The sequence below is a fragment of the Triticum urartu genome, chromosome 5A (genome assembly GCF_056163025.1).
Source record: "Triticum urartu cultivar PI428250 chromosome 5A, HENAU_Tu73, whole genome shotgun sequence".
In the NCBI taxonomy this organism is placed as follows: domain Eukaryota; kingdom Viridiplantae; phylum Streptophyta; class Magnoliopsida; order Poales; family Poaceae; genus Triticum; species Triticum urartu.
Window position 1 is genome coordinate 535,961,881 of NC_141877.1, and position 72,089 is coordinate 536,033,969.

General features: G+C 45.7%; 1 protein-coding gene, 1 long non-coding RNA gene and 2 pseudogenes across 3 annotated transcripts; 2 read left to right on the plus strand and 2 right to left on the minus strand.

Moving 5' to 3' along the window:
• Positions 1–16,757: 16,757 nt before the first annotated feature.
• Positions 16,758–23,962, minus strand: LOC125556559 (uncharacterized). 2 transcript variants are annotated; one of them, XR_007305133.2, is made up of 4 exons: positions 23,651–23,962; positions 21,378–21,574; positions 21,193–21,278; positions 16,758–16,980 (listed from the first exon to the last, which is right to left on the minus strand). It is a non-coding gene; the product is annotated as an uncharacterized LOC125556559 (long non-coding RNA). The 2 variants fall into 2 exon arrangements; XR_007305134.2 differs by having other exon boundaries at positions 21,696–23,962.
• Positions 23,963–37,276: 13,314 nt separating this feature from the next.
• On the minus strand, positions 37,277–39,595 carry LOC147972586 (serine/threonine-protein phosphatase 7 long form homolog; annotated as a pseudogene).
• A 9,669-nt stretch (positions 39,596–49,264) lies between these two features.
• Positions 49,265–53,251, plus strand: LOC125556560 (protein ACCELERATED CELL DEATH 6-like). Its single transcript, XM_048719268.2, has 3 exons — positions 49,265–50,319; positions 51,776–52,386; positions 52,492–53,251. The coding sequence occupies exons 1-3, from the start codon at positions 49,329–49,331 to the stop codon at positions 52,882–52,884; spliced, it is 1,995 nt and encodes a 664-aa protein (XP_048575225.1). The 5' UTR covers positions 49,265–49,328; the 3' UTR covers positions 52,885–53,251.
• Positions 53,252–56,671: 3,420 nt separating this feature from the next.
• LOC147972587 (uncharacterized) lies at positions 56,672–57,941 on the plus strand (annotated as a pseudogene).
• Positions 57,942–72,089: the final 14,148 nt, after the last annotated feature.

The following is a 72,089-nucleotide window of genomic DNA, read 5'->3' on the forward strand; positions in this document are numbered from 1 at the left end:
TAGGCAAAAACAGAATTTGTAGTACAAGACAGTGTGACTCACTCGAAGTTGTAAGGAAGTAGTATATCTTCATTGGTATTGAGGCGCTTGAAGAACTCTAGCATGCTTTCCTCTACACTTTTTTCATAATATGGATCTAATTTCCATGTGTATTCATTAATGGTATTTAGGTCAACGAACCCAATACCATAGCGTCCACCTTTTTTCATTTCATAAATCTTCATCCTGCATAATACCACAGAAAATAATATAGTGAGGATAATTACAGGTAATGATTGATCAAAATGATCACTACAGGTAGCTTGAGACTTAAATTATAGAAAGAAATCACTTACAGACAATAGCAACTGACAATAGATTTGTCAAGTGCGTCTTGATTGTATGACTGAAATAGTTCTGAATACTCAACGAACACAGCTTTCTCATGGTAGTAATGATCCTCCTTGACATTCACCATGAGGGACTCTCAATTGGAAATCTTGGTAATGTCCATGTACCATTGATTCAATTCATACATTCTCGTTGGGAGCTTCTTGACCTCGTCTGGCTCGACCAAAGGTTGGCCCCGGACATATTTCCGTTTTATTTCCTCCTCTGTAATCAGAGACATGGGCTCGATATCGAGGAGTTGTCCAACAGTGATCATGAGGCTTTTAGCCTGCTCAATATGCTCCTCGGTTATTACCACATCGCCCAGCCCGGGAACGTTAATGGTTTGCCCACAATAATATTGGGCGCGCGTACTCTCATGTGTTGTTGGCACAACAAGCGGGGGGATTGATTGCGCCGCCTGTTCTCCCAGCTGGGGAACAGTTTTACCGCTCCTTTTGCCAGCTGATTTGCTCGATCTCGAGCTCGCCTCTTTCTGTAGACGTGCTCGATTTAACTTCCTGAGGTGGCGCTCATAGTCTGTGACAACAGGCTTGGGAGCTGGTTCTCTAGCCATACGAATGAAGTGGTCAATCTTTTCCTCAAGCACTTTCTCCCTTGGCGGCGGTGGCGGTTTCGGTGCAAAATGGGCTTCCTCCTCGGACTTGTCGTAAGGCCTTTGCGGAAGAGGCGCGAGGCTGCTTGGACCATAATGAGACCGCTTGCCTCCGCATGTACCTCCAGTACTACCTCGACTTGTACCTGTTGGGGATCGTAGCAGAAATTTAAAATTTTCTACGCATCACCAAGATCAATCTATGGAGTAATCTAGCAACGAGGGAAGGGGAGTGCATCTACATACCCTTGTAGATCGCTAAGTGGAAGCGTTGCAAGAATGCGGATGAAGGAGTCGTACTCGTAGCGATTCAGATCGCGGTTGATTCCGATCTAAGCGCCGAACCACGGCGCCTCCGCGTTCAACACACGTGCAGCCCGGTGACGTCTCCTACGCCTTGATCCAACGAGGGGAGAAGGATACGTTGGGGAAGACTCCGTCCAGCAGCAGCACGACGGCGTGGTGGTGGTGGAGGAGCGCGGGACTCCAGCAGGGCTTCGCCAAGCACTATGAGAGACGAGGAGGGAGAGGGGTAGGGCTGCGCCAACAGGGGAAGAACCTCGTGTGTTGGGCTGCCCCTTTGCCTCCACTATATATAGGGGAAGGGGAGGGGCTGCGCCTCCATCTAGGGTTCCCTCCCTAGGGGTGGCGGCAGCGCCAAAACCCATCTAGGGTTGCGGCCAAGGGGGGAGAGAGAGGAGGCGCACCTAGGGTGGGCCTTAAGGCCCATCTGCCCTAGGGTTTGCCCCCCTCCCCTCTAGGAGGCGCCTTGTGCCTTGGTGGGAGGCGCCCCGGCCCACCTAGGGGCTAGTCCCTTCCGACTATTGGCCCATGTAGGCCTCCGGGGCTGGTGGCCCCACCTAGTGGACCCCCGGACCCCTCCGGTGGTCCCGGTACACTACCGGTGACGCCCGGAACACTTCCGGTGGCCAAAACCATACTTCCTATATATCAATCTTTACCTCCAGACCATTCCGGAACTCCTCGTGACGTCCGAGATCTCATCCGGGACTCCAAACAACATTCCGTGACCACGTACATACTTCCCCTATAACCCTAGCGTCATCGAACCTTAAGTGTGTAGACCCTACGGGTTCAGGAGTCATGCATACATGGCCGAGACAACTCTCCGGTCAATAACCAACAGCGGGATCTGGATACCCATGTTGGCTCCCACATGCTCCACGATGATCTCATCGGATGAACCACACTGTCAAGGATTCAATCAATCCCGTATACAATTCCCTTTGTCTATCGGTACGATACTTGCCCAAGATTCGATCGTCGGTATCCCGATACCTTGTTCAATCTCGTTACCGGCAAGTCTCTTTACTCGTTCCGTAACACATCATCCCGTGATCAACTCCTTGATCACATTGTGCACATTATGATGATGTCCTACCGAGTGGGCCCAGAGATACCTCTATGTTTACACGGAGTGACAAATCCCAGTCTCGATTCATGCCAACCCAACAGACACTTTCGGAGATACCTGTAGTGTACCTTTATAGCCACCTAGTTACGTTGTGACATTTGGCACACCCAAAGCAGTACTCCTACGGTATCCGGGAGTTGCACAATCTCATGGTCTAAGGAAATGATACTTGACATTAGAAAAGCTTTAGCATACGAACTACACGATCTTTGTGCTAGGCTTAGGATTGGGTCTTGTCCATCACATCATTCTCCTAATGATGTGATCCCGTTATCAACGACATCCAATGTCCATGGTCAGGAAACCGTAACCATCTATTGATCAACGAGCTAGTTAACTAGAGGCTTACTAGGGACATGGTGTTGTCTATTTATCCACACATGTATCTGAGTTTCCTATCAATATAATTCTAGCATGGATAATAAACGATTATCATGAACAATGAAATATGATATAATAATAACTAATTTATTATTGCCGCTAGGGCATATTTCCAACAGTACCGCTACGCACCATAGCTGAGGCGGCCCTCTTCCATGATTGCTGAGGCGGCGAAGACGGCTGACGTGGCTGAGTTGGAGGAGGAGGAGTGGCCTGAAGCTGTGCCAGACTTGGAGGAGGAGTGGCCTGACGCTTTGCCGGACTTGGAGGAGGAGGAGTGGCCTGAAGCTGTGCCGGACTTGGAGGAGGAGTGGCCTGACGCGTTGGTGGACTTGGAGGACCGGGAGTCTGCTGACTCAGTGGCGGACTTCGACGAGGAGTCGGATGACGCGGTGTTGGTGGCCTTCGAAAGATGATGCAATCCTTTCTCTATAGGATGATATGATGGTTGGCCTCTCCCAGTGTGTGCTCCTCGTCACCTCCAGGAATGTCAAGCTGTAGCCCCGAATATTGGTCCACCACCTCATCAACCAAGACACGAGCATAGCCCGCTGGAATCGGGTTGCAATGGAAGGTTGCCTCAGGGGGCACTACTAGGAAAAGGGCTACTAATGGCGCACCAGTTTTGCCTACTAATGGCGCATCACTCGTGCGCCATTAGTATCACGCCACTAGTATTTTTTACTAATGGCGCACCACTGGTGCGCCATTAGTATAGGCCACGGTGCGCCATTAGTATAGGCCACTGGTGTGCCATTAGTATAGGCCACGGTGCGCCATTAGTATTTTTGAATTTTGAAGGCGGGAAAATAGTAGTGGTGCACCGTCTAAACCCCACCGTGCGCCATTGCTATTTTTGAATTTAGAATTTGGATCTAGATCGTGATTTTTTGCCCATTTTTTGCTAGTTTTTTTGCTCGTTTTTTGGCACGATATTATTTCAAATTTTGTTCCTGTTTTTGGATCTTGTACGTTCTTTTGCCGTGTTCTTTTGCCGGAGAGGAGTTCGCCAGAGAGGAGGAGGAGGAGGTCACCGGAGAGGCGCTCGCTTACATCGCCAGAGAGGAGGAGGAGGTCACCGGAGAGGAGTTCACCGAAGCATCGGAGAGGAGGAAGGAGAAACCATGAGGGAATGGGAGGAGAGGAGGGAGGAGGAGCTCACCGGAGAGGAGGGAGGAGAAACCGAGAGGGGAGGGGAGGGGAGGGGAGGAGAGGAGAGGAGGGAGGAGGAGGTCGCCGGAGAGGAGGAGGGTAGTATGGTGGAGGAGAGAAGGGAAGATGGAGTGGAGGAGAGGAGGAGATGGAGTGGAGGAGAGGAGGAGTGGAGGAGGTGCGCCCAGCCATATATACGACATAGTAATGGCGCACCGTGGGCAGATGCGCCATTACTAACTTTTTTATTTTTTGATTTATTTTGAATTTTGAAGGCGGGAAGATACTAATGGCGCACCATGGGCAGGTGTGCCATTAGTAACTCTTTTTTATTTTTTGACTTTTTTGAAGGCGGGAAGATACTAATGGCGCACCATGGGCAGGTGCACCATTAGTAACTTTTTATTTTTATTTTTTTGACTTATTTTGAATTTTGAAGGCGGGAAGATACTAATGGCGCACCATGGGCAGGTGCGCCATTAGTAAGTTTGAATTTTTTTAAAATTTTTTTGCCTCTCCAGATTTTAAAAGCCCCGTATCTTTTTTTCTGTTAGGTTTTTGAGGATTTTGAAAATGTTTAACGGGGTTTTCCCCGTTATATTCGGATGTAACTTTTCGAGTAGATGATTTTTCATATAAAAAACTATTTCATCCGAGTTCGTACGCAAAAGTTATGCCCGTTTTTACAAATTCTTGAGAGGTTTTGCAAAAAGTTGAAAATTCATGTTTGTAAATTTTGCTAACAACTAGACCACATATCACATGGGAATCTTATTTTCTTTTATTTTTTTGACATTTCTATCATTTTCTTTTATTTATTTTTTTAAACTGAAAAGGCGGTCCAGGGGGTGCATTCGGGCGAATGTTTGGGCCAAGTTACTAATGGCGCACCGTGGCATGGTGCGCCATTACTAGTTGCACGGTGCACCATTAGTAGGAAAAAAAATTCCTACTAATGGTGCACCGTGGAGTGGTGCGCCATTACTAGTTCAACTAGTAATGGCGCACCACTCCCACGGTGTGCCATTAGTAGTTTTGAAAAAAAAATTACTAATGGCGCACCGTGGACGTGGTGCGCCATTAGTATTTGCACACTAATGGCGCACCAACACATGGTACGCCATTAGTATATAGTAATGGCGCACCACATGTCTGGTGCGCCATTAGTGTCAATTCCATCTATAGCCCTTTTCCTAGTAGTGGGGATTTGTAAAAGCAACGGCGTCCACCACCTTAATGGATATGTTCTTCATTTTGAAGTGTAGCTCGCAGTTAGTGTTCTCCATGATGTCATCCACTGGGTAGCTATCCAACAATGCGTCACCCGAGGCGGAACCCATGCTGCTTCTCGGCATGGATGGGAGGGTGCTATCCAATGCTGGATCATCCGCTAGCTGCTGCAGCTGCTGAGACCCCCTTTGCTGGCTAAGTGAGTCGATCTGCTCCTGCTGCCGCTGGAATTTGACTACCAAGTCCGCGTGCGCTCATTCTAGGCCTTGAAGGCGTTCATAGTCCAGCTTTCTCTGCTCCTCCTCCATCTTCCTCTTCTTATCCTCCGCAATCTTCTTTCTCGCACGGGTTTTGTAGTCGGCGTTCCAGTCCGAAAACCCCTCATACCACGGAATAGCGCCATTGCCTCATGTTCTTCTCGGGTGTTCGGGATTTCCCAGGGCACGCGTAAGCTCGTCGTTTTCTCTGTTGGGCTCGAACACCCCCGATCGAGCCTCTTCTATTGCAACAAGTAGCTTATCTTCGGCTCCGTCCAGACATGCCTTCTTCGAAATTTTGCCTGTCTTCGGGTCCAACTCCCCCCCCCCATGCGCATAGAACCAAGTCCTGCACCTGGGGGGTCAGCTCAATGTTTCTGGAGTGACACCTGCATCCTCCATCTCTTTCTCAGACTTATTCCACTTAGGCATTCCCACCGTGTAGCCACCTGGCCCCAGCTTATGGAACTTATCCTTTTTTGCGGCATTGGCCTTGTTTATTCTCGACCGTTCCTTAGATAATTCCGGTTCCTTGAATTTCACAAAATTGGCCGAATGAGCACTTTGCTTCTCTAGTGTTCCCTTGAATACTGGAGTCTCCTTTCCTCCCTTGACGTACTCGTCCCATACACGATTCATGTGGTTGTTGAATGCAACCGCCATCTTCCTAAGAGCAGCGTCCTTGACTTTCTCCACATCTGCATCTGTGAAATGATCTGGTAGGGTGAAATGTTCCATGAGCGTTTCCCAAAGTAGAAGTTTTTGTCTGTTGTCGACAAAAGTAAGATCTGGACGTGGCTTTGCTGGCTCTCTCCATTCTTAAGAGAGATCGGGAGTTGGTCCTTCACAAGAACTCCGCACTGACGAATGAACTTGTCCGCAATCTTCTTAGGCGTTAATAGTTCGCCATTAGGTTTGATGGCCTCGATATTGTACTTTACGCCCTCCTTCAAATTTTTGTTCGGGCCTCGTACTGTCCTGCTGCCTGAAGATTTTCTCGATCCGGATGGATGAAGGAAGAAAGATCGATTCGTTAATATATAACTTCAAGTCATTTAAAACATGTGATGATCACCAGATGCCTGCTTATATAAATATACCTCACCGGTCTTTGTTGTTTCAAGATCAACATTTTCTTTGTCATGTTCATAGTTCATGACTTCATCAATTCGGTCGTCGCGATCGAATATCATATCACCCTCCCCGGTGTTGTTTAGATATTCGGAGCCGTCATAATCTTCTTCATTCTGATCATCATCTGGCCCGCGAGGATTGCGCATGATATTGAACAGGGCCTCTTCTCCCTCTCTACCAGTATTGTCCGCCATAGGTTTTATTTAACTAATCCAAAAGAAATATATTCAAATTACAATGCATGGATGCAATCAATTAATAAGGAAAAACTGAATCAATCATAGTACATAATAAGGATCATCGAATATAATCTCGAATACGTCGTCTCGAATAATAGATATAATCTCGAATACATCGTCTCGAATAATATATATAATCTCGAATAAATCATCTCAAACATTATATATCGAATACATCACTAGCTAGCTAGCTAGCTAGCTAATAAAGATCGAATACTAGAGAGTAATCTAGGCCACTCGCGGTTCCTGAGGCGCGGGCGGTGGACAACCAAAGTGAAGGAACCATCACTGGATCATAACTCGGGTGATCTCCCGAAAGAACCTGCCAGGTATTGGAGAACCTGACGTCCATAGCAGCTATGTAGCGATGGACGTGCTCGTCCTCCTCCCTCACACGGCGACGTACCACCTCCGGCTGGGCCGGCTCCCTCCGCACCGAAAGTGGCCCACGCGAACGCCACCAAAGGAGATCAGGGTCGACGACGGGACCTGGGGCCGGGTTCCTCACCAAGCATCGCGCCCCTGAAGGTAGCACCTCCCGGTGCCAGCCCGGCGGAGCCCAGTCCCGGACATGGGTCCTCTGAAGCAGGACGTCGTCGCGAACTGGTCGACGGCGAGGATGCGGGCCGGGCATCATCGACAACAAATACTATATGCTGCAAAAGTAAAGTAACATTTTTTAAATGATGGATTGTGATTTCATATATGCAAATTCTAAATTTTATAACTAAAACTAACATTTCTAATATTTCTATAACTAAAACTAACATATTTAATATTTCTATAACTAAAAAACATTTCTATATAACTAACATTTCTAATATAACTAACATTTCTATATAACTAACATTTCTAATATTTCTATATAACTAACATTTCTATATAACTAACATTTCTAATATTTCTATAACTAAAAAACATTTCTATATAACTAACATTTCTAATATTTCTATAACTAAAAAACAGAAAGATTTCTAACATTTCTATAACAATGTGTGTGGGGGGTACATGGCGGCCGGGGCAGGAGCTCACCGGCAAGGCGCGACGACGGGGACGGAGACGGAGACGGAGACGGCGACGGGGACGGGGCAGCGACGACGGGGATGGGACGACGATGACGGGGATGGGGACGGGCTGGGCGGGGACGATGGGAGGACAGGGCGCGGCGTGGCGCGGCAACGGGGACGACGGGGACGGCGACAGACGGCGACGGGGGTGGTTACGAGGGGCGGCGGCGACGGGGCAGAGGAGAAAGAAGCAGAGGGAGAGATGAGAAACTAACAAATTTTTTGAAGTGCTTTCTTATATAGAACAACCTTTAGTACCGGTTGGAGCCACCAACCGGTACTAAAGGTCTGTTTTGGCCAGGCCAAGCGGCGGGAACGGCACCCCTTTAGTACTGGGTGGTGGCTCCAACCGGTACTAAAGACCCCCCTTTAGTACCGGTTTGAGCCACCACCCGGTACTAAAAGGGGTGCACTGGCGCAGGTGCGGTGCGTCATGTTTAGTCCCACGTCGCTAGCCGAGGGGCATCCGCACTGGTTTATAAGCCCCAGTGTGGTAACTCCCTCGAGCTCCTCTCCAAAGCAGGCCTACTGGGCCTAAATGTTCTGTGCTACCCTATGGGCCTACTGGGCCTTTGTGGGCCTGCATCCTGGCCCAACAACAGGTTGGGTTTCTAGTCATATGCAGGCTGCTGTGGCGCAGTAGGTGGGCTTTTTTCTTATTTTTTGGCTTTATTTATTTTTGTTTTATTTATTTTTGAGTTGTTTTTTTACTGTAGTTAGAGTTTCTTTGTGAATATTTTTGCTTTAGGTAAAAAAAATTACAAACTTTCTGTTAGTGCCGGTAGTTTACAAATTTGAATAGTTTAAATTTTGAATTATTTGAAATTTGTGTGAATCACTAGTTTGTGAATAACTTAACTTTGAAAATAGATTTTTCAGTGATTCTTTTTTCTTATGTTTAATATTAGTGTGTTTTATCATTATATTCAATTTGGTAATGCTTAGGTTATTTAAAAAATGAAATGCCTTTGTAACGAATGAGTTTTCGTCCGAAACCCTGATACTTCGAAAGAGATTGTCCATTTTGTACACGAAGTGCATCCAGTTTTTGCGGTAACCCTCTCTACTTTTTTGCACATGCTATGTGGGTGAAATTATGATACCATGCCAACTTTCAACCTTTTTTGAGTTCATTTGAAATGCTTTTCAATTTCAGGGTCATTTAGCTGAAAAATTCAGTAAATGCACGAAAGAATTTGCTTGCACATAAAATTTCTTCGTGTTTCAAATGCCAAAACACATAACTACCCTAACTATTACAGAGATTCCCTCCTGGGTGTGAAACACAGAAGAAAGTGATGATAGCGAAGCCGATCACATCCCAGATCTTTGGGTGTGAAACTTTTTCTTCGCGTGTGTCCCTTTGCGTCGTAGCCATGGAAAATCTTCATCATTTAACTGGATGCTCGGGTCAATATTCACTGTGAATGGAGTAATTGCATCAAACTTTTCATAATCTTCTGACATGTCTGTCTTGTCATCCACTCCCACAATGTTTCTCTTCCCAGAAAGAACTATGTGGCGCTTTGGCTCATCGTATGATGCATTCGCTTCCTTATCTTTTCTTTTTCTCGGCTTGGTAGACATATCCTTCACATAGAAAACCTGTGCCACATCATTAGCTAGGACGAATGGTTCGTCTGCATACGCAAGATTGTTGAGATCCACTGTTGTCATTCCGTACTGCGGGTCTTCCGTTACCCCGCCTCGTGTCATATTGACCCATTTGCACCGAAACAAAGGGACCTTCAAACCACGTCCATAGTCAAGTTCCCATATCTCCTCTGTGTAAACATAATATGTTTCCTTTCCCATCTTGGTTTCTACATCAAAGCAGACACCACTGTTTTGGTTGGTGCTCTTCTTATCTTGGGCGATCGTGTAAAATGTATTACCATTTATCTCGTACCCTTTGAAATTCATTATATTTGAAGATGGTAACTGGGACAGCGAGTATAGGTCATATTCAATAGAAGCATCATGCATGGTACGTGTCTGCAACCAGCCGGCGAAACTCCTGGTTTGTTCACATGTAATCCAGTCATCAGACCGCTCCGGGTGTTTGGAGCGTAGAAAATTCTTGTGTTCGTCCATATACGGAGCCACCAAGGCGGAATTCTATAGAACTGTGTAGTGTGCTTCAGTTAGAGAATGTCCGTCCATGCATATTATTTGATCCCCTCCTAGCGTGCCTTTTCCATCCAGTCTGCCCTTATGCCGCGATTCAGGAACACCAATCGGCTTAAGGTCAGGAATAAAGTCAATACAAAACTCAATGACCTCCTCATTTCATGGCCCTTGGAGATGCTTCCTTTTGGCCTAGCACGGTTATGAACATATTTCTTTCAGACACCCATGAACCTCTCAAAGGGGAACATATTCTGTAGAAATACAGGACCCAAAACGTTAATCTCTTCGCATAGGTGAACTAGGACGTGCGTCATGATGTTGAAGAAGGATGGTGGGAACACCAACTCAAAACTGACAAGACATTGCAGCAAATCATTCTCTAACCTTGGTATGATTTCTGGATCGATTACCTTCTAAGAGATTGCATTGAGGAATGCACATAGCTTCACAATGGCTAATCGAACGTTTTCCGGTAGAAGCCCCCTCAATGCAACCGGAAGCAGTTGCGTCATAATCACGTGGCAGTCTTGAGACTTTAGGTTCTGGAACTTTTTTCTCTGCCATGTTTATTATTCCCTTTATATTCGACGAGAAGCCAGACGGTACCTTAATACTGAGCAGGCATTCAAAAAATATTTCCTTCTCTTCTTTGGTAAGAGCATAGCTGGCATGACCCTGATGTATACCGTCTTTTCCGTGCATACGTTGCTGGTCCTCCCGTGCCTCAGGTGTATCTTTTGTCTTCCCATACACGCCCAAGAAGCCAAGCAGGGTCACGCAAAGATTCTTCGTCACGTGCATCACGTCGATTGTGGAGCGGACCTCTAGGTCTTTCCAATAGGGCAGGTCCTAAAATATACATTTCTTCTTCCACATGGGTGCGCGTCCGTCAGCGTCATTCAGAACAGATTGTCCGCCAGGACCCTTTCCAAAGACTATCTTCAAATCCTGGACCATATCATGTACATCAGCACTAGTACGGTGGCGAGGCTTCGTCCGGTGATCCGCCTCACCTTTGAAATGCTTGCCTTTCTTTCTTACGGCATGCCTGCTCGGAAGAAATCGACGATGTCCCAGGTACACATTCTTCTTACAATTAGCCAAATATATACTGTCGGTATCGTCCAAACAATGCGTGCATGCGCGGTATCCCTTGTTTGTCTGTCCTGAAAGGTTACTGAGAGCAGGCCAATCATTGATGGTCACAAACAGCAACGCCTTTAGGTCAAATTCTTCGCCCATGTGCTCATCCCACGCACGTACACCTGTTCCATTCCATAACTATAAGAGTTCTTCAACTAATGGCCTTAGGTACACATCAATATCGTTGCCGGGTTGCTTAGGGCCTTGGATGAGCACTGGCATCATAATGAACTTCCGCTTCATGCACAACCAAGGAGGAAGGTTATACAAATATAGAGTCACAGGCCAGGTGCTATGGTTGCTTCTCTGTTCCCCAAAAGGATTAATGCCATCTGCGCTTAGACCAAACCATACATTCCTTGCATCATCTGCAAACTCCTTCCCGTACTTTCTCTCGATTTTTCTCCACTGCGACCCGTCAGCGGGTACTCTCAACTTTCCGTCTTTCTTACGGTCTTCTCTGTGCCACTGCATCGCCTTGGCATGCTCTTTGTTTTGGAACAAATGTTTCAACCGTGGTATTATAGGAGCATACCACATCACCTTGGCAGGAATCTTCTTCCTGGGGCGCTCGACCTCAACATCACCAGGGTCATCGCGGCTGATCTTATAGCGCAATGCACCGCATACCGGGCAAGCGTTCAAATCCTCGTACTCACCGCGGTAGAGGATGCAATCATTAGGGCATGCATGTATCTTCTGCACCTCTAACCCTAGAGGGCAGACAACCTTCTTTGCTTCGTACATACTCTCGGGCAATTCGTTGTCCTTTGGAAGCATATTCTTTATCATTACCAGCAACTTTCCAAATCCCTTGTCAGATACACCATTCTCTGCCTTCCATTGTAGCAATTCTAGTGTGGGGCCCAGCTTTTTCTTGTCACCTACGCAATTCGGGTACAACAATTTTTTGTGATCCTCTAACATGCGCTGCAACTTCTTCTTCTCCAAATCACTTGCGCAGTTTCTCTTTGCATCGGCAATGGCCCGACCTAGATCATCAACGGGCTCATCCGATGCCTCTTCTTCAGCTTCTTCCCGCATTGTCGGCTCAGCTTCTTCCCTCATTGTTGTATCATCGTATTCAGGGAACCCATGGCCAGGATAGCTGTCGTCGTCCTCTTCTTCTTCATTGTCTTCCATCATAACCCCTCTTTCTCCGTGCTTGGTCCAAACATTATAGTGGGGCATGAAACCGGACTCAAACAAGTGGACGTGAATGGTTCTTGACGTAGAGTAATTGTGACCATTCTTATAGCCAGCACATGGACAAGGCATAAAACCATCCGCCCGCTTGTTTTCCTCAGCTTCAAGCAGAAAAGTATGCATGCCATTAATGAACTCGGGAGAGCATCGGTCATCGTACATCCATTGCCGGCTCATCTTCAATACACAGCACCGAAAACACCAAACTAATACAATACATAAAGTTCATACAACACTTAAATGCAAGAAACAAATAACTCTCTAGCTAAAGAATTTAAATGCAACAACAAATGCGATCAAGATCGCAACTAAGGTAACAATTGATCCAACAGCATAATGATACCAAGCCTCACTATGAATGGCATATTTTCTAATCTTTCTAATCTTCAAGCGCATTTTCTCCATCTTAATCTTGTGATCACCGACGACATCGGCGACATGCAACTCCAATTCCATCTTCTCCCCCTCAATTCTTTTCAATTTTTCCTTCAAATCCTCGTTTTCTCTTTCAATGCATCACCAGGGTCACCGCGGCTGATCTTATAGCGCAATGCACCGCATACTGGGAAAGCGTTCAAACCCTCATACTCACCGCGGTAGAGGATGCAATCATTAGGGCATGTATGTATCTTCTGCACCTCTAACCCTAGAGGGCAGATAGCCTTCTTTGCTTCGTACGTACTCTCGGGCAATTCGTTGTCCTTTGAAAGCATATTCTTTATCATTACCAGCAACTTTCCAAATCCCTTGTCAGATACACCATTCTCTGCCTTCCATTGTAGCAATTCCAGTGTGGTGCCCAGCTTTTTCTTGTCACCTACGCAATTCAGGTACAATAATTTTTTGTGATCCTCTAACATGCACTGCAACTTCTTCTTCTCCAAATCACTTGCGCAGTTTCTCTTTGCATCAGCAATGGCCCGACCTAGATCATCAGCGGGCTCATCCGATGCCTCTTCTTCAGCTTCTTCCCGCATTGCCGGCTCAGCTTCTTCCCGCATTACTGGCTCAGCTTCTTCCCTTATTGTTGTATCATTGTATTCAGGGAACCCATGGCCAGGATAGCTGTCGTCGTCCTCTTCTTCTTCATTGTCTTCCATCATAACCCCTCTTTCTCCATGCTTGGTCCAAACATTATAGTGGGGCATGAAACCGGACTCAAACAGGTGGACGTGAATGGTTCTTGACGTAGAGTAATTGTGACCATTCTTACAGCCAACACATGGACAAGGCATAAAACCATCCACCCGCTCGTTTGCCTTAGCCGCAAGCAGAAAAGTACGCACGCCATTAATGAACTCGGGAGAGCATCGGTCATCGTACATCCATTGCCGGCTCATCTTCAATAAACAACACCGAAAACACCAAATTAATACAATACATAAAGTTCATACATAAAGATCATACAATACTTAAATGCAACAAACAAATAACTCTCTAGCTAAAGAATTTAAATGCAACAACAAATGCGATCAAGATCGCAACTAAGGTAACAATTGATCCAACAGCATAATGATAGCAAGCCTCACTATGAATGACGTATTTTCTAATCTTTCTAATCTTCAAGCGCATTTTCTCCATCTTAATCTTGTGATCATCGACGACATTGGCAACATGCAACTCCAATTCCATCTTCTCCCCCTCAATTCTTTTCAATTTTTCCTTCAAATCCTCGTTTTCTCTTTCAACTAAATTTAACCTCTCGACAATAGGGTCGGTTGGAATTTCCGGTTCAACTACCTCCTACATACAAATATGTATGTCAACTTGATGGGCATAATTTGTCATAAACACGAAATGCAACAAATAGTTTTAAAAGAGAATATACCACATCCGAATCATAACCCGGACAAGGGTCGACGGGGACGGATATCAAAACCATGGCACTATGTATAACAAACAACGTATGGGTAAGATAATTATACGAGTAACTATATATCCAAATCACACAAACATCAATTTTTTATATAAAACATTCATGAACAAGAGGCTCACTGCAAGGTGGTGCCGGCGACGGGACGTTGCGGGCGATCGACGGTGGTTACGACGGAGATTTAGAAGGCACTAAGTAAACCACACCTACATATGCAAACTAAGTGTTATTTTTGACCTCAAATTGCATATAAATCAAATACTAGCACATATATATAATTCCTCCCTAATTACTAAACTCAAAAATCAATCACTATATAAAGCATTGCACAAGCTAATCTAGCAATGAGAGATGAAAGGACAAAGTTGCTAACCTTTGTGATCATTTGAATGGATGGGGGCCTTCAAATCTTGACAAATTTTGGGCAAAATGTGTGATGAGCTTGAGAGGAAGAGGGAAAGAATAGAGAGGAGAGGGGAAAGGGGAAGAACACAGCGAGCTCAGGTGGACGAAGGGTGTATGTAGGACAACCTTTAGTACCGGTTCGTGATACGACCCGGTACTAAAGGTGCTGGAGGGGCCCCGGACTGACAACATCCTACCACCACTCACTTCAGTACCGGTTCGTGGCACGAACCGGTGCTAAAGGTTCACCACGAACCGGTACTAATGATGTCTGCCCGCCTAGCCGTTGGAACCAGCACTAATGGACACATTAGTGCTGGCTCAAATTCAAACCGGTACTAATGTGCTTCACATTTGACCCTTTTTCTACTAGTGAGCGTATCCCTTGAGCCCTTCGAAGTTGCCCTTCAAGAACTCAAATCCACCGTGCGCTAGCCCCACGGTGGGAGCCAACTGCCGTGGAATTGTCACGGCAGATGTCCTAGCAAAAGGACTTAGTCGTAGGGCCATCGCAACTAGGAAGCTTAAAGGGGTTAATCGGGACAAAGGACACGAGAGGTTTTATACAAGTTCGGCCCCTTACGATGAAGATAAAAGCCTACGTCTAGTTGTGTTGATATTGCTGGGGTTTCGATCGCCAAGAGATTAGTTTGCCGGCTTGGTTATTGATCTCTTGTTTCTTGCCCTAAGCCGCCACCGGGTCGTCCCCTTATATACACGGGTTGACGCCTGGTGGCCTACAGAGTCCCTGCCGGCTCATAAATCGTGTCCGGCTTGGTGACTTCTTTACATGACTTTCTTTACAAGTCTTTCCTTACATACGGTGGTTTACAATATTGGGCCTTAAACCGCATCTAGGCCTTTAGGCCTTCTATAAGATTTAACAAACTAACGCCTTGAGTGTTTACTGGGCTTCCTTTATGACCCGCCATTGGGTCTTGACCCGGCCCCTCCTGGGCGGGTCATAACTGATAGCTATATCCCCAACAGAAACCATGCATCTTCTTGTCGAAGAAGCAAGAGGAGTAGACCTCAATAGCTTTGGAGATGTTGAATCTGCTAAAAATGTTGCAAAAAGAAAGCTGGATATTAATTTGGGAGTGCAGAGTATGCAAGAATGGACTATCATTCTGTCATTAATTATTGACTTGTCCATTAAGAAATGCTCTCTCGACATGCAGTTCAATTATCATAGTACTTAAGGGGAAGGCACTATGATGTGTTGGATAGCGCCTAACGCCCCGACGCTACTCTAGGACTTGGTATTTACCCATTGCCGGGGCCAGAGAGCAACAAAGAGCATACGAGGGCTGAGGCAAGTTGGAAATTCTCTAAGAGCATTACTAGTAGAACCCTCAAACCCTCAAACCCTCACTAGCATTTTAAGGGTCCAAAAATGATCTTTTTGTGCACTTTTACGGGTTGAAAAACAGGGGCAAAGATTAGAACCCTCAAACCCAACCCTTATAACGGAATATTCCCCATGAACAACGTTGTCGTTGCACGCGGGAGGTCGACGGGGCGGCCACCGGCGACGGGGGCGACTAGCAGCGGTGGTCGCGGGCATGGACGCGGGAGTTGGGAGGATTTTTCCCTCCCGCGCGAGTATAACCGCCAAATGAGGGTTGGGGTAGGTTTTGCTCCCCAACCCTTACTTTTGAGGATTGGGAGAGGGTTTGAGGGTTGGACCTTTAAAAAAATTTGAGGGTTTGAGGGTTAAGGGGTTCTAGTCTACGGCTTTTTTTCGACGAAAACTGTAAAAAAAACAGTTATTTTTAGGGGTTTGAGGGTTTGAGGGCTCTACTAGTAATGCTCTAAGTCAGCATGTAGCGTCTAAGTAAAAGGGCTATGCTCCATAGCATAGTGCCTAGACGAAAGGCTTCACACAACCAGGGGTGGGCACGGACATGGCCGCACCACACCATGTTGGCAGGAAGTGTAGCGCATGTCAGAATGGCGCTACCCGAAAGGGTTATTTCCGTGACATATTTTCGCCGAGAGTTTATTGTTTGAATTTGTTTCGACTTTGGGTCAGTTTTGTCCATTTTGCCCAGGGGGTGACCCTCCTTTTCAAAAAAAGGTACTGATGAATCACATCAGCTCAAAGTACTCATAATCGGTCCAATACATTGATACGTACATACAACAAATAACAATACTTAACATTGTAATGTAGCCTCGTACATGAATAATACACAAACTGACATGACACGAATAACTTAACACATCACTCCAACAACTTCGAAAATAAAATTTTAAATAACAATAAACCATCTTCGAGTCGACTCCAGGATTCAGCAATGCAACAAGCAAGCACTCCATGCCACTGCTGATATTTCATTCCTGGTCAGAACATGGCAAGAGGAGAAGCATGAGAGACAGATGATACTTACAGCAATACAATTATGAAACGAGATACATTAGACATATGCATAGCGCATAGACTATCATATCTACATATATTTACTAATTGATGCACCATTTTCTTAGAAAAACACATAAAAACTCTATTATCATATCTATATATTAGTCGAATTGAATCTTAGTAGCCTCCGAGGGAGTAACGTCCTCTTTGTCCACGTTCAGGGAAGGTTCCGTGTCCGTTTGCTGCCCACATGCAATCCTATAGCTTATTTTTTTTTGCTAATTGTGCATAGTGATAAATTTCACTAGTAGAAAACAGGGCTATGATCACGGGGTAATATTTACATTAGTCCCGGTTCAGTTACGAACCGGGACTAATGTGAGCATTGGTCCCGGTTCATGCGGCTAAGGCATTAGTCCCGGTTCACTCGGGCCCTTTAGTCCCGGTTTAAGATATGAACCGGGACTAAAGGGTGCGATGACCTTTAGTCCCGGTTCGTGCCTCAAACCGGGACTAAAGATTACACCTTTAGTCCCGGTTTGACGCACGAACCGGGACTAATGGGGTTGAGACCTTTAGTCCCGGTTCGTGCCACGAACCGGTACTAAAGGTCCCATTTTCAAACTCTACCCTCCCCCCCCTTGGATCGCCTTTTTAGTTTAAAAAAATAAAAGAAAATGATGGAAATGTCAAAAAAATAAAAAAAAAAAACAAGTTTCTCATGTGATATGTGGTCTAGTTGTTGGGAAAATTTGCAAATGTGAATTTTGACTTTATTTGCAAAATCTCTCTGAAATTTGTAAAAATGGGCATAACTTTTGCATACTAATTCGGATGAAAAAGTTTTTTATATGAAAAATCATCTACTCGAAAAGTTACATCCGAATTTAACCGGGGGAACCCCGTTAAACATTTGCAAAATCCTCAAAAACCTGATAGAAAAAAGTTACGGGGCTTTTAAGATCTAGAGTGGAAAAATCGAAAAATATTCAAACAGTGGGCAAACTATGGTCAAACAATGGTCAAACTAATTATTCTAGAATATTAGTGTTACTAAATAATTATTTTAGTTATTTCAATTTTGGTCAAATCTGGTCAAACTGTGGTCAAACAATGGTCAAACTAATTATTCAAGAAATATTAGTGTTACTAAATAATTATTGTTTTTTAAAACAATAGTTTCAAACTCAAACAGTGAAATGTGTCACTTCATGCTCAAGCAAAATTCCTGAAGGTTAATAGGATTGACATCTTACTATTGTCAGGAAAACAACAAGTGCAGACTTGGAGCGAGGGAGAATAGAACCCGGAAGTTAAGCGTGCTCAGGCTGGGGGAGTGGGAGGATGGGTGACTGTTCGGGAAGTTAGATGATTTGGAATGATGAAGGATGGTGATTACAGACTAGAGGTTAAAATAATTCAGAAATTTGAAAATCAAAAAAAATTCAAAAAAAATCATAAAATTTCCTTTATTCCCGGTTGGTGTTACCAACCAGGACTAAAGGTGGAGCTCCACGTGGCCGCGTCCTTTAGTCCCGGTTCTGGATTGAACCGGGACTAAAGGGTCAGGGCATTAGTACCGACCCTTTAGTCCCGGTTCATGAACCGGGACTAAAGGTCCTCACCAACCGGGACAATAGGCCCCTTTTCTACTAGTGTTTCTATAAGGAGATGCAAAATAATTGCTTTCACACAGGCTATGTGCGGACATACATGCACTAGATCTGTTCATAATACTTTTTAGCAGTGCTCTAGCAAGAACACTACTCTTGTTCTAAATTTCTTTGGGCATGTAAGGAATGAAGTTGGTTTGGGTGTTTACTCGGATAGAAAAGAAGATGAAGTGATCACGGTAGCTACTGTTGAGTTCAGACATATACACTGATTCTTCATCTAATTTTGTCTACTCCCTCCAATCCAAAATAAGTGTAGTTCAAACTAGTTCAAAACTGCGAGATACAAGAGGAAGTTTCGGTTTTTTGCTATGCAACTGTGATAGTAAGCATCCATAGTCGCCATAAAAAAATGTCATAACTGTTCACATATTTCAGAGCAAATTTGCTTGTCATGTTATTTAATGGTGTAATGTTGATCATAGCAAGCACCACCACCACTGCTTGGAAGCTTGACCAGCTACCTCTGGCCATTCAACAAGTAGGTCAATGTTTTGCAAATTAGCAACCTTGTTTCTGCGCTTTTAATTGGAGAGAAATATGATGTATTGCTTCCCTATACTGTAGGTGTAGCCTTGGTTTTCGAGTGGCTGGTCTCTCATGTAGTTCAAATATATGGTGGTATTATTAGCATTGTTGTTTCTACATCTTCTTACTTAACTGAACTTATGATTGTTCCCCGTCCTTGCGAGAATTGAGAGTGTAAGCTGCAGATATAGCGTGATTTCAGCTCCAGCATAAAAAAAACTAATTGGTGCATACTAATTCGATCGCAGGTCTACTTACTGTAAATGCCTAATCCCGTCTGCCGTGGCTTCCATTCTTTCGCTTTGAGTACTCAGTCAAGAGGTTTTGCTTCTTCCTTATTCATCCATACCTTTAATCTGATAGTGCTTACTAACATCACATATATTTGGTACGGTGCATGTTCCTATCTTCAGATGGGATGCTATAAATCACTTTGTTTAGGAAATAATCTAATTGCAGAGATTCTTTTTGTTTGCTGATCTCTTAATAACTTGGACTACTCTTATAGTATAACTCTTTTTCTATTATGATTTTGTTTTGCGGGTTCGGGTAAATATTTGCACATCGGAATGATCAGATGGGCGCATAACAATATCATCGGATTGAAAAAGGAAGGTACATTTGTTTATCAAACAGACTAAAGATAGATATATCCACATATATCTTTAGTCTGAATGAGAATGGAAATATCTACCTTTATCTATATGCTCCGAGCCTAGGATTGTGTTCTCTTGTGCAAATCGAGCCAAAATTAGTGCCATTTTACCAAACCTGAGTTGTCCAACAATTTTTTTGTCTCACGAATGAAATCCAATAAATATCATCTATACGTTCTCTTGCTATTGTCATCTTTCTTATGTAATTGAAATAGTTTTCCACTGTATGAGCAAAACTTGAAATTGATTATGTTTTGTATGACAAACAGAGCAGATGTAGCCACTTTGGCATTTCACTTTCTTTCAATATAAGCATAAACATATAAATATGTTCTTATGGTTTCATCTTTCCGTGTAGGCTGTGTTTGATAGCAAAGTATTATATAAACCAAAGTATCAAAAACTACAGTAATTTTGCCTGTAGATGTGAGATATCATAGTTTTATCAAAACAGAGTATTTTGCAGTATTCACAATACATAGAACATGTTTGGCTGTTGCCGCATAACGCTGTAAATTTTGCTGTTTAGCCGTTTTGTTTAAGCACTCAGCAGCTTTGTTTTAAAAAAAGAGGTTTGGAGTTCTTCTTTTTATGCAGAGAAAAAACTGCAGTTTGCTCAATACTACAATATTAAAAGCATAGTTGTTAGGGGCAACCAAACAGCTCATTATAAATAAAACTATGGTAATCTCAAAAACTGTAGTATTCTCAAAATACTTAGAAATTACGGCCCTGTTTGATTGCCCCTAACAACTGTGCTTTTAATATTGTAGTATTGGGCAAACTGCAGTTTTTTCTCTGCATAAAAAAAAGAACCCCAAACCTCTTTTTTAAAAAGAGAGTTGCTGAGTGCTTAAACACAACGGCTAAACAGCAAAATTTACAGCGTTATGCGGCAACAGCCAAACAGGTTCTATGCATTGCGAATACTGCAAAATAGTCTGTTTTGATAAAACTATAGTATCTCACACCTACAGGCAAAATTACTGTAGTTTTTGATACTTTGGTTTATATAATACTTTGCTATCAAACACAGCCTACTTTGCTATCAAACAGGACCGTAACCCCTTTCAAATGTGTGCTGACATGCCACTTCTTACTAAGCTTGAAGGTTTAAAACAAGACATGATAAGCGAACAGATATTTTCCCCATCTGTCCAAGTAAGCAACATAAGTCTATATCATACTACATTGCATTAGGAAATATCGTGACTAATTAACGATAAATATTCGGACTGTTATTTCATAGCAAGTTAGATGCTTTACTTCCTTTCAGTTAGTGCATGGACGCATGGTTGACTGATGGAAAAATACATTTAAACCGAGGAGGTACCTTGATTTTACTTGAAATTGTGGAACTGATTAGGCGGCACCAGCAGCAAGCATTTCTAGCATCTCATCAATAGTAGGGTCTCCGTCCTAAAAACATGGGATTAGAAACAGCCTATAAACGGTGTAAAAAAAATTGAAATCCCTGCTTCAAAGGAAAAATGAAGTCGATTGATCTGGAATTCTTACATTAAGATTTAAGACCACACCAAAACATAAGTGTCATGTGTACAGTATCCAGGGAAATAATGACGCTCGGTCCCCACGCAACTGCGGTACTGACTCCAATGACTCTGTTTCCCATAGTAACTGGTCCACCGGACATTCCATGCTGAAGTGCGAAATCCCCTTGTAGGTAGTGAACATTATTTCGGAAGAACGCGCCGCTGAGAGAAACATAAAAAGCCCAGCTTCAGTAAATTAAATGATGTAGTGCTAGCTAGTACTACTGTATACTGTAAGTCGTCCAATGCAAGTCAATTGAAATTTAAGTGTCTTTTTACGTACTTAATCTCACCGGGAGCCCTCGCAGGGTTGATGACCGGCGCTCCAAGGACCAAGAAATATCCATGAGCATATGCCGTCCATGGAAAGTTATCAATAGATACATCCGCGAACACCATAGGTTGAAACGGTCCCAGGGGCGGACCCACGTTGGCCCTCCCGGTGTCACGGGACACCGGGTAATTCTGCTGCTTACCTTGTATACGTTGGCTCTATATCGCGATGACACCCCTAAATTTTCTGTATGGACACCGGTAAAATTCCTGGATCAGGAGCAAAGAGCCAGTGACGGGACGCACCCAAGCCCATCTAATAATGGCCCATGCAGCCAACGGCGTGCGTGAGTGTGCACGGCATGCCCATCCTTAAAAAAACGCACGGATGCCCATTCTCTCTAGAAAAACGCATCGCGCATGCCCTAGCTAGCTATGCCATCTGATCGATCTGATCGCTACCTGCGCCTACTTCCTCGCCGCCTCCTCCCGCAAACTGCAGACAGCAGAACCGCGCTTGTTCGTCACGGCGTCCCCGCCGCCTACTCGCGCGCTAATCAGCGTCACGGTCTACCAGCTCGCCCTCACCCACTCGTAGATCACATGAGATCGAGAACTGGAGAGGTAAGTCGATTATTTCTCCCAAGAGAATACCTCTATTTTGTCTAGTTCTTGCAATTCAAACTAATCCCAAAAAAATATGTATGCCTAGGGTTTTTAATTTTAGGAGTGTTTAGTTGGGAATTGGAATATTGCGTCTTGTCAATTTCTGTGAGCGACTCACATCTGTTTGGGTCATTCCTTGATGGCCAGACGCACAACAGTGAGGTTAAAACAACAACAGGGTTAACTCCATAATCACACAATTCAATTAATTATGCTTTATTAATTAATTTTATTCTTGCCCCTCGAAATATTAATATTGTAACATTACTAACATTGTACATTTGTGCTAACACAATAATTGTTTTTTTAAACGGAAATGACAATTTTTGGATATGAACTGCATATTATTAAATGTGACTTGTGGTCTTCCACAAAGAAAAGACATGTTTTGATATTAATGTAAAGAACAAGTGCCATGTAAATGGTGAGTTTGTAACTTTTATGTATAACATTGCTTGATATCCATATATATGTAATGTATATGGAACACCGGGACATTTTTGTCCTGGGTCCGCCCATGCAGTCCCTCCACATTAACCAATCGAACTATAGCAAGGTCCACTTGGTTGTCTGCCACCAGCACTTCTCCAGTGAACTGTTGGCTTCCGCCCGGAAGCCTAACCCTAACAAACATAGCCCCTTGGACAACATGCTCATTTGTTATTATTAGGACTGTTCTTCGACGGAAATAAGCAACAAAACCGGTGCCCAGATGCGCTAATGGAGGGTTAATACTGGTAACGACGTCTAACATAAGCACCGACATCTTCTTCTTCTTGGGTTGATATATATAGATAGATAAACTCAAGATATGAAACGGAACTGCTGCAGGAGGTTGAGAAAAAAAAGGTTAATCAACGTGCAGATGGGAGGACTAAACATGCATGCCAAGAGTAAAGAAACATGAAAGAGCTGCAAGATCCTACCAAAGGGTGAACATGAGCTCCATCTCGCGTATGGATGAATGAAACTACAACGGCGATTGGTTGTGCAAATTAAGCACATGCAAGGTTCCTGGTCCACAAATCAGATTTCGTGTGGGCGCTGTGGGATGCAGCGCGGAGAGGGTTTATGCGAGGCGGGGCACGACGATAGTAATGAGAATACCGTACCCGGAGGAGGCCCGCGTGCTAATTAAGAGAAGCAATACAGTAAATCCAGAGGCGGCAAAATCGTCCAGACATCCATGCTATATATGCTAGCGACCAGAAAATTACTACGTACTACTTCTCCTATGCCCATCTTTCAAAAACGTACGTACAGTATTATTTTCTTAGGAAGGAGCGGGCGGACGGATACCTTCCACTTCCAGTACTATCGGACGGAGCGCGGGCGGCTGGACGTACGTGCAAGAAGAGGCGGAGCGAGTGCCTTGTCTTGTCGGTGGGACTTGACGACGGAGACGAAGGCCAGGAGCTCGTCCACACTCCACACCCAGGGAGCCGCTATGGCGAGAAAAAGAGGATAGGGCGTATGGCGGCCCGGTGGTGAGAAGAAAGAGGTGAGGGCTGGGTGTGTCTGGGCGCTGCTGTGATGGGTGCTGCGCTGCGGGGCGGGATATATAGGCTGGGTGCTAGGCGATGTGGTGAGGACTTGGGAGTATGGCTTGGCCAGCCAGGGGAAAAGCGAAGGAGGAAGAAGAGAGTGTGTTGGATGATGCTTTTGTACGATCGATGCTAGTAGATAGATGGAACAACTTTGTGTCTTTTATTTTTAACAGAAATGTGATGACGATGAATCGAGATATGTGTGTCTAAAATTGAATTGCTTTATATCTAAATTGGAGCCATTTGGATTATAAGTTATCTGTTGCTTTTCGACTATGCTAACAAAACAGCTGCTTGCATTATTATGCACAAAATGATACAAGTACCGCTGACACCCCTCCATAATTTAAAATGATGAGATATACTACATTATTACTAGGAGAAGGACGTTTTGGTGACCGAGCTCCATGGAGCCCTTTATTTTTGAAAAGTTCAAAATTCAAACTTGCCGGTTTCAACAAAAAATTGAAAAAAGCAAGTAAACAAGGATGTAATGTATATGTGTGTAAAAATTCAGGATGAAATACCTTGAATGCGACCTTAAAAAAAGACATTTTTTGGACTTTGAGGATGAACCGTATCATGTGTTAAAAAGCCCCGTATTTTTTCCGCCCATCCCTCATTTCAACATATTTTGTTCTGAAAATCTACACAGATATGTACATTATGCCTCCATGTATATCTGTATTCTTTTTTAGAATTTATTGAAATATAAATATATGAATTTTGCAAAAGGAGGCCTCCATGGAGCTCGGCCTCCCAAAGCATTTTTTGTACTGCAACCGCGTACATAGCTATAAAAGTTATATTCCCTGAAAGAAACAAAAAAGAGATATTGTTGGAGATCCTATTTTGTTCGAATTATAACGCTTGAAAATGTAGGTATGTGATATTTGCCTCAACTACTGAACACAAATTAGAGTTTAGGATAGAACACTTTTTGGAGTATCATGCAGACATATTCTCTTTAGGAGCAAGCATACATCGTGATGTGTAAATGCTAGCTAGAGCAAACCATATAATTACACAATTAAATATACAATATGTTCCCATTTTGTTCCCTAAAATATGTTCTCTAAAACACATTCCCATTAGTTTTTTATTTAAATATGGGTTGCATGGGAATTTTTCACTTTGTCCTTTTGTAAAATATTTGCTGTTCCTTTTTTTTGAATATTTTTTTGCTGCCTTTTAGATTGAGATTTTGTTCAACTCGTCAATTAGATTCTTCATTTCTGACATCATAATAATCTGGACCACACCCAGATCCAAGGTGGTGATATTTTAGCACATATGAATGAACGTCATGTATTTGGTTTCATGTTGTTTTAAGTTGGATTTTTTTAAATATATCCTTTTAATTTATGGAAAGAAACCACCAACATAAACTACAACTTTTCGAGTGCATGTTCAAGAGGTCTAACAATGACATTGTTTTTAACACCTAAGTTATTCTACTAACCTGGCATGTCAGCCACCAATTAGCTTATCGACTGTCCGATTTCTATCGTTTTTATAATAATAATACAATAATAATCTGTAGATAGGTAGAAGATTTCCATCCTGTATGACTCGGGACTTTTTTATTTATTGCAAGGCACGTCTCAATGCTTAAAAGTCCGCCTCTCACGTGGTGGATGTTCTTACAAAATTGACAGTGGACTTAAAGTTTAACACAAAATGCCCCCTTATGAAATTTTAACCAAATCAGACTCTTTTTCGCAACGCCAAACACCCTGGAGAATTCTGTTGCATGGACGAACTAGGGTTAGGGTCAGAGTTTATATCAGCGGGAAGAAACCATGTAACGGCATGGTTTATTTTAGAGAGTTTTTCCGCCGATGTTATATGCTTGTGATGTGCTTTGGATATAATGTGATTGATTTTTCATTGATGCATTTGTGTTTCTTTTCGTTGTTTGTTAGATGGTGAACATCATTAATGTTCATTATGTGGATAGTACGACATTTTTAAGTAAAAATGCTGATGTTGGTGATAGGAAGGTGAAAGTTATGTGTATGAACTATGTCCTATGTTTGAACTATGTGTGATCCTATATCGTATGGTGTATGTGTCCTATGTGAGGATCTACGTTGCAAAGATTTAGGGAGTGGAAATGGGCGTTGTTGTAGGGAAGAACAAATGAGGAATGTCGCCTTGTTGTACGTAGACATGTCCACAGACAAAATGTGTGTGTGTGTGTGTGTGTGTGTGTGTGTGTGTGTGTGTGAGGGATGATGGAGATCGACGCAAGCGCAGCGTTTATTTCGTTTGTGCCGTCTCGGCCAGCTCGCCCCCTCTCCTTACGCAGGAGCTGGTTGGGAGGTCATGGTCGAGGGAAGCTCGGAAGAAGGATTGAGTTCTTCATCTCCATGCGATCCTCGGGTACCTGTGTCTTGCAGAAGGACCGACCCCACTCTCTCCTCACTTCCCCAGCGGTATACGTATACGTATAGGTGTAGGACCGGTCATTCACCACGCTTCGCTTCCTCCCAGTAGGCCGAGCGGTGCCCATACAAGATCAACAGCCCACTCCATGATCGACACGTACCTGAGCATCCTGCTGCGGTGGCAGCGACAAGAGAAAAGGCCAACGATCGAGTCCCTGCCTCAACTGAAGTGCTGCTCCTTCATGGACCGCATGCGGTATTGACCACTGCACACGCAGCTACTCCACCTGCACAAGCAACTCAATGACAGACGTTGGACTTCAGTGATTGCTCGTGGGCACCCCGGCCCTCCTCCTTTTTTTTGACACTCCTCTATCTCTTTCAGCACTGCGTCTGTCCATGCTTTTGTCAACCACAATGGCGTACGCTTTGGTTCGACGGTAGCGTGCACCATCTAGCTGCGGTCGTACTAGCTACGAGTAGTACTATGTAGGAGGACCAGCTAAACACGCACGCCAACTCTCAAGCTCCCCGTTCGGCTCACATGAACATGGGTCAGTATCCATCCAGAATGGCAGAATCCATGGGGTTTGTAAACACGGAAGATGGAACCCAAAAAGTGCAGTATGTTTGCCTCACAGGAAAAGGCTCCTTTGAAGCCAACAAAATTGCTGTTTTGACCTTGTGAGGAAATTTTAGCATGATATGAACCCCTCCAGATTTTTTAGTACCATCTGACCCTTTTGGGAACGTAATGGCTTGTGGTGTTTCTGACCCACCTAGACACAGACAAACTCGTCGCGTTTCTTCGCTAAATAGATAAGTGGCTGCGGGGCAAGCGTTACGGGAGACGCTCCAAGCCCTGACATTTCTTCTCGGGGCAGAAATGCAGGGCCTACGGCGCTTTCGATAACGCTCCCCAGTTTGCCGTTTCTGCCTGCCACATAGCAGGCCAACGACTACTCAGACCCTGTTTGGTTCAGCTTTTATCGACGGATTCCGCCGCCGTGCAGCAGAATCTGAACCAAAGGGCGAACTCAGCAGAATCTGATTTCAGAAATCCGCTGTCAAAATCTGAATCAAAAGCTGAAGCAGCCTAGGACGTGCTTTCCAAAATCTGATTCCGCTGCTGGCCAAAATCTGAAAAATCTGTATCAGCTGGTTTGCCAACTGACCTACATCTTTTTCACACCAGATTTTCCACAGCTATTTTTCCACAACAGATTTTTCACAGCTGCTTTTAGAAATCCACGGCCGAACCAAACATGGCCTCAAGCACGTCATGCCAGGCCAGAAACATCGACAAGTTTGGTCTGTCTAGGTGGGATAGAAATGTCACATGCCTTGACGTTCGACAAAAGGGTCAAATTGTGCTATTTTTTTCAAAAGGTTTATATCATGCTAAAGTTTACTGACAAGGCCCAAATAGTGATCTCGGCCCCGATCACAACCAAAAGAGGCGGATATTCATAGTTTTTACATGCCCGGTCAGAAAAGCCTTAGTCCTGCAGTCCATGCAAAAAATGCATTTTTGCCCTGTCAGACAAGCTGTCCAAGCCTCCTTGATCGCTCTATCACCGACTACTGCTCACCATCCGCCTCTTTCTAGCTCGCCTCCTTCTCGGACGCCTCCGTCTCGAATGCCAAATGCTTCAACATCTTGACATGGACGGTGCGCACGATCATCGCCGCATTGTCGTTCAACTCGTCCATCTTCATGGTCAACACTTTGGTATTTCTCGAAGCGACCGCGAGCTCAACCCTCATCTTTTCGAGCTTGGTCTTCACTCTTTGAGGTTGATCTTCTTCTTGGTCTTAGCCATCAAGATGTTAAACCTCTCCCCCTTCTTTTCCTCCTTCACATCAAAGCGATTGCCACATGCCTCCTCCTTCTTCGCCAAGATGTCCTCGAACCTCTCCGTCATCTTGGTCGCCACCCCTTCTCCCTTCTTGCTTCTCCTTCTCGTCCTCCCACTTCTTTCCCCAAAACGCCCATCTAATCTTCTTGGGTGGTTCTTGTCTTGGGTCGGTTGGACCACCCACTTCTTTCCCATTGCCGGTCTCAGCGGTCTTGATGGAGTTGGCAATGGATAGTTGCCACTTGGGTTGGCCATTCAACTTCAGCCAACAATGCATGAAGCCGAAGTTCTCCCTATCCACCTTCAAGAACAAGTTGCATGCTCGAGAGGGCTAGAAAAAATGATATTGCTAGCAAGTTGCATATTCGACCAAATGACCAACACATAGAGCATGTCCAGCCAAATGACCAACACATGTAACAACTTGCTCGGTGATTAGAGCACCACTTGGCCACCGACCAGTTAGTTGTTTCAAATGTCCGCAATACTTGCTAACGACCTCTTGGATGATGTACCATCGATGGTTGAGCGACTTTATCCCACAATCGCAGATGAGTTTGTTTGCAATATGGTTGTGCTCATGGATGAATATTGCACCAAAATATCATGCCCTTTTGCTCTGTGCCATGGATCAGATCGACTCTAGTGGCCAATCATGCAACACACAACAATTCATACTCCCGCAAGTTGAAGCTTTCTTCTATGCCCCTATTCTTTGTATCAGCTAGCACACCCTTCGGATCAAGTTCGTCGTCGCCATATGTGTCCCGCTTCGGCTGAGTCCGGTTGCTGGGTGTACATGTCAGCTGGTTGTACGTGCTCGACTGCTGCGTGTGTGCGCCCAACTACTGGGCGTGCACCTCTATCTGTGAGTCATTGACTTCTCCGTCCTGAAACAAACCTTCACCTCTGTCGTGTATCATCTCCAGCAACTGTCCGTCCACATCGGCATACGACGCCACACCCGGTTGAGACATATCACCGAACAGAGAGCGGGCACTGACATGGTCCGCTTCCAGCGTCCCCGATCGGACAAGCTGAGGCGATGCCGAGTCTGCAAAAAATGGAGCGGCATCGCGTTGACGTCGACGCAATATGGCACGTACCCGACAGCGGAGGCCCGGGATTGCTAGCCGAGCTACTTATTGGCGTAGAAGTAGGACAGTTGATATTGCTCCAGCTAAGGCGGTGTGTGCATGGATGGTGATGGCAGCGGCCGCCCGCCGCCTCCGCCGATGTTCACCATTTGCCTTCACATTGAGGCGGTAGGCTCGTCGTGTCGCTGAGTTGATATTTCAGGCGGCCACCTTCTCCAGATCGTCCACCTCCTCTGGTTGCAACAGGTTTTCGTACAGGTTCATGCGGCGGCGGAAGGGAAAATCAGCGGAAAGGGTGGAGGGCGGCGGCTATTGGAGTGGAAAGGGTGAGGAAACAATGGTTTTGGTGAGGAAACAATGGTTTTGGGTGGGCCAGAATTGTCGGAGTCCTACAAGGCGGAGGTCCGGACTCCCGCAAACCCCCACAGCCTCCGGTTTGTGAGAAAACAAACATACAGAGACAAATACAGACCCGCGTTAAATGGCTTGGAGTGTTCGAACAGCTCAGTCCAGATGTCTAGCATAGTCGACTCGGTGCACCATTTTCCTTCTTCTGAAGTTCTCACATGTAGACATTGAGGAACAAAAAGCATTGTTGCACATTGGATATCCATTTCTGAGCCCGTCTCATCTGCATCCGTTGAAGAGAAAATTCACAAAAATATATAAAAAAATCAAATAAATCTGTTTTTTTGCATGAAAGATAATATACAAAAACGCCATTTTTTGAATTTTTCTACCATTTTTTTTGTATTCTTTGTTCATCATAGTTACAGGTGAGCCCTATGCGTCGAATCGCCTTGTCCGCAGCACACGTTCTTTTCTGTCTTAGCACTAGACCGTGGCGGAAAGAAGTACGGTTTGACCACGGACGCTACAGGGCTGTTTGGATTTCGCCTGCGTCAGCCTGCCAAAACCTGGCGCGCCAATATATTGGCTAGAGAATCTGTTTCGCTGGTGAGTCTGCTTAGAACATCTCTAGCCGCGCCCTTAACAGGTTTTTCCCATGCGTTTTTGCCGCGTCGGCACCGAAAAAACGGCCCAATTCCGTCCCCAGAAGTCCGTTTTTCGCCGACTCGGGCCGAAACTGGTGCCGGCGGACCCAGGCCAAACCCGGCGCCCCGCACTGGGGTGCCGGCATAAGCGAAAAGGTCGCGTGGGTCCGCCCTGTCGGCGAGTCGAGCGCCTCTTCCCGCCGTTTCATCCTACTTTTCCCCAGTTCCCTCCCATTCTCTCCCTTCCTCTCGCCAATCTCCCGCTCGCCTCCGCCGCCATGCCACCGAGGAAGTACGTTGCCCCCCGTGCCGCGGCATCCGCGACCGCCCCCGTCGCCCAGCCGAAGCAGAGGAAGTCGAGGGCGCCGCCGTCCAAGCCACCGGGCATGACAAACGCCGAGTGGAGGGTGGAAGTTCAGTGACGGGAGGCTGTCACCACCGACCGACGGAATAGGGTGATCGCCAAGAAGGCCCGTGACAATGCGGCGCGTGCGGCGGCGGCTTCAGCGGACCAAGCCGAGGCCGAGGCGACTCACGCGGGGATGATGAATCCACCCGGCAGCCACGCCCAGTACGCGCCCTGGGGCCAGCAAGGCGTTGGTTCTCCGTCGCCGCAGCCATGAGGATGCACGCCCTCACTGGGCTACGCCGACGGGGACGCGCACGGTGGGTTCAACCCCAACGTCACCTTCCCCCATGGATATCCGGCCCAACGTACGCCCTTGCCCGCCTTCACCGGCGTGCAGTACCCTCCATACAACTACTCGCCGCCCGCCTACGCGTCCTCCCCGACGCCCCCTCTCTGCCGTGGCGCGCTGCCCTTCTCGCACCTCGGCGACACCGACGAGATCGAGGCCGACATGGATGACATCATCGCGATAGGCTCGGCTGCGGCCGCCGCGTCTCCTGGGTTCGCCACCCCGGACGACACTGTGGATCTGAGCGGCAGCATGGAAGGCGAGCTCGGCTACGTCTACGGCGAGGAGGAGGAGGAGGAGCAGGAGGAGGACGACGAAGAGGACGACGAGGAGGAGGAGCCGGCGACTGTTCCAGTGAGGAGGAGCAAGAAGAAGAAGCGGGCGGACAGGTCCGGCGAGCCGCTCATCAAGTGGGCGTCCAAGGAGGAGGAATGCCTCGCCGAAGCATGGAAAGTCGTCTGCGTCGACCTGACCACCGGCACGAACCAGAGTATCGAGACGTACTGGGAGCGCATCAAGGTCGAGTTCGACAAGCGCAAACTCGTCGACCCCTACATCAAAGGCGTCTACATGCAGCGCGGGTCGAAGGCGATGGCGAATCATTGGGGGCGTATCCAGGGGGCGTGCAACAAATGGCATGGGATCGTTGAGGAGGTCGCAACTCGCCCGAAGAGCGGCGCCAGCGTCGAGGATCAGGTATGGCACGCCGGTCTCCCGCCTCTCTTCGCCATGTGCGCCCGCCAATTTTTTGTTCCTTCGCGCAGTTGGTGCGCATGTTCGCCATGTATCGGCAGGGCAACAGCGACGCCGAATTCAAGTACCTCCACGTTTACAAGCACATTGACAAATGCGAGAAGTGGGCGGAAGTCCGGCGCACCCTCGACAAGGCCAAGGAGACCTACAAGCCGGACGCGCCGACTCCGGGCGCGTCAGACGGGCGGCCGGACCGCAACAAATGTGCCAAGAAGGGGAAACACGCCGACGCGGCCACCGCTCGAGTGCAGGAGTCCATCAAGCACTGCATCGACGACGCACAGGCCTGGGCCGCCTTTCGTGAAAAGAAGACCGAGGCGCGGTGGTCGGCGTTGATGTCGAGCAGCGCCATCAAGCTCGACCTACTCCGGACCAACGTCGCCGCGAAGAAGAGAAACACCGACCTGGCTTTTCTGCCGGGCGAGGCGGACATGCTCCAGAGCAACGACGAGGCGGTCAAGGCGTGGTACTTGGCGGAGCGGGGCCTCATCCTGAACCAGCTTCCATCGACGACGCCGCCGTCGCCGCCAAGCCCGACTGATGATACCGCCGAGAACACCCGCAGCACAGAAACCACGCCGACGCCGCGCAGCACAGAGACCCCACCAAGCCCGCGCACGTCGACTCCGCCGATACCGGAGGCTGACCTCGCCGTCTGATGCACACACGCGTCTTTTTTGTTTTTTGTACGCCGAACTTGTGGCCGCGTGATCGCCGGATTTGTGGCGTCTATTTTGTGAGCAGGAATGAGACTATGTTTGAATTTGCCGTGGTTGGAGGGCAGCGCCTGGGGGCGTGGCTGGGAGCTAGGTCGCCCCTAGGGGCCAATCTAGCGCCGGTTCGCCCTCATGCCGCTCTTTTTCGGCGCCCTGGGAGGCTGAACGGCTGGAGATGCTCTTAGAATCTGAACTGCCGGCCAATATTTTGGCGTGGCTCCGAAAATTTGGCCCCCAACCAAACTCAATATTTTGGTACGTCGAATTTTCCAGCCCGCGTAAGCTGACAACCCAAGGCCAACCAGCGAGTCTAGTAAAGAGCTACAGTACAGTCCAAGTGTTGTGCAAGCAACCAGACGCACACAGGCAGCGGTCAGGCGGGGATGTGAGCAGGGATTCGTTACCTTTTCTCTGATCGAAGCAATCATGGCGTGTGCCTGCCACCGCAGAATGGATGCCCACGTGTCGACCTTGGAATGGGTTCCTGTCATGCCTGTGAATTAAGGATTGGCTTCTCGTCACATGGGCATGTAGACAGACAGTAGACCTCGCACGTCGCACGGGTGTTGTGTTTTGATTAGCAGTGCTGCTATACGCACGACGAAAGTGCAGCCGACGCATGCACGATTCTTACGTGGAAGCACCAACAGTGAGCGTGCACGCAGGGGAACTGTTGGGGAGGAAGCGTCGGTCGTGAAAAATCACAAAACTGACCATTTGGCCAAAGTTCAGCACAAAATGGCCATTTTTTGAAAATATTTCATAAAATGGCCCTACACGCATGACGCCCGCGCCCGGGGCGCCATGCTAGATATCATAACGTCTCGGTCAAGGGCGTCATACTAGTCAGCGCTGACTTGCCACGTTGGCATGGACATACCACCATGGCGCCCTAGGCCAGGGCGCCATGCTGATGGTCATGACGCCCCTGCTCAGGGCGCCATGCCCCTTGCGTGAAGAAAACAGAGTCTCCCCTGTTTTCCCCTCTACAAACCCTCACTTTTCCCCTTCTCCACCCCGGCCGCCCCACTCAAGCCCCTACCTAATGCCCACAAAATTTCGTGGATCGGAGCTCCAAATCAGTGATTTATCCTTCCCTTCGACCCCTCAAGGTATTCTCCATCATTCATTCTCTTTTTGTTGGTTGAAATCTCAACATTGTGGGGATTTGGGGAAACCCTAGGTCATCCAATTTTTCTTATTTTGTTGATGCATTTTGGTGTTTATGATTCTAGATGGCAAGGATCGTCAATGTGCATCATGTGGACTTTGTCTCCTTTGAGAAGGGAGATGCGGAGTATGGTGACCCGAAGAAGAAGCCGGTAGTGATGGTGTTTCCCACAAGTCCTAGCCTTGAGGAGGTTTTGGTTGAGCTTCGAAGAAGGTTGAATTGGATGGAAGAAAGCGATGGAGTAGACTTAATCAAAAGGTATAATGTTGGGTACGGGCAACATATTCGTTGGAAGATAATGCCTCTTCACTCTGAGTTTCATTGGGAAGCATATAAAGAGAGTGTGTTGGCCTCACAAGATAAATCATTTGAGTTATTTGCCACAAAGGTTGTTCGTGCTCGGCTGCACATTGATTTGAATCGGTGTGCATCTTCATATGATGCTAGAAGCCCGGTTCAAGATTCAACACATGTCACTCCGGATGTGCATGACACAACAATGAGCCAACCTCCAATGACCCAATGTTTGAGCCCCGACGGGAATGACCAAGTTGATAATGAATACTTGCACATGGATGGTGGTGAGTTTGAGGGTGATGAATCGGAGGATTATCTTCATGACCATTATGTTGGTGATGTTGAGGCAAATTGCATGGAAGAGGACATGGACCATGAGATTCCTTACAATAGGTCCTATGCGTGGGACTCGGAGGATGAAGGCCCGGATGAAGAAATAGATGAGGATGGTTTGACGGCTAAAGAAGCCAATGCTTTCAAGAAGGTAATAGGCCGTAGTCACAAGACATCATTGTTTCATGATCTAAGCCTAGCCGATAAGGCGATTGTTGATGGTGGCACAAGTAAAATTCTTGCACCAAGGTTAACTTCAAAGCGAGATACCAAAGCAAGTGTGTATGGTGTTAGTGAAGGAACAATCTTTGAAAGCTTGACAGAACTTCAAATATGGGCCAAGGACTACGCGGTTAAGTTTCATCGGCCATTCATTGTGGAGAAGTCAAACTCAAAAGTGCGTTATGTGGTCAAATGTGAGGAACACAAGAATCATTGCCCTTGGGTTATCCGTGCAAGATGTGTCAAAGGCGGGCCACAATGGAAGATTACAAGTTCCGTGTTTCACCATCTATGTAGTGGCAAGGATATTGATGATGCTAATGTAAAGGATGATCACCGTCAATTGACCTCCAAATTCATTGCATATCGATTTTCAGCCTCCATAAAGATACTTCCGACATATCCCATTTGGGCTTTGATGGAGATGGTGAAGGAGGTTTTTGGGTACGAGGTGAAGTATGGGAAGGCATGGAAGGCCAAGCAAGCTGCCTTTGAGATATTGTATGGTGGTTGGGAAGAATCATACAACTGCCTCGCGATGGGGTTGAAAGCGATGGCGGCAGAAAATCCTGGCATGTACTATATTGTGGAGCCAGATGGCGTGAGAACAAGGATATACAACGATGCAAACATTCGTATATTTGGACGTGCATTCTGGACTTTTGAGCCATGCATTAGGGCCTTCAAGCATTGTAGGCCGGTTATGTCCGTGGATGGCACATTTCTGACCGGCCAGTTCAAGGGCACATTGTTGATCGCCATGGCTAATGATGGTGGTGACAAATTGGTTCCATTGGCGTTTGCTTTGGTGTCGGCGGAGAACAATGACAACTGGGAGTGGTTTCTTAGTCTAGTGAGGACCAAGGTAATTGGACCTAAAAGAGAGGTTTGCATCATCTCGGACTGCCACCCAGGGATACTCAATGCAGTGGAGATTGACATTCCAGGACATCCTCGCGTGCACCATAGGTGGTGCATGAGGCATTTTGTTTCCAACTTTTACCGAGCATGTGGAGACATGGAATTGTCTGACCTTCTTCATGATTGTTGTCTCCCATTCACCACTAGATATTTTAAGAAATTATGGGACAAAGTGTATGCCAAAGCAAACAATGGTGGCAAAGATTTCCTAAATAGGAATCTTGCCGATAAAGGAATGTGGGCACGAGCTTTTGACAACGATGGAGTGAGGTACGGTGACATGACAAACAACATGGCTAAATGTTTCAACATGGTGCTAAAGGGTGTCCGTGCATTGCTGGTGACAGCAATAGTAGAGTATACATTCCAGAAGTTGAATGTCTATTTTCAAAAGTATAGTGAAGAAACATCCAACTTGATGTCCGGGAAAAACAAGGCCAAAAATATGTACAAGTATCCACCAAAGGGCGACGATTGGATGGAATACCAAGCAAGCAAGGCGGATTCACACAAAATCCAGTCCTTTGATAACATAGAATTGATTTAACAAGTTGATGAGCACGGTGGAATGTCACGTTACGGCGTGCCATATTGAGGTGGCTCCTTCAAGGTTTATCTTAAGATGGGCGCGTGTTCATGCGAGAGGCCTACATTGTATCATCTCCCGTGCTCTCACTTGATGGCTGCATCTCGTACTAGAAATGTGAGTGTCAACATGACCAACAATTTAAGATTGGAGGAGTATTCGATCAATGCGGTCAAAAATACATGGGCTGCGAGGTTTCATCCCTATCTAGACCAATCTAAATGGCCGGAATACCATGGACCCCCACTATACCCTGATTTGGAAATGAAGGTGGTGATACGTGGAAGACGAAAGACAAAGCGCTTCTTGGGTGACATGGATGATTGGGGTGGTGGATTCCGCAAGGAATGGGGCAGACAACATTTCGCAGAGCCTCGTGATATCAGCCGTTGCGGTGAATGTAACAACGAGGGGCACAATAGTAGAGGTTGTAGCTCAAGGGGAAAAAGAAAGAGATCAAAACGAGATGGTGATGGTGGTGTGAGCCACGGTAATGGGCTCAAGGACGTGGCCGTGGTGACGGTGAAGCTCGAGGACGTGGCCGTGGTGACGGTGGAGCTCGAGGTTGTGGCCGTGGTGATGGTGGAGCTCGAGGTCGTGGCCGTGGTGACGGTGGAGCTCAAGGACGTGGCCGTGGTGACGATGGAGCTCGAGGACGTGGCTTTGCTTACTGGCTTGGGGCGTGAATCTTATGTATGTGTTGGTCATGTTAGGTGTGTGGAATGTGTGAACTTATGTATGACGTGATCCTTTTGTATGTCCCGCATTTATGTGTGACATGAACCGTTTGTATGTCCATGAAACTTTCTATGTCCCGCATTTATGTCTGAACTTATGTATGATCTGATGTCTTATTTCTGTTGAATAATATGGATCAAACTGAGTTCTTAATCTGCGGGAAACTAAGTTAAAAAAATGTGCAGTACCATGGCGCCCTCGGAAAGGGCGTCATATAAGTATGCACAGCGCCCCACCCTGGGACGCCATGCATGGCGTGTTCACTTAATTAGCATGACGCCCTGAACATTAGAGAGCAAAAATGTGGGTCCTTAGCCGTTTCTGCAGCCAACAGGCATGGCGCCCTGACCCAGGGCGTCATGCTGTCAACAGGCATGGCGCCATGCTGTCAACTAGCCATTTGCTGAGTACTGCTGCTGCTGTTGCTGGAGTTTTGCTGATGCTTCAAGAACATTAGGTGGAAGAGAACCATCACAAATGCATCAAGTTTCATACATAGTTCACCACAAATGCATCAAGTCTCATACATAGTTCAAGACAAAGTTTCATACATAGTTCACCACAAATGCATCAAGTTTCCTACATAGTTCAAGAAAAATGCATCATTTCCTTCCTTCCCACCTCTTAGCCGGTGCAGCATCCTTCCCCTTCACTAAGCGCCTTCTCCTCTGCAGCGGCACCTCCACCTCCTCCTCCTCCTCCTCTGAAGCGGCCTCGATCACCGGGGCCTTACGTGCCTTCCTGTCGTATTTTTGCGGAGTATACTTTCCACGCCTTTGACTAGGCTGGGGTGCATCGGGCATCTGCGAGGTGTTGATCTCATCATGCGTCTGTTCACCGCCCTCCTCCCCCCTCGCCATCAACCGAGTCGTCGAGTGGGTGTTTTGTGGCACTTGATGATGATCTCGACCTCAACGTAGAAGGCATGGCGGCATCGATGGAGCGGCCGCCTAGTAGAGCACCCAGGCCAGGTGCCCAAGACTTGCTCCGCTGTGAAATCAACATGTCAAAGTAAGGAGATAAACATTAACAAGTGTGTATGGAAATCAATTTACGAAGCGTCATACCTCAACAAAAGCTTTTAGCTTGTTGTACGCCTCATCACCTGGAGGGTACTTGAGTGCCTCGCTAGCGTCGTTCACATGCTTCGAGATCTCGGATTGCTGTTCAAAACGACAAAATAAATCATGTTCGGTTCAATGTTTCTTATGGTTCCAACTAGAGATAACGGTAACTTACCACAAAGCGGACAACAGGCGCCGATTCATACCATCTACCATCTCTTATAAGTTTGTTGTACTGCATGTTGGCCATCCGGTCGAACCCCAGATTGGGTTCATGCAATATGTCATTTGGATCAAATGCCGGCGGGTTTATTTGAGTACGAGTAACGGAACGAAACCACATGAGATAGTGGTTGAATGCTTCCGTATCGAAAGCCCGCGGGGGAGGCTTAGAAGTAGGTTCACGCAATGAGAGCTCAATCTTATTGATCTTGTGCTTGAACTCCTGGATATACATGTCATGCTCACGATTCCACTTCTTTATACTCTTTTGCTTCATCTTGTCCAAGCTGCTTATTCAAATTAATCATGTTCGTTAGTAGCATGAAACAATAAAAAGAATACCTTCAAGTAGTATTAAGCATTTACCTATGCATATGTATCAAAGTGTCCTTGTACTTTGGCGGGGTCTCCTGATATAAGCCAAACTGTGTCATAACCCGCTGTGGCTGATGAAACTCAACGGCATAGTAACAAATCAACGGGCAACGCATCCGCCATAGGTTTGCTTCTTCATAACACTTTCGATTCAATCTGAAAGTGAGACTTCTACCAATATTGCCTACCGTTCCGTATGGCTCCAAGGTCACCTGTAGCGTGAAATAATAAAATAGATGCTTACTATGATTTTTGGAAAACCGAAGGGGCAACACAGTCAGCAAACTAACCTGCTCCGGGGTCATGATGTCGATCTCGTTGCAATAGTGCAAATACATGGTCTTTGAATTGCCAACAAAACCTTCAACCTTGTCCCACTTATACGCCCATGTAGGCATACGTCCCGGGTCATCATGATCATCCCATGGCTCATAACCAAGACCCGCAGGCGTTGGCCGCCCAACTGGCAAGCGTTCCCAACTCCAGACCGACAAGAGAAGCATGGGACCACCGATATTGGCTTCCTTTGCCTTGGCGGTGTTCTTTGGATCCACGCCCCTACGGCAAGCCTCGTCCAACTACACACAAATAGTAGATATGTCAGTACAAACCATATAAAATATCTACATTGTTAAGATACTATGCAAAACTAGTTACCCGCCGATACAAATAAGCTAGTGCCACCGTACCCGAACTCAGTCCATGTTCCCACCCAGCAAACAACTTTAACCACATAAAGGAAGCATTCACGCCCGTGCCATCCGAAAAAAGAGTCCGGCTGACTACATACCACAAGTATGCCCTGCAATACTATTGTACTGTTTCATCATCAACATCATCCGGGCACTTACTAAAGTTCTCAGCAATCCAATGATAACTTGCACCGGCGGACTTCCCTTGCACCCCCGGCTCCTTCCCAATGAGTCCCACCATAGTCTCACGCCATCCCTCTAAATCTGTGCTAAAACAAATAGGCTCTCCTTTGATAGGAAGTCCAGTGATCATTGTAACATCCTGCAAAGTCACCGTCATCGCTCCAACAAAGAAGTGGAAAGTATGTGTCTCAGGGCGCCATCGGTCAACTAGTGCCGTGATCGCACAAGGATTCATCTTCAGCATCGAACGAGACACGAGTGAGACAAATGGGAGAAGCCCAGTCTTCCGGATATACTCCTTGTATCGTTCGTCATATTCCATCTTCTCATGAACTGCACCAGACCTCAAGTGAAGCTGATCAAAAACCCTTCTTTCATCTGCCATGAACCGTGCATGATGAAGTAGATCGTACGATGGATGGATCAGAGAAGCCATCCTACAAAATTACAATGTACATCGTAAGCCTCCTTTTCATTTGTAAATATCCAGAATAATGGAAATATAAACATACATACAGGTGCAAATATCCATATCCATACAACAAATGGATACATACAACTACAAATCTGTACCTAAGCCAAATCATCCATACAAGTGAATATGCACACACACATTTGCACACAACCTTCTATTCTCTATGTCAAATTTGCTACCAAATACATTAAAACTAAAAAAACCTATGATAAGTACCAAATACTAATCATACCATACATATCCCTACCCATACATCTCTAATACAAATGCAAATATCAACAAATTTTGAAAAAGGGGATGAACTAGGGTTTCAACACATGGGGTGTATGCAACAAAATTAACCAATAAAAAGAGGAGAAAGTTGGGGGATTACCTAGAGGATTAGGAGGGGAAGAAGATCCACCAGTTTTCCCCTTCGATCTATCCTTCTTGGCAGCGGATTTGGAGGAGGGAAGGGAGGGGCGGCGGGCTGGGCGATGAGAGGAAGAACAGAGACGAGCCTCTGTCTCTCTCTGTAGTGAATCATGGCGGCAGGGGTAATTTCATCGAAGGGGCATGACGCCCCCGTCCAGGGCGTCATGGTCACGCCCATAGCGCCCCCGCCCCTAGGGCGTCATGCAACCACAGATGGGCTTAGGTGTACCGACGTGGCTGGTCAGCGCCGCGACATGGCGCCCTTGACTAGGGCGTTATGATGTTTAGCATGGCGCACCAGGTGCGGGCGCCATGAGGAAAGGGCCAATTTGTGAAATATTTTGAAAAAGGGTTCATTTTGTGCTGAACTTTGGCCAAAGAGCCAGTTTTGTGATTTTTCACGCGTCGGTCGCAGATCGTGCGCTAACAGTTCTCCACGAACCAATTTCGTTTTATTAGCTCGCTTTCCATGCCCCGCGCGTGCAGCAACGTAGGGACGTCCTGTTCCTAATTAAGGATACACAAACTTTTGCCTATTTGGATACAAGAAGAAAAATAAAATAGGGAGGAAGAAACACTTAAAAAAGCACAAGGAATTTGTAAGATGTTCCAATAATTAAAACAAATGTCCTCGAACTATAAAAACTTTCGTCAAACATAAATAATTATTTTCAGAAAACGTTTGTGAATTTTTCAATCTTCATGACTTTAACCAAAAGTTTGTGAATTGTTTTTTATAAAATTAAAAACTGTTCTTGATTTTGCAAATGTTCAAGAACTAAGTTCATAAATTTGTAAAAATATTCATAAATTTAAGAAAAAGTCCGTTTTTTATTTTAGAAAAAGTTTGTGAATTGAAAACAATGTTCCAGAAGTTCATAAAAGGTTCATGGATTTTAAAATAAAATTTTGCATTTATCAAAATGATTACAATTTTCATTAAAAAGATGAATTATAAAAACTGTTACTACCAAATTAAAAAAATGTTCCTGAATTTGGAAATTTAGCATTATTTTGAAAGTTATAAATTAAAATCTGAAAGAAAAAAAATGAAAGAACGAAACAAAAAGATTAAAGGCAACAAAGAGAAAAAACATAAATAAATAAATAAAAGCAGGACCTTCCTAAAACCATAATCCTCTATTTCTAAATAGCTACAACTCACTACCTAATTTTCCTAGCCATGCAACCATGTCACAAACTAAGTCAAACATTTAATTCACAAATTACAATTTTTGCGCTAGTTTATGCATGCAGGGCTGCCATGCCAAATCATCGGTTCATGCATATTAGTCCTAAATTATTTCTTTCATTAGATTTTTTATTTTTATGAATTGTGCATTTGTTGGGCGATTGCAGCTTACCTATGTAGTTCACCGGTTCACACTTTTTCTTAAATATAAATGACATTCTTTTGACTATAATTCAATAGTTTTTTTCTCTCTTTTTAGATGCTTCATATGTTTTCATTGTTTTTAAACATAGATTGGCTTCCCATTAGATTCTGTTGTTGCAATTATTTATACATTTCTTTTAGCGAGTTTTTTCCAGGGTTTTTTAACAAGTGAGCTGACCATGGGCGGGGGGGTGCACTTTTGCTCTATGTGTCCAGCCCAAAGAGAGAAATAGGAATTGCCCGCGACATACGGCGAATAAACCCACACCCGCCGATCATTCAGGGTCAGGCTCAGTTCAGTTTTTCTCATCTAGCTAGCATGAATTCGTTTCAACTACGATTTTCTTCTTAGGTTAGTTATATGTCCAGTTTTCTAGTATGATTTTCTTTTACTTTTTAATTGCGGTTTTCTTCCATTTTCTTGTTTTCAGTTGTTTTTTCTTACATTTTTTGTTTATTTCATTTCTTTTATCTTCATGTTTTTTCTTTCCCCCTTTTTATCTTGTGTGTGTTGTCTTTTCCTTCTTATTATCTTTTTAAAAATTATGAACATTGTTTTTAGAGAAAGCAATGAACATTCTTTAAATAATCATCTTTATATTTTCGTGAATTTTTGTAATATTTTGAAAATTCGTATATTAAAAAAACATGGAAATATAAATGTTTTGAACATTTCTAAAATTTAAAAAGTTTCCTAAAATCATCAATATTTTTAGAAGTTTAAGATTTTTTCAAAATTATGAACATATGAAATTTTAATGAATGTTTATAAAATTGACGAATATATGAAATGGTGATGTTCGGCGCTATTTATGTACTTGTTGTTTATATCTAGTTTATCTATGTATCTAGTGATGTCCGGTGATGAACTTGCTCTTTTGGGTCATATTGTACAGAACTTATCCCCAATCTATGTATGGATTATGGTTGATCCACGTAGTTGCATGGATTGTATGCATTTGGACTTGGGGGGGGGGGGGGGGGGGGCATTTGAAGAGGACGGGTGTGTGGAGAAATGGGGAGTGACCGATCACTGTCTGACATATAGGTGCCAAATTTGGCAATCGTGGTTGTAGACGCTCTTATTGCGTTGAACCGAACGAAAATTATTGTAACAGAACGCCTCCCATGTCAACCTTGATGTTGTTTCGGATCCTTATGTGAAGTGCACATCAGCACGTCTCAGATCAGTTCTTTTTCTCTTCAACAGCTCTTTACCTGTCATGTTCTCTCTCAAACAGTGATCACATCTTTTCCAAAGTCTGAGCCTCTGAGGAATAATGCTGAGAAAAGAACAGGCAAATTCTAGTGACTTTCTCTGACAACTTTACATCCCAATGCTGCAGTAAAAAAACTGCAACATTAACCTCGTTTGGTTGCTGGTGAGAGAAATTCCAGGGTAAAGAAGGCACGGGTGAGATTTCCTTGACGCATTCAACATCACGAGGAATTATCTCTCCATCGTTTGGCTGCCGGATGGAGATGCCACTAGTCTACATGGGGAAGAAGCTACACATAGGAGCTGCTGCTGGAGGAGGGGGCACGCTGGAGCGAGGAGGAGAAGGTCGCCGGAGGAGCAGGCGAGGCGAGCGTGAGGATTTCCTCCCCGACGTCCGGGGTCATGGAATATTTACCCGTGGAAATGGCGGGGTACGGGTCGGATAACCCCTGACAGGCGGGCGACCAAATGCACAGAAGATTCTCCCGGGGCTGATTTATCTCGTGGGTCTTGCGCCCTGGTATCAGGCGGGGATCCCGGGGGAAATTGTTGCAACCAAATGAGCCCTAAAGGGATGCTAACACATAAGAAAAAGAAATCAAGCAGGTAACACTTGTGGTCCACACTCAACAAGTGCAGTTGTGCTTTACATGAGAAAGCTCTGGCTGGATCTTTGCAGGGGCTTTGAGCACGCTACAATGACGGAGAATGTGGACATGAATATATCTGTGAATTTCATTACCTTGAAAAGGGAGATGGTGTAATACTTCGGCAATATGCTAGTATCGATGTAGACAGCTGAAATTGTCAACTCCCAAATTAGCATACTACTACTGTACTTTCCAAAGTCTTTGCATTTTTTTAAGGTAATCTTTGCATTATTGTTTCTTGTATGACCAAGGCTGTATAGACTAGTCTAAACTCTCTTAGCAATGTAAGACTGCAATTATTGTTTCTGGTCTAAACTCTCTTAGCCCCCCCTCCCCTGCTATTTCTTTTGCAAAATCGATGGAGTGGTCAGCTCTTGCCTGTTGGCTTTTGATCTTCCAGATCAGATCACCCAGGAACTCCACGTACTTGTAAAGCTAGCACACAGGCAGGCAGCTGGATGGATTAACAACAGTAGCCACGTACATGCAACTTGCCGGGCCGGCGTAACCACCGTACGTGTACGTGAACCTCTAGTAGCGTAGCTAGCTAGACTTAATTGTCTCGTCGGCGGATCGTGACTTATAGCGAACAAATAGAGGAATATTTGGTGATTGCCAGAGGCTCTTGACGTGCCTTTTTTTTGCTTATTGCTTTCGTTGTGGTACAGATTACAGGGGGGTCACGTACCTATATATAGCAGCTAGGAGTAGCTATCTAAACTACTCGGTTAGGATTTCTAATCCTACTATTACTATTGGTACCTGATCAGTGTCCGACTAGGACACAGCTACTACGCGTAAGGTTTATTCCTACATTCACCTCCTAAACATGACGTTCTCGATGCGACCGCGATCCCAAATGCAACGACTACTACTCATAGGCAATATCCTTGACATTGCTTTTGCTGTTCTTCGTAGTATTTCAGGGACCATCTTTATTGTTGTCAACTCATCCATAGCTTGATGGCAACACTCTTTTTTGGTCCCGTCTTCAATCTTCACCAGTTCTTTGGTGCTTGGTAGACTGTCTTTCGGATCATCGAGGAGACATCTTTTGAACCCGCGCGAGACCAAACTTCGGTCTAACATTGAGTTCCAAGCTTTTGGTGCTTGCTTCCTGTAAAGTGCCTTCTTGCGCTTGTAAACTTTCCCTTCTTCGCCTTTTTTCTCGTAGCCGAGGGGTTGTTTCACGTACACTTCTTCTTTGAGGTCGCCGTTGAGGAAATCGGATTTCACATCCATATGATGAACCTTCCAATCCTCTTGTGTTGCCAAAGCTAGGAGCACTCTCACCATCTCGATTCGAGCAACCGGTGCAAACACCTCCTCATAGTCAACTCCTTAACGTTGTATGTAGCCCTTTGCAACGAGTCTTGCCTTGTGCTTCACAATGGCACTCTTTGTGTCCTTCTTCAACTTGTAAACCCACTTTAAACCTATGGCCTTTTGGTTTGGAGGTCCGGTTACCAAAGTCCACGTGCCATTTCTCTCGATCGCCTTCATCTCCTCATCCATGGCGTGCATCCAACTTGAACTTTTGCTCGCCTCTACGAAGTTCGTCGGCTCCTCAACTCCGAGTAAACATAAATCCGAGTACTCGAGCGTAACTGGCTTTGCGTACTTGTAGACTTTCTTAAGGGTCTTGTAGCGACGAGGCCTGGAAGAATCCGTTGTGGCTTGCGATGCCCAAGTAATAGCTGAGTAATCCCAGATCGCTCATGCTAAACTTCTTCTTCATCTGCGTCTTGAAACGTTCAATTTCTTGCACGCTATCTCCGGTGATAATCAGATCGTCGACATAAACTCCAACTAACAGGTTTGATCCTTTGGAGTTCTTTGTATAGACCACGTGCTCGAGGGGAGATTTCCCTATGTCAATCGGCTTATGCGGTCAAGTTATTGGACAAGTGTGGCATGACAGGTTGCTACGACACACAAGCTCCAATGGACCAACGACACAAGTTGAGCAAGCGTAGCTCAAATCCGCCGGTGGACACCACAATGTATCGAAGCGTTGTGGGCAGCCTAAGATATTTGGTGCATACCCGACCTAACTTGGCTTATTCAATCGGGATTGTGAGTCGTTTCATGGAGAAGCCGGCAACCGAACACATGAGCGCGGTCAAGCAAATCTTGCGCTATGTGAAAGACACTATTAATCTTGGTTGCACGTACAGAAAGGGAAAGGAAGGATTGATCCTTCGTGGATACTCAGATAGCGACATGGCACGTGATGTGGATGACCGGAAAAGCACAACGGGCATGGTATTCTACCTTGGCCCAAATCCTATCAGCTGGAATTCTCAGAAGTAAAAGATGGTTGCGCTGTCTTCATGCGAGGCAGAATACATAGCGGCAAGCATGGCGGCTTGTCAAGCAGTGTGGCTGAGAAGACTCCTAGCTGATCTTGCAAAGCGGGCGGTGCAGAAGGTGTCGTTGAAGATCGACAACCAAGCTGCAATCTCACTGTGCAAAAATCCGGTTCATCACGAGAGGAGCAAGCACATAGATACCAGGTTCCACCATATCCGGAAGTGCATTGAGAAAGGGATGATCGAAGTTCAACACGTGAACACGAAGGACCAGCTTGCCGACATTCTCATGAAGTCCCTCGGTCGACAGAAGTTCATTGAGATGAGGAAGAAAGTGGGAGTACAAGTGATAGAGACAAAGCAACCAGATTAAGAAGGTGAATGTAAGAGTTAATCTAGTTGTAGTATTAGGTATGGTCACGTAATAGTTCAAAAGAGTCTTAGTACTAATCGTTTTAGTGTTCACGTAAGTAAATCGGACAAGTGCTTGTACGAGTCCGGGTCTCCGTCGTGTTGGTCACCGACTCGGCGACATGTTGGACGGGGTGGCTGTATCCCTGTATATACTGAGCAAATAAACGAAAAGGTGCATGTCAACGCACCGCAAAAAGTAGTTTTCTCTGTCTACAGTTTCGATCGCAAGTATCGCCGGCTACACACGTACGCCAGAATCCATTGAGCTCTTGCTAGCTGGTTGTACGTGCGTGTATCTCCAGAAGGCTAGTGTAAAAACGTTCGGCTCAAAAACTTTTCTAAAGTTGATGAAGTTAGAAGTTGGAGGAGATCAGAACATATCCTAAATTAACGTCGTGCTTCACTAGCTCTGCGACAGCTTGCGACATAGAGGGTGTGTATTCAAAGTCTTATGCGAATGGCAAGAGCGGACCCGTTCATAAAGAAATCATCAAACACTTTTGCTTCTGGAGGAATTAAGTTGGATCCATCCATAAAGAAATCATTCAAAGTCTCATGCGAATGGCCAGAATGGCCAGAGAGGATCATTTCCTTCTTCTGGAGGAATGCAATACTAATCACCAGCATCTTAGCATCAATCGCTATGTGCTAATACAGCTCCACTCTGAAGGCATGTAGCAGTCCAATCGTTTTTTAGAAAAAGAGGATGACCCCGGCCTCTACATCTGGGCGATGCATACGGTCATTTTATTAATTATTTCACAAGACCTTACAAAATAATATCACAGTAAGACTAAAGCTGCCGTCTAAGCAACAATCTGTGGCTACATCTATCCAGTTGATGAAGGGGCGCAGGTAGCCTGGGCCTAATACCAAACAAATATCGCAGCCAAACCTAACATCTAATACCCGAGGACCCATCCAGGACGCCTGCCGGGCATGGGTCTCGCCGGTCTGGCGTGCTCTCAGAGGCCGCCGCCGCCAACTGTCACCGCTCCATCTTCAGAACTGTACGGATGTATCAACCTTGCTCGGTCTAGCTATCATCGACGCCACCACGGCGCCCAACGGCACCTCCTCCCTGCGCGCAAACAGTCGTGCACGTCGCGGTCGCCACTGATACGCCTCGGCACCATGCTGCCAAGTACCACCAGCCGACACAGTTTGAAGTCTTTGAAAGATCTGTCGTGCGTAGCACCTGCCGATCAGTCATGACAAAGTGTAGCACCTGTCGGTCAGGCATGACTTAACATCTCCACCGAAGCTCCGTGCAAGACGAAGCCGCTCCACCTCCTGCCTCTGACTTCGAGCGCTGCTCCACAAACGATGCTCCCAAGAAAGAAACGACACCGCAGTGCCGCCATCGTCCGATCTGAAACATCAGATCCTAGGGTTTCCCCCAGAGCAGCACAAGTGGGTCGACAGAAGTTACACGGCGATGCCTCCATCAAGGTAACGGCGTAGAACGCCGTCATCGCCTGCCAACGGCTCGGTTTTCATCGGCAACCATGTCTCCCCAACTCGCAGCCAGGACTGGATGATGGATCTCGAGATCCGATCACCAAGCCTCTGGCTGGCCATCTCTGACGAAGAAGATGACCACCACCATTGGCCAGCAAGACGGCGTGAGATGAAGTAGAGCGCTGCCAGTGTGCGTCCTGGCCAGCACCACCAGCGCTCGGCCCATCCCAGACCACGCCCCATGGCCGAGGGCAACGGCAAGCGCTGCCACGAGGAGGGCGCAGACCGGAAGCCCAGATCCGGCACACCCGCGCGCTGCCACGTGGCCACCACCAAGCGCCTTTCAGGGGCAGCCCCGCCGCCGTGAGGGACGCCGCCCCACGGGCAACTGGCGCCGACCACCGGCTGCTGCGAGATCGCCACCAGCCGCCGCGAGATCTGCGCGAGAACGACGAGGACGCCCCACCGCCACCTTCCTTGGGGACCACGCGGGCTTCGGCGGTGTCCCCTCCGGCGGCAGGAAGCGGGGGAGGAGCGGGGAGGGGCAGCTGGCGGCGCGGTTATAGCACGAAGTAAAGATGGATGTAGCAGTCCAATCGTGACAAAAATTAAGTTGGAACGGATCAAAGTCCCATCTAATCTACTCCCTCCGTTCCTAAATATTTACTACCACACACACACACATATGTATTAGAGTGTAGATTCACTTATTTTGCTTCGTATGTAGTTACTTGTTGAAATCTATAGAAAGACAAATATTTAGCAACTGAAGGAGTAGCCATGGTAAGACCATGAATGGAGTATTTGACAACGTAACTGCCGGCCGCCACAACCACTCTTGGTGATTTACTGATTAGAAAATCATCATTCCACGTCGTTAGCATCCAGAGCGATGTTTTATTAGGCACGGGACGCACCTATTGTCGCATCCCTTGGGTCACGTATCTTGCATTGCGCAAAGAGTTGTCATGTAGTATTAGCTGCGTATATATTTCAAGTTGGCCATCCACTTGCAAGTTTTAATTAATTGTGGAAAGTATATTTTTGCCGATAGGTGGATGGATGCTTTCTATATATGGAGGCAAGTCACAATCATTTGCGCACTCCTAGCCGCTGGCCGGCATTCTTTTTCCTCTTTTCTTTTAGATGAGCGGTAAGGAATATAATAACCACAACTACAAGTCTACAAGTGAGGTCGTCACAAAAAAAGAAGTTGAGTATACGTTGTGCTGTGAGAACATGTAATTTTACTCACGGGTCCTGCCTTATCGTCCTACGCATACGTGGTAAAATCGTCTAGGTCCTGTCAAATAACCCAATAGAAATCCAAGGTATGATCAACAAGTCAAAGAAGAGAGGAGGTAAAAATGACAAGTAGTCAAAGATGAAGGCTCAGTGAAAAAAGGCTCAATATTACGGTGTAGAGATAGGTGGCCTAGTCCACCATAGACTGTGCACCATCCCTCGTGAAGATAGAAATTACAAGAGCAGCTATAGAGCCCCGGGTGTTCATGTGACCTTGCACATCTCAAGGACACTGTGAATATTGATTAATACAGGAGTAGGTTTGGAGCACATAGACGGCCATGTGCCCCAGAGGAATCTCCACCATGAAATGAGAAACAATTAAGATTAGACTTGTGTGCGAAAGAGCAACCAATTAATTAAGAGCACGACTTGGTTAATCAGAAAGGATTTTAAGAGTGCGCCGAGACGGGGTTTGGGAGCACAACCAACCTCAAACACTCCAACCAACTTCTAAAACCACACAGCGGCCATGGACGCCAAGCTGATGGCGGCCACCGACGGTGGCGAAGTCAACAAGTTGAAGGATGGGCTGAACAAGGAGGATACCATGTCGATGGTTGATGCGACGGCGACGAGTAAGAAGCCTCCCGAAGAGGACCAATCCCCAGCTGGTACCATCAACCCCTTGCTTCTGTTATCGGCGCGCGAGGGCTCCTCGATGGCGCTGAATGTCCTTTTAGAGAGGGAAGACGCAAAACGTCCACCACTGATGATTATTTCTCAAGAATTTCTCGAGTTGGTAGAGGGAGGCAGCAGTGGCCAAGGAAGAACTGCAGTGTCAATTTTTGGTGATGTAGAAGAGGGCGTCGACGACCAGCCTGCTGCTTCACTTGCAGCTGGAGCACTCCTCAAGGGCGTCACTCCTGATGGTGATACTGCACTACATGTGGTCGCGCAGAATCACGAGGATGGCAAACATTTCCTGGAGTATGCCGGCATCATCTACGGAAGGGACAGGGGGCTCCTGTTTGCGAGGAATCACAAGGGTGACACACCCTTGCATTGTGCTGCCCGAGCTGGGAACTCCAAAATGGTTTCTTATCTTGTTGATCTAGCTGCACGCGAGGGTGCCGACACGAAGCTCAGGCTCCTGAGAATGGAAAATAAGCGTCATGAGACGGCCCTGCACGAGGCTGTCCGATACGAAGACGGTACAATTCTGGGTCAGAAGGAGAGAGGAGCTTTGCTTGATGCTACTGACACCGCCGGAGAAAAAAGGAATAAGGATGATGCTGCGGGCGCACCGGAAGAGAAGAATATAGTCAAACTGCTGATGGGTGCTGATCCAGAGTTAGCTAATTATCCTGCGGATGGCGTTTCACCCTTGTATCTAGCCATCTTGCTAGGGAAGAGTACAATTGCATTGATTCTGTACGATAAGAGTGGTGGCAATCTCTCCTATTCCGGAGCAGATGGACAAAATGCCCTGCATATTGATGTTCTTCCACACAGAGACTCAGGTACTCACTAAATGCATATATATTTTAGAACTTCCATGTCTACTCCCTCATTCTAAAACTTAGCGTCCCCTCGAATTTCCAGCCTACCTTTAGCATACATTTGATAAACTATAAGTTATATGCCATAAATTTGTTCAAATGAAAACCTATTTTGAATATGAATCAAATGGAATAATATACTCGATCAAAGGAATGTTCAGAAAAAAGGAAATACACTAGAAAATCCAAGAAAACTTAGTCATAAATATATTGCAACATATTTCGCATTTTGTAACGGGTACTCTCGAAAGAGATAGGAACAATTTGTTTGCTTTTGCTCTGAAAGAGAAATGAAACATTTTTAGTTTTACCGCATGAGGATCCTGCGCTTCATTTTCATCATCTCACATATCGCTGTAAAGCTGTGGAGATGCATGCAACCAGGCATCTCCAGTAGGGGGGGGGGGGCAAAATTGTGCTTTTAGCATAAAGTAGATATAGTTCTCTACACTTACGTATTTGTTGTTGTTTTCTATGTTGCCCGGATACTTGGATACGTATCGGATACACGATATCGGGATACGTCCGATATGTCAATTTTTTAAAAACATGAATACAGGGATAAGTTATATACAGATATTACATATATTAATTATTAAAAATATGAAGGAAAAAAAGAGTGAACTGCATCCTAGGTCCTCAAACTATTTCGAAGGTGTCATGTAGGTCCTCAAACTATGAAAAGTGTCATCTACGTCCTCAAAAATCCTTGAAGTGTAATAGTTGAAGGACCTATGTGACACCTTTGAAATAGTTTGAGAACCAGGATGACACACACATTGCCTTTTGATGACCTGGATGGCGATTTTCATAGTTTGAGGACCTACGTGAAACCACTGAAATAGTTCGAGAACCTAAGATGCACTTCTCAAAAAAAAGAAGCTTCTAGTTAAAGCATGCCTCAATAGATTACGCTCTTTCTTTTCTTGCACTTGGTCTACTTCCATTAATTGGCAGTGGGATTTCCCTAGACTTGCTGCTCCATCAGTGCATCGACTCTTTTTTGCTCACCTTTCAATTGAACAAGAACATTAATAGTCATGTTTTGACATGAACTCATGCTCATGTTGGAAATCTTGAAAAGGTGCGCCTTTATTATTGATGGGATTTCAGTCGAACGTGAGGTTTGAGGTATCCAAAACGTATCGCAACAGTATCCAGATGTATCAAACATTATATTATTTTTTAAAAATAAAAAAAATCGAGGGATAGTTACGGGATACATATCGGGCTGTATCGGGGCAGTATCCGGCTGGATACGCGTGCTTTCTGAAGTATCTCCGCAACGTAGGATGTTGTTATTGTCATGTCTTGATATAGGAACATGGTTAAGTTAACGCCCAATTCTACGAAATGTTATTCAGATTAAGATAATTCCTACTTTGCTACACTAACACAAAATGGGTATTGTTGACAGTGATGATAGAGCTCCTAGTGCATTGGAAGAAAAGCCTTACTACACAGGTGGACAAAGATGGGAGAACCCCGCTTCACTTTGCTTCATCGTTGTCTTTTGGGACTGCCTCGTGTCTGCAACTTGAGCTCCTCAGCAGACCTCCTTGGTGTCGTTTTGTATGGATTTCCCAGACTTCTACATCGATGCTCAAGATAGTATTCGAAGCGAACCCCACCGTACTGTATGAAGCAGACAATAATGGATCTTTCCCCATACATTTAGCTGCCTCTGCAGGTGCGAAAGATGCCATACCGTTTTTCCATGGCAAGTATCCAAATTGTGTTGGGTTGCGCAATGCTAAAGGAAGAACATTCCTTCATGTTGCTGTCGAGAAAGAAATACGGGACATAGTGTTCTATGTATGTGAAACTCCATCTTTAGTTTGGATTCTGAATATGCAAGACAATGATGGAAACACTGCACTGCACTTGGCTATCCAAGCTCGGAACTTTAGGATGTTCTGTGCTCTATTTGGGAATCCAGAGGTGAATCTGAATATAACAAATAACCAGGGGGAAACTCCCTTTGATCTATCCATCAGTAAGCTTTCATTCAGATTGAATTATATAGAGGTAATACTCTGTTTTACTTTCAAGTTTGCCCCTTGAATAAAGTAAATAATTTATGACACATTGCTTCATTTGGTACTCATATAATCCTTCTTGTTTTTATTTCAGAACTCTCAGAATAAAATATACCACGCTTTGAGGTCAGTTGGGGCGAACTATGGTGTCGTTCGCTGGGATAAAGCTGAGGAACCGTTCCGTCGGCCGCCAAAGCCAGAGGAGGAGGACAAAGAATCACGGAGGCTGAAAGATGCAACACAAACGTGTGTCGTTGCTTCAGTCCTAATAGCAACTGTGGCCTTCAGTGCAACTTTTTCCATCCCTGGAGGTTACAGAAACGATGATCATATAAGTGGAGTCACGCCAACATATGCTGGGAGTTTTGTTTTTGACGCTTTCATGATGGCCACCACATTAGCTTTCATATGCTCTTCACTAGCTACAATTGGCTTCACGTTTCCTGCAAATCCGATGGTTAACTTGGTCACCCGTGAAGTCTACTAAGTCTTATCTGCGCTTTCCTTCTCGAGTTCATTCATATTCATGTCAATTTCATTTGCACTGGGTGTGTATATGGTGCTAGGTCCAGTTGCTCGTAATACTGCTGTTGCAGTCTGTGTTCTTGCTCCTACCGTATGGTTAGGTACATATATGGATGCTATTTCTAAATTTGTTATTCTTGCACGACCATTATGCATTAGAAAGGGGTTATTCAAAGGAATGGTAGAATTACTAAGGATGTACACGCTCATAATGACCACTACACTTTGGCCCATCATAGTTACCTTTGGTTGGGCTGCGGTGGCAAGGATCCACCGTCACCGCTAAATCCTTTTTCTTTTTCTTTTTGTAAGGAGGGTTGGTAAGCATGTTCTTGTACGGAACTAATGTTATGGAAGTATTTTGATGTAAGACATTATCTCTAATACTAGTATAATGCATCAGTTTTGAAATTGGATTTACACTCCATTCTTGATTCCCGCCAAGTAACACAAACTCACTTCTAGCCGTTGATTTCACCACGTATCCCCTTATCCACCCTTCATCAGCCCTTAGCTCCACCGAATCGGACGGCTGCAATTAGTTGGATCCGTCACCACTCCCTCCCCGCGCTGTCTCCCGCGCGCTCGCGCGTTTCGAAGCTGCTCGCACCTTCCCGATAGCTCCACAGCCCACGATGTTTGAAATAATTTAATTGAAACAGAGCCCCGTGCGCGCGCTCTGCTGGACCGGAAAAGACTGCATACCTTCAAGCTTCATCCCGATTTCAAAAGGAAAAAACAAAAAGCTTCAAACCGAGCTAGCACAAGGCTATCATCCTGCCACAACTCCATCCCCGTTGTCTCCCATTGCCTGTATCTCCCCGCTCACATCTTGCTAAAATTCCATTTCCATCTGCTTGCAGAGTACCTCAATTCTTTGACGACCTTGCTATTGAGATCGCAGGGCTTGGTTGTTATGAAGTGTGCCACTCTTGCGCCCCGTCTCCGTTCATTCAGATTCGCACGTCTTCGTCTCTTCGCTCTCTCCAGCCGCGCCGTACACAGGCAAGCCGGCCATGTACAATACACATTCTCTGTGCGGACGGCCAACAACACGGGAGAAAAGCACAGGTGAGTTGCTCCTTCTCTACATTACCCTTTTTTTTTGTTGATGGTTATGAGTTTGGAGAATTCCTTTATGTCAGATTGCTTCATGTCATTAGGATTAGCTGGTTATACCTTGTTGATGTTCTTGGCTCTTTCTTTGCGTGCTAGGTGTTTGCGTTTTTGTCTAAGCCAGTGTAAGTTGCAGATTCTGTACGTAGACTACAAAAGCTACTATGTCTTGAGATAAGTGTGTCACGAAAGATGATTTGATTATTTTTCTTGATTTTTTTATGACTCCACTATTTTATTTGGGCCATTTCATTGTTCACATTTAAAATATTTATTTTGGTAGAAATATGGTTGACACTCATTACTGATGGACATCAACTGCGATAATTAATTCATACTCCCTCCGTTCCAAATTACTTGTCGTGGTTCACGACAAGTAATTTGGAATAGAGGGAGTATTTTCTGTTTCACTGGTAGAAAAAGGGCCCTCCACGTGGCCGGTCCACCTTTAATCCTGGTTGGTAACACCAACCGGTACTAAAGGAAATTTTCTGAATTTTTTTTGAATTTTTTTTATTTTTCAAATTTCTGAATTATTTTAACCTCTAATCTCTAATCATCCCTCATCACTGCTCAATTTAATCTCTAATCACCCTTCATCATTCCAAATCATCTAACTTCCCAGACGGTCACCCATCCTCCCACTCCCCCAGCTTGAGCACGCTTAACTTCCGGGTCTATTCTCCCTCGTTTCCAAGTCTGCACTCGTTGTTTTCCTGACAATAGTAAGATGTTAATCCTATTAACCCTCAGGAGTTTAGCTTGAGCATGAAGTCACACATTTCACTGTTTGAGTTTGAAACTATTGTTCTAAAAAAAATAATTTTTTAGTAACACTAATATTTCTTGAATAAGTAGTTTGACCATTGTTTGACCACAGTTTGACCATAGTTTGACCAGATTTGACCAAAATTCAAAAAAACTGAAATAACTATTTAATAACACTAATATTCTTGAATAATTATTTAGTAACACTAATACTTCTTGAATAAGTAGTTTGACCATAATTTGACCAGATTTAATGAAAATTTAAAAAAACTGAAATTTGAGCATAACTTTTTTCCTTTTGGAATTTGAGGATTCTACAAATTTGCAAACAGGCTGTAGGCGGTCTTCATCGGATGTAACTTTTCAAGTAGATGATATTTCATATAAAAACCTTTTTAATCCGAGTTCGTATGCAAAAGTTATGCCCATTTTACAAATTCTAGAGAGATTTTGTAAATAAAGTCGAAATTCATATTTGTAAATTTTCCCAACAACTAGACCACATATCACATGGGAAACTTATTTTTTTGACATTTCCATCATTTTATTTTGTTTTTTCTAAAACTGAAAAGGCGGTCCACGGGGGGGGGGGGGGGGGGGGGGGAGTTTGAAAATGGGACCTTTAGTACCGGTTCGTGCCATGAACCGGTACTAATGCCTCAAAGCCCATTAGTCCCGGTTGGTGGCACCAACCGGTACTAAAGGTAGTACCGGTTGGTGCCACCAACCGGGACTAATGGGCATCGCACCCTTTAGTCCCGGTTCGTGGCACGAACCGGGACTAAAGGGCCTAGGTGAACCGGGACTAATGCCTTAGCCGCACGAACCGGGATAAATGCACCCATTGGTCCCGGTTCTGGACTGAACGGGACTAATGGGCTTACCCGGCCTGGACCAAAGCCCCCTTTTCTACTAGTGTTACCCATGAAAAAATGATTGTTGGCTAAACAGCATACCCCCCCCCCAATGCCCTGTCTACCAATCTTTTCTTGTGTGCGTCTCATTAAGCTGATGATTGTAGATCAATATCGTCACCTAACTGAACAAACCGGTGCTGTACCAACGGATCCTTCTCAACGCAAACGTTACCGTGATCGGGTTAGGTATATGCAGATGACACCACAACAGAGAGAAGCTTATTTGAAAAGGAATCGTGAGTACAAACGAATCAAGCGAGGTGACTGTGCAATTAGTAAGACTGTGCAACCCGTAAGAGGGGAGACCAGTATGAATACCAATGATAACACACACTTGCCAACTGAATCTTCTATGACGACAGAAGGTACTTTGTTGTGTGATGATAAGTAAAATAATCATCTTCAATATACATGATTAGGTGGTGACATTAGTCTGTAATTTGTGTGCCAGGGAAAGAAATAGCAGTGACTATGTTACAAGAACAAGAAAGCCTTCCATTTTCAGGTTCTATGACACACAGTTCAGGGGTCCATCAAAGTAGGTGTCTGACAAAAAGGAAACGAGGTTGATAAAAATATATTAATTCAGTACTAATACATTTCTGTTTACTAACATTACAGTCTAATTTGTTTGTTGTAATGTCAAAAACAGTGACAACAGTCAATAGTTATGATGTGTCTGCATCTGACCAAAGCATCCTTTGCTCAGCCAAACATGTGCCACCCAAAAAAGGGTACTTGGCTGAAGATCAGTGCATCTGGAATTTCTGTATCTCCTATTGCTTCATAAGACCAAGTTGTAATTGATGCGCAAACAAATAACAGTGGATGTAAGCGGCGACACCGCACTAGCTGGTATTCCCAATTGGCACCTTAACAAAAAGAAGCATATTTACAGAGGCCGTGAGTATAAAAGAAGAAGAAAGTCTCAAGACGCAAGTTGCAGCCATGCACAAGATACATCTGATGAGGCAATTAGTAGTAATGTACAAAATACAGTTGGATATACTCATGTGCAACTACAAGATCATACCAGCCGTCAACATGAAGATTTCATCTACCTGCGAAAGGATTCTTTTCCTGCCATTCAAGGTAATCTCAGTACCAACTAGCATTTATCTATTATATTGGTCCATATAAAACATTGTGTGACGTATATGATGATTCGACAATCAACAGATAACATTGGGGAAACAGGAGAAATGCTTGGATATAATGATGACCCTGATGAAGAAATTCGTATGTTTAGCGGGCATGGTAAGTATTACTGTACTTAATCGACAATAGTACTTTTAAATATGATTTGTATTTCTAATCTAGCCTAATAAAAATGCAGGTTTTGAATTTCAGTCGTATTTAGAAAAAGAATAATGCCCAAAGTTGCATTCAGGTGGATCCATATGATCATATATATCAAAATTTACCCACTGATTATCATCTTCTAGATCCAGTTCCTGACTGTAGGCATTGCAATGCAAAAAGGTTCCAGTATGAGAAACCAACGTTTTGTTGCATGGGTGGAAAAGTTAAAATAGTAACTCCACCAGTCCCTGATGAATTACGTCGACTGTACAGCAGCCAAGATCCAGATGCGAAGTATTTCCGGGATAACATACGTTACTTCAATTCTCACTTCTCCTTTACATCTCTTGGTGTTGTCTTGGATCAACGTTTTTGCAATAACAGATCTAGAGTTTACACATTCCGCGCACAAGGTCAAATTTATCATCGAATTGACCAATTAATGCCAAAGGATGATGGGCCCAAGCATCTACAACTTTACTTTTATGACACTGATGCAGATTTACAGCATAGATTTCGCCATTCACCTAACCTTGATAAAGATCTCATCAGATAATTGTTGGGCATACTCTCATCTAATCCTTATGTCCATATCTTTAGAAGTCTCGGCTCCATTTCAAACCTTTGCGAGTATAGGATTGAGCTCAACACAAATATTGCTTTAGATCAGAGAGTATATAATGCTCTAACAGCATCACAGGTGGCAGCAATTTGGTTCGAGGGAAGCGATCCTCGAGGTCATTTTGATAGAAGTATCATGATTTATGGTGTATCAGACCGTCCACAATATATAAAAGCATACCATGGTTGCTATGATCCACCATCATATCCGTTGTTTTTCCCAAACGGAGAGGTCGGATGGAACTTGGGTCTGCCCAGATTAAGTCGACATGCTAGGAAAATAATAGACAATTAAGCAAATGATTTTGATATAGAAGGTAAGTTTCCATCATACATTAATTGGTTACATGCTCAAAGTTTTAGTTTCTAGAACTATTTAATAATCATATATTATTTTGGATTCTGTAGGAATGCTGGTGAATAGTTATTGTTCTTGCATCTCACCAGGAGAATATTATTGTTTCATGCTGCAAATTAGATCCGGGAAGTTTAACATCTTACTCTTTGGAAGGTGATTGACTCAACAATATATAGTTGATATGTACATTAAGATTTGTTGGATAAACAGCAACTAGTTTCTCATGATATGCGTCTGTCCTGAAGCTTCAGAACCTGGATTGTCATTTTTCTTTGTGTAGACTTATTGACCCTAGCTTGTCATATTATTTAGAAATAAAAGTATAGATCTATGCACTGTACGTCCAGAAACCTCATTAAGATTTGTTTCATCTGCTTCTGAAGCATATGCATAAGTTGCACAACTAGACAAGTTAATGCTGAACGATGCCACTTTCCACTGAACCCCACTTTTGGAAATGACTATTCTGGGCCATGTTTTTCCTCCAATATGTATAAAACTATTCTAGGCCATTCGGATGCTATTCCAGCACTGAATTCGATTTTGCAATCTTGCTGCCAAGATAAACACAAAATCTTATTCTGGTTGTTAGCTGTTACCGGTGTTTGTCTCTGAAAAATTATGTTTGAGCACTACTATATAATACCTCCCATATTGAGCGTATCCGCCATCGCCTAACAAACGCGTGCCGTCCAGTGCCGTACTCGCTGCATCTTTGGCATCACGGACATGTTTGCTTTCCGTTGGCATTCTCGTGGTGCTGACATCTGATGACACTGTGTGCTTGCGCTCAAAGGTTGGTTGTTGTGAGTTTGTTCATCATCTTGGTTCGGAGGTCGAGAGAGCAATGCAATCTATCTTGGTTTTTACTAAATCCGAGTTGCCTAAGATTTTCTTCTGTATAAGTCGACGTACTAAGCCGTTGTATATTTCAGCATTGGGATGGCTCAAGACGTCGACTTAGACAAAAGTTTTTCTTAGTATTAAATGGATAGTATTTTCTCGTGAAATATGCATAGCCAATTGCACTTTTTTCTACTTTCGAGAACCAATTTAACATTTTTTGCGAATTGAAAAATATTACAAGTGCAATGTTTTGGATCATAGATCGAAAAAACTACTCCCTCCGTCCCAAAATATAAGAACGTGTTCGACACTAGCATAGTGTCAAAAACATTCTTATATTTTGGGACGGAGGGAGTAGTACAAAGTAACTCTTTTAACTATGAATTACAATGGAATCTCTTAGAAATGTCTACTACATGGCATCAATCTTTGTAACACGAATACTGTCAAGGCTTTAGTTAAGAAAATGCAAACAGATCGGAGTAGCGGTACTTTCACTGTACCTGCATGAACTTAACTTTTTTTTTTGATGCTGCATGAACTTAACTTTTTTTAAGGCAAACTCGCAAAGCTTTTTATTAAAACGTCACCTCTACAGGGATGAAGATAAGGTTTCCTGGGTGGCCTAACCAAACATGGCGGCCGGTCCCGAGAGTTAAAGCATGCTTTGCTAGTTTATGGGCCTCGGTATTCGAGGTTCTAAACTAATGACTAAAAACACATGAAATAAAATCACTAGAGTGCTGTTTGATCTCCTTCACCACTGCTCCATACGCCGATGATGTCCCTCTGTGTAAGGCTTCAACAGCTAGCTTGCAATCCGATGCCACAGATATTTTTTGGATATAGAGATCATCCGCCAGGGCTAGAGCTTCTCTGATTGCGAGGCATTCCAACACTTCCGGCTCGTCAATGTTTCGGAACAAGACAGCAGACGCACCCTGATAAGCTCCTGAGATGTCCCTGCAGATGACTGCTACAGCACCGTACCCTCCAGCTCTGGGAGTTGCCGCATCAACGTTTAGCTTGGCATGCTCCACACATGGTGGCAGCCAATTTGCCAGTCTGGGCTGAGTCGCTGGGCGTGTCCTGGTGGCCGGCTTGAATATCAACTGCAAGTCACTCATATAGCTGCTGATAAAAGAATGCGTGGAGAGAGGGGTCTGAAACACCCCTTCATGTATCAGTTTCCGGCGAGCATGCCAAATTGCCCAGAGGGTAACAATCATAGTGGTGAACTCCTGCTGAGGCAGCGACTCATGCATAGCAAACAACCATCCCTTGGCACTGTCATCCATGTTCATGCACATATGTTCTGCTAGATCAGTACTTGCGAGGGCCCAAACACTTCTTGACATTGTGCAGTCTAGCATGAAATGACGCCAATTATCTGCCGCTCCACAAATGGCACACTCATGGGACTGAGCCATATTTCGGTGGTGCAGGATATCATTCGTTGGGAGGGAATGTTGTGCAAGACGCCATGTAAAAACCTTCAACTTCGACGGCACTTGCATGCCCCAGATGGAAGACCACCCCCTGCGTTCACCAGTATTGCTGGACATGTCCTCTATACCCTCGAGCCAAGCCTCTCTGCCAGTCTTTATTCGAAAAATCATGTTATAAGCCGACCGGACCGAGAACAAGCCCCTTGGGTCTTCGGCCCAAGCCCCAAAATCATCGACTTGTCGTGTGCATATTGGTATCTTGAGTATAGCCTTAGCATCCACTAGTATAAAAACTTGTCGCACAAAGTCCTCCTTCCACTCTGCTGTACTGTGATCAATCAGCTCATAAACTGTCTGAGGGGGGCGGCAACCAGTGAAGAAACAGGCCTATAAAAACCTTCCCTTGGAATCCAGTTCTGAGTCCATATATATGTTGATGAGCCATCTCCTATCCGATGAATAATTCCTTGCTTCATAATGTTCCGCCCATCGATGACAGCCCGCCAAATTTGAGAAGGTCGGGACCCTAACTCTGCCTCGAGGATTGATGTGTCTGGGTAGTAGATTGCCTTTAGCATACGTGCACCGAGGGAGTCAGGATATTCTAGCAGTTGCCACGCCTGCCTGGATAAGAGTGCAAGGTTAAATATCTCCATATCCCGAAAACCCAAACCACCAAGGCATTTAGGTCTTGTGATTACATCCCAAGACACCCAACATGGTCGTATTTTTCCTTCTTTACTTCCCCACCAAAACTGACGAATCATTGACGTGATGCTTTCACATAACCCCCTGGATAGCATGAAACAAGACATAGAGAAAACTGGGATGGCTTGCGCTACTGATTTAATAAGCACCTCTTTTCCTGCAGCAGATAGAAGTTTCTCCATCCATCCCTTGATTTTCTCCTAGACTCTATCTCGGAGATACTTGAAGGTGTCACTCTTAGATTGCCCAACCTCAGTTGGCAGGCCCAGATATTTCTCACTTTGTAAGTGCATCTAGTGGCCCTTAGTGATTTTGGTGTATTGAAGACTTATAGGTTAAGGGACTGATGCGTTTGTGAGTGTACACAGGTCTATAAGTCTATGAGGAGTTTGATATTTACAGAGAAAGTCAACCCCTAAAAATGAAGTTCTTCGACTGAAGATTTTGGATTTCTGAAGACTTTGAAAATGAAGAAATTGGTGTGATCCTGAAGACGTGGTATTCATTCAAGGAACATGAAGCATGAAGACTTTTGTTTTCGTAGTTTCATTTTCTCTTCCTTGAGTCATAGGAAACACCGTACTGTTAAAGAGGGTCGAGGAAATACTAAGGAAAAATTTCCAGGTGATGCTCAACTCAAATCCTACACCTACCAATCCCTTCGAGTGAAGCCATTGAAACACTACTAGGAAAAGGCCTACTAACGGCGCACCTAATTTGGCCATTAATGACGCATTAGTGGTGCGCCATTAGTGCCACGCCATTAGTATATTTTACTAATGGCGCACCACTGGTGCGCCATTAGTATCTGGTAGGCGCACCTCAGATGCGCCATTAGTATATACAACAGTGCGCTATTAGTATGCCTCCCAGGGGGCCATGTATACCCAGGTGCTTTGGCATACTAATGGCGCACAACAACAAGATGCGCCATTAGTAACTTCCGCATACTAATGATGCACTGTTTAATGATGCGCCATTAGTATCCTTTGGCATACTAATGGCGCACTGTGATGTGATGCGCCATTAGTATGAATATTAGGTTTTTTTATTTTTTATTTTCTGTTTTTTGCACAGGCTACAAAATGTATAATTGGACAAAATATAGACAGCACACATCAACAACAGATTCATCGAATACAATAGAAGATTAGTCTCTGAATACAATTCATCATATTAGTCTCCGAATACAATTCATCATATTAGTCTCCGAACTGAAAAGACCGAACAAAGATAGAACATTATATTACAAGTCTCGAGACCGCGAGTAGCGAGTTTGTCTTCACATTACAAGTCGATATCGATCATCTAAACTACCATCACATAGAAGAGAGCTGCGGTCATCACGATGAGCATCATCACGATTAAACTCGTCTTCATCCGGTTCCTCTAGCGCTCCCTCCCCTCTCCCGCTAGATAGCGGGCGTATCTAGATTCGGCCTCGGCCCTAGTGGTGTACCCTTTGTAACTGTTACCGCTGAATCGGTGAACATGTCTCCGACACTCCTCCCAGTCGTTGTAGACTCGGGGAACCTTACCCTTGTACACGACATACGACGGCATCGCTATGCAGTAGCCAAACGAAACGTTAGTACCAATTCACAGACAATACATAAGCAATATATAAGTATGCAACAGAACGATCGGAAGAGAAAAGCAAGACATTAATAGCATCGATTACATCTAAGTTGAACGACTCTCGAAACCAAAGAGACATACTACAAGTTCATTAAAGTTTAATTACAACATGAGCCAATCGATGTTTCAGAACTAGACACAGCATCACTGCTTTCGACTCGACTCAAGGGACCGGAGCATGGATGAAGCCGCCGTCTATCGTGGGCGTCATGAAATAACGGTCGTTGTCAGCCTGCATTTGTAGCATTGTGTCGATGTCACTGTTGGACGGTTGATTTCTGAGGTAGAACTTCCCCGAGGTACGAAGGACATCTTGATGGATGATTTCCGCAAACTCCGACTGGATGCGAAAGAATTCTTGTCTGATGTCCGCGTCCTAGATTGCCGACATGCTCGCGGCCCAATCTTTGAGTTTACTCGGTAGCAGAAGTTGATGATGGTCCCGTACGATCGCCCGCATGTGATGGATGGCGTAGTAGGCACCCTTATGACCGCCAGGTGGCTGCTTGACGCAGCAGAACATCGTATTGTGGGAGAACACGTGCTTGCCGTACTTACGAATAGGCCTGGTGAAGGTGCGTCCAGATTTGACGTAGCCGGGGAGAACATCAGCAAGAACCTTCTTGACATTTGTGTAGTCTACGTTCGACTGACGGTCCGGGTCGAAATACGTGGCCATGGAATATTTGGGGCTTAGGAGGATGAGCGTGCAATGTGTGTCACTGCAGAAAACACGGAATGTTAAAAGAAAAACGATTGAAATCTAAGAATTCATATGTTACGGGGCGGTTGAGGGGAGGACTTACTCGGGAAAGTAAGGCACGAGGAAGTTATCCTTATCTTGGTTTGCCAGAATGACGCCTTCGAGGTAAGAAGTCGTGACTTGCCGGTCCCCAGCGCTGCCCAAGATCTTGGCACGCATGTAGAAGGGGTCGACTATCACGATGTCCGGGGTCTTGTCGCGAATGATCCGCATCTCCATACTCAGCGAAAATAGCCGAACGAAGGTGTAGTGCAGCGGATGAAGGTTCAACATAGCGTGGATGTCATCAAACCGCAGGACGATCGTACCCCCGATGGAGTTATCCACAAAGCCCTTGCCCTTTGGCACCTTGGCCGCGAAAACCGGGTATGCCACATCCTTCTCTCCGAGACGCCGCTTCTCCAAAGAAAGAACACTGTCATGCAGACTCCGCATAGCACCGGTTGCAGCATCGAGCATATTTCTCGGTAGCATCGGCCTACCCGCCACATGCACCCTCCTCGAGATATCCTCAGGTGAAGGTGGCCCGTCCTAAGAACGGATCGTACTCGGTGCCGGCTGGCCCGCACCCTTGTTAGTCTTTCTTTTGCGTGCCTTCTTCTTCTCCTGTAATGGGACCGAGTTCTGCTCACAGACCGCCTTCTTGAGTGTGTTGGGGCTGATAATATTTCGCACCTCGCCTATCTGAGGCTCGGTGAAGTCGGCAGCTGGAGGCGTCTCCTGAGAGCTGAACGGCAGACGACGCCTGTTGCAACTTGGCTTCTCCGCGGTACCACCTAGATCGTGCACGTCTTTTGTTGGGTTGGGTTCTTGAGAAGGAGGCCCCATGAAGTCGCCACCGTACCCATGATCGGCAAAGTACTGATCGACGTTGGCAAATGTATCGTCGTCATCGTTGTTCTGATCCTGTGCCATATGCATGTTTGGATCCAGTGGCATAGGGATGTCCGGCACCGTTGCGGCGGTCTTGCCATGGGGCCGACTTGGCGCCGGCACGACTGGCGGTGTTGCCTTTGGGGTTGTGTCCCCCGCCCCCAAACGAATCTGGCTCTTCGGCCAAAGCAAGGGCTAGCTCAGGCAGGCGCTGAGGGTCATCACGTCATCATCGTCGGCCCCGACGGGTCGAATCGGAGGTAACAACTCGTCGCAGCCTAACAGCACCCGAACCAGTTGAACCCTAGACAAGTTGGGTGGCATCTGGGTACCGTGGAACAAGGGGTTGCCCGGTTGAACGATTTTGCCCTTGGAGACATCGACCAACTCGTTGTTCACGAAGTGCAGGAGAGTTCACGGAACGTCGACGGCGCCCTACGAAAACATGTAGGGCGTCAGGGATGCCCAGTCAAAGGCAAGGAGATGAAGTCCTCGGCCGAGAGAGGCTTAATTAGTTACCATGATGATGGCGTCGAGCTCGGCTAATGTCGAGGCACCGCCAACGGCGGGCGTGCAGTTGACGGAGGGGCCGGTTGCTGCAGAGGTGCCGGCCGGCGTACACCCGGGTGCATTAAGCTCCTGTGCCGGCGTCGGAGACACCAATGCCGCCTCCGCCGGAGACACCAATGGCCCCGCCATCGCGTTCTGCAAGTTGCTGGCCGTGAAGCTAGGAATCGGGGGCGGCCCCTGTTGGCCGCCCGCAATCCACGCACTCAACCCCTCGATCAAGGTAGGCACAATGGCGGTGATCGTCGCTCCGAGTTGTTGTTGCACTTGCTCTTGGACAATCTCCGGAATCCGCGCCACCTGTGCCTTGAGTTCTTGAACCTCGCGCGCCTGGCTTTCCGAGCTGGTCTTTTTCTCCTTTCGGCCACCAGTGTGATAGTATGACGACCATTTTGTCGACAAGCCTTTGCCGGCCACACGACCAACTGACGTCGGCTTACTGAGCTTATCCTTGTTCTTCATTACATTCAACGCCCTATTTAGAGTGGTGTCCCAAGGGTTTCTCTTAGTCGACCCCGCGCTACTGCTTTCAGTCGCCTGCGGAAGGAATGTGAACCATTTAGAAATTTGGCTTCATTAATTAGAATGCAACCATATGGAGCTAATTACTCGGGGGTGTATTCCTTACCAGAACAAGCTGAAGCTCCCTGGTCTTCGGATCCATGGTAAGCTCCTTTGTTTTCGGGTCCTTCTTGTACTGGGCCCTGACAAAGTTCCTGGTCTGCTTGTCACCGTATTTATCGAAGAGGGGCGGTAGGCCTTGCTCGGCACGGTCCGCCTCCTCCTTGTCCCATATAGGCTCCGCCACTCTGTAACCGCCGGGACCGAGTTGTGTTCCCCTAAGTTCAGCTCCCGCATTTCTTTCCCCCACTTACTTGATTCGGAGTTTGCGGTGCTCGAGCAATTGATCTTGAAGTCGTTGTAGTCATCTTCGGTGATCGGAGGATTTTTCTCCTTGATCTTCTCATAACTCTCACCTTTCTCGATCATTCTCTTCACATTGCTTTTCCATGTAGACAGGGCCTTGCTCATCTTCGTGAGGGCAGCATTGTTCACTTTATTCCCTTTGAGGCTTGTGTTTTCAAATTCAGCGGGGAACTTGTATCGTTCGTGCAGCTTCGTGAAGAGGAGGTTGCGCAAATTCCCTCGGTCAGGATGCCTCAGGTTCTCGGTGTTGATCGAGACGGTGCTCCGGAGAATGCACCCGAGCTGAAGCGAGTACCCCTCGACTATTCATTCGGGCGCCGTTGGATTCCCGTCGGAGTCCACTTCAGTAACTTCCTCCTTGAGGGTGCGGAGCACGGTCGGGCGCCGGTCCTTCCGTTGCCTCTTCGGTTGGCTGCCATCTGTGCGTGCGCCGCCATCATCAGTGGTGGCATCCTCGGCGGCACCATCAGTGGTGGCATCAGTGGGGTCATCCTCGGCGGTACCATCAGTGGTCTCAGGATCGGTGGGGAAGGCGGCGTCCTCATACAAGTGAGGTTGTTCCTCCATCTCCTGGGACAGCTCCCAGAATGCCTTGCCGCCCGAACCCCCGGCCTCATCGTTGTTGGCCATGTTTCTCTCTAAATAGGAACAAAGTTTGGTCAAAAAGTTGGTTATTGTCAAGGAACAAGATCATGGTCTCATCATTTAGGGTTTGTCGACACCGAGGCATCCTAAAAGCTAAGCTTTTATCATTGAGGGTTTTTCGACGCCGAGGCACCCTAAAAGCCTAAGCTTTCATCATTTCGGTTTTTATCGACACCGAGGCACCCTAAAAGCCATGCATTAGTCACAAGTATGCCGGGGCACTTGATCCTACTTAATTAACTACTAAGATACCCCGGCCCATACACTATTCACAAGTACCCCATATGTCCTATTTTTAGCAAAGTCATGCTAAAATTCACGGAAAATTTCAGCATGACCTTTGCTGAAAATAGGACATATGGAGTACCCGAATTTGCCGGAACGGAAGTTAATCGACATTCCGGCAAACTCAAGGGCCTCTCGGGGTACCTGCAAAATCATTATCCAATGAAGGAATTGTGCCACACACTGCTGCCTCACACTGCTGCCAAAATCATTATCGACATGCTGAACTTGTATTTCACTCTGCATAGCTGAACAGTCTAACAACCAGAAATATATAACAAGAACTGCACTGCAACGATACAAAGAATATATAACAAGATGAGCCTCAAATAAAAAAACAAAAATTATGGAAAGCATGAGGGTTACACTATAATTATAGGAAAATTTACACTGTTATTAGGGGAAGTTTTATACTGTAATTACATATAAGAAGCATCAGGGCTACACTGAAAATTATGGGAAAACTTACACTCTACTTATATATAAGTAGCATGAGGGTTACACTATAATTATCGGGACAAATTACACTATAATTATAGCGTAAATTACACTCTAATACACTGTAAATACAAAAAAATTAATCATGGAGATTACACTGAAAATATGGGCTAAATTACACTATAATTCTAGGGTATATTACACTGACAAATACACTCAAAATATGGGATAAATTGCACTATAATTCTGGGGTATATTACACTGAGAATTCATCAAAAGTTGCTGAGCTTACACTAAAATACATCTGCACTGCAGGGCTTGTACACACAAATTCAGTGAGATGATCTAACACTGACAAAATAAAGGAAACACCTACTGAACCAATACAGGGCTAAAAACACATGGGGATTACACTTAAAAACATCCAGTGAAAGGCACTAGAAAACCATATAGACACAGGAATAAAGCAGAGCTGACTCATTAAATCTGATACACTGAGAAAACCCTAAACTAGGGAAACTAATCACCTGCATCTAACCTACCAGGAGGTAACAGAACACCAAAGGCATCTTCAAAGTGAAAATTCTTACCCCTACACAACTATTCGACATAATCAGAATTCAAAAGTAACATTCTTCGATATAGATCATGGGTGCTCGGGGGAAAGTAGCACAAACAGACAATGCAAACAACCAATCAACTAGTGAAGCCAATCAAGAACCTAGAGATATAGCTAGCAAACTGAGAAGCACATGCAGAGCAAAAGCGAAAAGGTTACATGTTCACTGCGAAATAATAGATGCGTGAGTTCCAGTGCCCATATATGAAAAATCTTGAGAAGCAAAGGGCATCATCATCAAAGTGAAACTCTTAAGCCCTACATAATTATGCAGCCTTGATCACACATGACATTACTGGATTTAGATCTATTGTAGTAAATATAAGTACTTGGATGCTCAGATTTAAAGTAAAGTGCACGAGCAGGCAATGCAAACACACAATCAATTGGTGAAAACCATCGACAACCTTGGGACAAATACGGTGCATCAAACCTAGATAATCAGTGGACCAATTCTAAGTATGTATCAAGAACTATAGCTAGGAAGTTAGCAACAGTTGAACTTGGGGATATACTAATCATGAACAATCTCTCCTGGTCAGTCCAACTCAGAAATCATACCATTGTCTAAAACTGCTTAATAGATTCAGATCATCTAATTGTGAATCATGTGATTTGGGGTTTCAATTTCAGATCATCTTTTACTTATCAACAAGATTGCAACAGTTGCAGACACCTCACACTAACAGTTTCAGACTTGAATAGATTCAGATAACTAAGAAGAACATATCCGGAGGAGGGAGGGAGGATGGGGGTGCATTACCCTAATGTGCTAAATGACGTAAGCACGTGCGCGCGAGGGGGAGAGGGGGAGAGGAGGAGGGGGAGCTCACGGTGGCCGTAGGGATAGGGCAGTGGGGCGCAGGAAGGATGTCGGGGACGACGACGCAGGGGAGGAGGCGACGAGGTCCGGGTGGTGGTGGTGCTCCGGCGACGGTGGTGTGGACGGGGCGGCGTCCGGGCCGCCGGCGACGAGGGCGGCGGGGCGATGGCGTCCAACGAGGTGGGGCGACGGGGAGAGCGGCGCCGACGTCGGGGCCTCAGGCGGCGGTGGTTGGAGACGTCGCGGCGGGGTCGAGGCGGCGTCGGGGCAGCGTCGAGGCGGCGGGGCATCGTCGAGGCGGTGGGGCAGCGGCGTCGGGAGAGGAGAGGGGAAGGGGATCGAGGGCGAGGGTGAGGGAGAGAGAGGGGATAGGTTTGGGCCGGGGTGGAAATATGGATGGGGGCGGCACAATACTAATGGCGCACCACCCCTCGGTGCGCCATAAGTACATCCATACTAATGGCGCACCTCACCCTGGTGCGCCATTAGTACATCCATACTAATGGCGCACCTCACCCTGGTGCGCCATAAGTACATCCATACTAATGGCGCACCTCACCCCGGTGCGCCATTAGTATTTGTGTTTAAATATGTTCAAACTTGTTTTATAAGACAGTAATAATTTTTTTATAAGACAGTAATAATTTTTTTATAAGATGGCTACTGCAACAGTAATAATTTTTTATAAGACAGTAATTTTTTTTATAAGATAGTAATAATTTTTTAAAAAATATCATCAAACAGTAATGCCGGTGGAGCGGGGGAGGGTGCGCGGGGTGCGGGGGGTCGGCGGCGGCGGTTGAGTAGGGGAGGGGTGCGGGGGGTCGACGGCGGCGGTTGAGTAGGGGAATCGAGGGTGCGGGGGGTCGACGGCGGCGGTTGAGTAGGGGAATCGAGGGTGCGGGGGGTTGGCGGCGGCGGCCGGTGGACCGGGGGGTGCTCGGCGGCGAGGGGGACCGGATCTGGCGAGGTGGGATAGCGATCGAGATGGAGGGGGATCGAGATCGAGTGTCCATGAAATTTAAAAATATTCATGATAGTTCAAAAAGTGCCCATGAAATACAATCGAGAAATGAAGGCTACGATTTAAATACAATTGATCTTAGCTAGCTATCTGTTCACAATTTTCTTGCCCTTCTTTTTCGCAAATGGAGTTCTTTTGTGGAACGGACGTCCTTTAGGTAGGATGGTCCTGCTTCTTCTTGTGGTGTATGCTGCTACTTCATCATAGTCGTCATGTTTGATCCTCGGGTCGCCGTACTTGTCGAAGTCTTGCTCATTGGCTACTCCATCCATTCCGATGATCTTCCTTTTGCCTCTCCTCACGACAACACAACTGGGCTTTGATGGGTTGGTAATGAAGAAGCATTGGTCCACTTGGGAAGCCAGTACCCATGGCTCATTTTTCGCGGTGACGTTTGTGCCCGCGGTCTTGGATTTGGCTTCGGGTATAACCATGGTGGTGAAATACCGGTCTTCTTTTAGGACGCTCTTGGCCCATCTGACACGGAACATCGGGACCTTCTCTCTAGCGTAGCTCAGCTCCCAGATCTCCTTGATCCTTCCATAGTATCTGTCCTTGTCGTTACCGGTATAGGATTCCATCGTTACCCCGGAGTTCTTATAACCATCGCTCTTCATGTCCTTGGCCTCGGTGTAGAATGTGTAGCCATTGATATCGTACGCCTCATAGGTCATCAGGTTGTGCTCGGCGCCCTGTGACAAGGCGAATATGAGTTGTTCTTCCGCAGAAGAATCCTCATGTAAAGGGTACGACAGAAGCTTCTGCTTGAACCAACGCGTGAAACATGAGTTGTGCTCTTTGAGTATATCTCCGTCCGTCCTCTGTTGGCCTCGGTCATTGTACGTCTTCTTAATAAAGGTTTTGTGCTCTACCACCCAAGGATCGACCACGTCTATGTGTTGTAGCGCGACTAGGTTTGCTCTTTCAAAGTCGGCGAGTCGACCCTCGAAGTCGACATGCATTTCGCGGCGACCCTCACGGTGACCCCATCCAGCGAGCCTGCCGAGGTGCCTGTTGACGGGCAGACCAACGGGGTTCTCGATGCCTAGATAATTCGTGCAGTAGGAGATGTACTCTTCGGTCAGAAAGCCCCTGGCTATGCTTCCCTCTGGACGTGACATGTTGCGAACGTATCCTTTGATGACACCATTCATCCTTTCGAATGGCATCATGCTGTGCAGGAACGTCGGCCCGAGTTGGATGATATCGTCCACGATATGGACCAACAGATGCACCATAACGTCGAAGAATGCGGGCGGGAAGTACATCTCAAGCTCGCATAGTATCACCACGATCTCTTCCTGTAGCCTTCTGAGTTGCCTCACGCCAACAGACTTCCGAGAGATGACGTCGAAAAAGTTGCATAGGCCAAATAGGGTTTCACGGACGTGCGCGTCCATGATCCCACGGATTGCAACTGGAAGTATCTGCGTCATCAGCACGTGACAGTCGTGAGACTTCATCCCACTGAACTTCAGCTTCGCTGGGTCTAGGTATCTGCTTATCTTCCCCGCGTAACCGTAAGGAAGTTTTACTCCTACGAGGCAGGTGAAAAACTGCTCGATCTCCTCCTGACTTAGAGTGAAGCACGCGGGAGGGTAGTCATTTTCGGTCTTCTTGGCCTTTTTGCCTTTGCGACGACTTTCCGTGTCCTGCTTTGCCTCATCATCATCATCATCATATATAGCGTGAAGCTCCTGCCTGATGCCCATTGATTTCAAGTCTGCCCTTGCTTTCGGCCCATCTTTGGTCCTCTCTGGCATGTTGAGCAGGGTACCAAGCAGACTCTCGCACACGTTCTTCGTGATATGCATTACATCAAGGCTGTGAGGCACACGGTGGATCTTCCAGTACGGCAAGTCCCAGAAAACAGACCTCGTTTTCCATACCTTCAGCAGCGGCTCTGGCGCCTTTCGCTTCTTTCCCGGCTCTGGCGCCTTTTGCTTCTTTTCCGGCAGTGGGCAGTCTTTCCAATTTTTCAACAGCTCGTCTATTTCCTCGCCGCTCCTCGTACGCGGGCGTCCTCGGGGTTCGGTTTCACCATCGAACAGATCCTTGCGTTTTCTCCACAGGTCATCGTCGCGAAGCCACCTTCGATGTCCCATGAACACGGTTTTCGAAGACCCGGAATCTCTATCTAGCTGGCGATACGTTGTGTCATCCATGCACCTGACGCATCCAGAAAATCCGTGGACCACCTGCTCCGCGACATATCCGTAACCGAGATAGTCGTGCACCGTTGTGAGCAGTGCGGCTCTCATAGGGAAATATTCTTTCTCTGCGGCATCCCACGTATTGGCTGGCGTTTTCCACAGCGTGTCAAGCTCCTCTTTCAGCAGCCCCAGATACAGATTGATGTCGTTCCCTGGTTGTTTCGGTCCTTCAATTAGCATACTCATGTGAATGTACTTCCTCTTCATGCACAACCAGGGGGGAAGGTTGTACATCCACACAAACACAGGCCAGGTGCTATGTGTGCTT

Coding starts and splice junctions, on each gene's coding strand:
- LOC125556560 (XM_048719268.2), top strand. CDS start 49,329: ATGGACGCCAAGCTGATGGCGGCCACCGACGGTGGCGAAGTCAACAAG. Junction 50,320..51,775: donor TCTTCCACACAGAGACTCAG/GTACTCACTAAA, acceptor TATTGTTGACAG/TGATGATAGAGCTCCTAGTG. Junction 52,387..52,491: donor TCAGATTGAATTATATAGAG/GTAATACTCTGT, acceptor TTTTTATTTCAG/AACTCTCAGAATAAAATATA.